At 36.4% G+C, this 65,970-nt stretch overlaps 3 protein-coding genes across 3 annotated transcripts; all 3 read right to left on the reverse strand.

Annotated features, from left to right (window-relative positions):
- Positions 1–4,998: 4,998 nt before the first annotated feature.
- On the reverse strand, positions 4,999–5,960 carry LOC130636924 (uncharacterized). Its single transcript, XM_057446775.1, has 3 exons — positions 5,951–5,960; positions 5,671–5,724; positions 4,999–5,450 (listed from the first exon to the last, which is right to left on the reverse strand). Exons 1-3 carry the CDS (start codon positions 5,958–5,960, stop codon positions 4,999–5,001), a joined length of 516 nt encoding a protein of 171 aa, XP_057302758.1.
- Positions 5,961–28,003: 22,043 nt separating this feature from the next.
- LOC130636161 (serine/threonine-protein kinase SIK3-like) lies at positions 28,004–39,905 on the reverse strand. Its single transcript, XM_057445786.1, has 8 exons — positions 39,743–39,905; positions 33,810–33,926; positions 33,108–33,171; positions 32,886–33,001; positions 32,076–32,246; positions 31,864–31,987; positions 31,521–31,759; positions 28,004–30,630 (listed from the first exon to the last, which is right to left on the reverse strand). Exons 1-8 carry the CDS (start codon positions 39,872–39,874, stop codon positions 28,540–28,542), a joined length of 3,054 nt encoding a protein of 1,017 aa, XP_057301769.1. The 5' UTR covers positions 39,875–39,905; the 3' UTR covers positions 28,004–28,539.
- Positions 39,906–53,502: 13,597 nt separating this feature from the next.
- LOC130636925 (uncharacterized) lies at positions 53,503–54,978 on the reverse strand. The gene is made up of 3 exons (XM_057446776.1): positions 54,957–54,978; positions 53,713–54,726; positions 53,503–53,642 (listed from the first exon to the last, which is right to left on the reverse strand). Exons 1-3 carry the CDS (start codon positions 54,976–54,978, stop codon positions 53,515–53,517), a joined length of 1,164 nt encoding a protein of 387 aa, XP_057302759.1. The 3' UTR covers positions 53,503–53,514.
- Between the last annotated feature and the right edge of the window lie 10,992 nt (positions 54,979–65,970).

The following is a 65,970-nucleotide window of genomic DNA, read 5'->3' on the forward strand; positions in this document are numbered from 1 at the left end:
TGTCTGTCTCGTATCCATTGAGCGTGAGCCGTATTGAGCTTTTCAACGGCCTCGTCGTGACGCCTGCGCTTCGCCTCCCCATGCCCCGAGAGCTTGCTGAATAAATAATTTGATCCGGAAAATGCCAGAGCGTTTACGGCTGCCCCGGCCACCATTACTGTTATAGTAGCCATTCTTTATTTCAATACTCCACACAGTCCAATCTACCATCCAAAATATTCATCTGGGCATCTTGTAACAGGTATACATAGCACCTAAAATCACCGGTTCCATCTGCTTTCTTTGTAATATGCAGGGTAGTGCCATCACTTAGACGTTGAAGAGGTCTTCCACTACCATGCAAAATATTGTCCGGGGATGCCCGAAAGTCGATGAAGAGGGCGTATCTCTCGTTAAAAAACTGCCCAATCGTGACGTTCGAGTCGTGGCTTCCAAAGATTCCGAAGATCTGCTCCAAATGATCCATGGGTAACATTGCGTGAGAGTAGAGTTCATTGGGTTCGCCCTCAACCGTCACTGATATCTTTTCGATTTTGGGGTTATAAAACGTTTCGTTTACGCTCGCGTAGGGATTTACATTTCCAGGGTCTATAAACAATAGCAGGACACCTTTGAAGGACTTGGCGGGGTCATCAATCTGGAGATTGTAACTGGTATCTGCTTTTATCATGGTGACCACCTTCATCCTCAAAATTCGTTCATAGAGTAAAGCGAGCCTTGCATATCTTGACATCATGGCACTTGCCAAGCCCTCATGGGTGATCTTGTCAAACTCCAATCTAATATTAGTAATTTTATACGTAGCATCTGCCAGCTTGGCTGCTGTAGATCCCGGGGCTGCTGTCCCTCCATCTTTGATAACGTCGGCGTAAGGTGCGAAAATTACGATGAACTGGAGGCGGTCATAGAGTCCTGCCGGGTAGAACGGAAGATCACCAGTCAATTCAAACATTTGGCCCAGGGGTATGCAAAAAGTGTTCCCATAAGCCGCCACGATTGCCTTTTCTTCATCGGTTCCCACGTGGCCGCTAGCACTTACCTGTAGGGCCCTAACGGTCCCGTCGTTTGGATTAATACCATGCAGGATGAGATTATTGTCCCGGTCAAACTTGCGTATCCAGAGATCCCGGTATACGGCTAGAATGTTGTAGTCACTTATGTTCTGCACCTCCTTGCCATTCAGGGTAATACGTAGGCTTTTCACCAGACTTTTTCCTATGTTTGACACGATGGTTCTTGTTGTATTAGTCCCCGTCAGAGCCATGTCAAATAGGAGCTTGAGACTACCCGGAAAGATGACATCATTCTGGGGCATGTTTGGTATGTCAATATAGAGGTCTTCATTCTGATTAATGGTTGATGGGGTATGTGAGATTTGAACCCTCTGTCTCCTACCTTTCATACCTAGTAGTTGCTTAGCCTCAGTATACGGATCTAAAATGGTTCCAAATGCATTCATATTTATTACAGAGGGAAAAATGTTGTAAATAAAGATGGCTGATAATCCTGGATATGATTTTACAGACGAGAAAGACATAGGTAAGCATGATGAGGATGATAAGGGTGACAAAGAGGATACCCAACAATCAACGCAACTCCCCGGAACACAGCAACTTCTATCAACATCGGGACAGCAGCAGGGTACTTCGATAGATAGAATTACAAAATCTATGTTAGAAAAAGAGGTAGGTGATTTTTATTTGCATTTACATGGTAATTGGAACCTGGGAAATCGGTAGATATAAATGTAATTAATGGTAACTTTGAGCTTGAGGATGGGCAGCTTTTCTTCAAAAATATAAGGCTTACGAAGGAGAATGGGACCGGGTTCCTGGCACTAAGCACGTTTAGAAAAAATGGCCTTACGGCTCAATATATTCGGGATATGGGTTTTACCGAGTATGTCTCCACGCCCAACAGGATGGAGGTGGTCCGGAAACTCGCCATGGATGTTAATAATATTGTTAATGAGGGTAAGGAGGTGAGATAATTCAAATGAAAACCATCGATAATATAAGGGGAATTATGCATGATGTTGAAACCCTTACCGAGGATACCTCATTCTCTGGCAAATTCACCGAGCGTGAAATAAAGGGACTTGATCTCGAACTTCAAACCTATCAGGGGAATATTAGAAGTCTCAAAAACAAGATAGTCTCGTGTAATGTAAATATTGAAAATTCGGAGAATAGTATTAAAAGTATCAAAAACCAGGTAGATGCCGATAGTGAGATCCATGAGAGCGCGAAGGAGGCCATTGAAAAGCTTGATAGGGTTATTTTGAGGATGAAGGAAGAAAGAGATGTTTTGCAGGAGAAAGTGAAGGAGCTTAATAGAGATATTTACAGCCAGCCGAGACATATTAAGAATACGCTGTTGAAGATCTCCGGGAATGATAAAACTCTGCTTGAAAAATTAAAGATGCTCTTCAAAGAACAAGGTTTTACAATTGCAAGTGTGATCTCTGCCGTAGGTCTACTAATTTCCCCCATCGTACTCTCTGTTACCGGTGGAAGCGCCAGAGGTGCTGTAAGAGGAAGTGCCGCAGCGGGTGGTGAAAAAGGGTTCGTACAAAAGCAACTTGAAAGGCTTGGAAACTCCCTTAAATATCTGGCAGGTAAAGCAGGTGCTGCATTGCCCGGTATTATAGGCACAGTGGTCTCGTTCCTTCTGAGAGTAGGTTATAGGTTATAGGTATATTTCGCTGTTTTATAAATGTTACAGGTTAAAGTATCTTGTATATATTCAAAAATGGCAAGAGCAAAGAGAAGGCACAAATTGCCTTATCACTAAGCCCCGTTGTTAAGCAAACAAAAGAGAGAGAGTTAAAATAATACTTAATATAATAAAGCAATATTCTAACTATATATATTCCATAAAAAGATTGTTGAATTTACAAAGGTCTATGTGAGAGTGTGCATCTAAAAATATTTACAAATGTCTATAAGATCAGTGGTTAATAATTTTGTTTTTACATTATTCTTGAAACTACATGTTTTGCATTTGTGATTATTTATTTTATTTGTGAAACTGCTTTCAAAGCTCGTAGTAGTGCACACAACTCTCTCCGTCATCTTGAATGAATACATTTTGATTCAGTAGACACTAATTCTCCATGCCTTCGTGCCCCTGTTGCCATAGATGTAAAAATTGCATAATATTGCACAGTTTTTGTCCCAATTTACAAAAAGACTTTCAAAGATGGTGGATATTTCAAAAACACAGTTTTTCATAGCCGATTTAAAATTTTGGTACAGGACCGTAGAATTTATCGGTAAAAATACATTATCAGCCATCAGACTTTTCGTCTGTCATATTCAAAATAATGAATTTCTTAGTGAAAATCTGCTTTGCTCCTAATGCAATGTATAATGTGTGTAAGTCATTTTGAAGAAGAACTACTTTGTTCATCACTAACATACTGCCAAGCAGTGAGCGGGATTCGATCCGCGGTCCCAGAACTGGGAGCCGCTTGGCAGTATGTTAGTGATGAACAAAGTAGTTCTTCTTCAATATGACTATTTTTTCTCTTTAGTATGGTCTTGATATATTTAGTAGCATTATCCTCATAATTTACTTTATGGGGCATTAATTTGGATTGTGAAATCCAAAATGGAGCGTTTGATGGTCCCTAATTTTCGCAAATTTTCCTTCTTGCAAAAGTTTCTTCCCTTTGTTTACAAAATATTGTGTAATTTTTTTTCTTCATTTCTTATAGGTCAAGCGAAAGAACAACGGTTTACTTGGTTACTTGTTTACACACGTTTACTTTGTTACTATTTAATCTCTTGTCAGACTTGGACACTACCTTGATCTTACAATATACTTTTACATATATATAACTTATAGAATAGATTTTTTTTACGATAAAAAATAATATATATAAAAAATATATATAGCAGCTATATAATTTTACTGTTCTACTTTGTTGTAATTTTACGATCTAGGCATATCGCATTGCTATTGGAACTTTCGGTTCAACCACTCAACTCAGTTCAGAACTACTGTTTCTGAAGAAATTTTCTCGCTCTTATTAAGGCCAGCTCCATTCTGTTCAATTTTTGTGTAAATATGACTTTGGCTTTTCTAATGGCTAGTGACGTTTAGTCCAACCCCGGGCCTGTCAACCCAGATAAAATAGTAATGGGTTCATTTCATCAAGGTCATTCTAGATTTGGAGAATCAGCGGGTAGCCAATGCGTGTGCAATGCTTTGTGGGCCATCTGTTACCCTTCTATTGCGTCTGTGCGTTACTTGACTTGATCGTATTTTGACACTAGGGAATGATCTTTACGTCAGCCTTTAGGTTACACCAGTCAATATCTTGCTTTAGACGAACTGCCCAATTCAATTGCAACTGAAAACGGGAATGTACAAATTGAAAAGTCAGATACCTATTTATTTGAACTTTCGAGAAATAGTACTTCCTTTCTCCGTGCCCAGTAATATGCCAATGATCTCACGCTATCTCGCAGTGGAAACCAAGCATAAGAAGTGAGACGATATTTGAACTAATATCGTTATTCAGAGGTAAGTGGGTAAATTTTATTATCTTGAAGCGGAAGAAAATTTTCTTTTTTACTTTCGTGGATAAACAATTCTCACTCACACATTTAAAGTTCTCAGTCAAGGCCTAAGTCCTCTAGTTTGAATTCGTTACCATGTGTTCCTTGAGCTAGGTTTCTGTTACACAAATGTTTTTAAAATTAAATTTAAGGTTGCATAACATTGTTTTCAGATTTTCGAAGTTTTTGCTTATACTTCTTGTGTTAATGTTAAGCAATGAAAATTTGTTTTTACATTTTGCAAGATAAGTTTTTGCTTCAATCGGAGAAAAGTTAGTAGTTTCAATTTTTAGATTTTTAAAATAATTCAAGTCTGGATCAGTCATGTCGTTCAATGGTAAGTTAGAGTTAAATATATCGAAAAAAGATGCGTTATCATCCATTTTTATATTAAGTTGTTATACTATGTTAAGATAAAAAATAAAAAAGTGAGTTAGTTTTCACCTGTATTTTTCTCTTTGAATTCTCTTGTGATCAGTCTATCATAAACAATTCGCCAGAATTTTCCGTTTTCCCTGTCTTTTTTCATTTGTACTCTCAATTCCTTTCTTATTTCGTTTGTTGCATCCGAAAAATCCTCATTAATGTAGATGTTTGTGTCCTTTAATCTGTTAGCATTTTTTAATATTAGGAGTTTGTCTTTGTAATTCAGTAATTTAAATATTATTGTCCGTGGTCTGGCGTTATCTTGTGCTGTATATGGTCCCATTCTATGGATTCTTTCAATGTCTATGTCTTTTGTGATGATTAATCGATTTTTAAACAACCTCTGTACCTTGTCTTCGATTTCCTCTGAATTCTCTCCCTCTGTTTCACCAATCCCATCTATACGAAGATTATTTCGACGATTTCTGTCTTCTAGTGTTCGTATTTTGTGTTTCAGTTCTGTTTGTGTTTCTACTTATATTTTTTCTTTTGTTACTCGTTGCTGTTCGTTCGTTTGTTTAATCTCTTCAATCTTTTCGTTTAGCTAATGCTTTATCCATGTCCTTTATTTTGTCATCAATTAACCCTTGCGTAAATTCAAGGCTTGTTTTAAATTCACCAACCGTTGATTCCAATTCCTTTTATTTGTTTTCCATTAGTTCGATTCTTTTATTAAAACTTTTTACTTGCTCTGTCAGTTTTTCAATTTTTTCAGTTACAATTTTTGCGTTGCCTGCAATTACATTTAACAATGACTGTTCTTGAATCTCAAACTTTCATTTATGAGTTCTCTCTTCCATTGATGCCATTATGATTAAAAAATTTAAATTAAATTAAACTTAAACTCAGGGACCTGGAATTAGTTTGAGTTTTTTTATCTGTGAGTTCTCTGCCGGGTTTGTCGTGCTATACATTAAATAAGCCTTATTTTTTCAACCAAATATAGGCTAGGATGATACCCACCCCCATAGTGATCATAACAGTCTTGGTATCCTCGTGCTGGTTTTTTGAGGGTTGCTCGGGTATGGGAGGCGATGTTGTTGTAGGCTCAGGAGGTATGGATGGTATAGCCTGTATTGTATGGTCTGGAGTATGTATGGGAGGTGTAATAGGTGTGGTATGCTTAGGGGGTATTGGCAGTGTGGCATGCCTTGGATTGGGTGTTTTGATGGTATGCTTGAGGGCTGTGGCAGATCCATGCCTCATAAGTGGCTTTCAGATCAAGTTTTATGCCGATAATTGCGTTCATGGGCGCTGTGAGGATGTTGTTGTTATAGCCTACGATTTTGCCTATGCGCAAGTTCATATCGGAGGGCAGCATGTACACACCGTGCATGACCGCGAAGTTCACTGGAGTCCTGGCATATTGCAGTACTTTTTGGAACTCAGTAATGTCGTGGTTTACATTCGCTATAACCTCAAATTTCAGTACTAGAATTTACCTTGCTGTATAATTATCGGCACCGGTCCCTAGAAGGGATGCCTTGGCACCTGCCTGGGATCCCAGTAAAAGTATCACGTAAGCCCTGATACTCTCGCTTAGCTTGGTCAAACCCTCCGATGTTAGGCCTTGGCTTGTGGGCATGATAAACTTCGCCCAGTCGCCATTAACTTGAGGCCACCATCTACCATCTGTCAATGACGACATGACAGCCTTGAATTTATGATCTGCACCGTATTCGCATAGCCTGAGCTTGAGTATGGGTTTATGTACTGCGAGAAGCCATCGTCATATGGCATGGGTACCTTCATCCTTGCTAAAACACGACGCATGTGGTAATAGACATGGAATTTAAAAATACTGTTGATGAGAGGTACGGAGCCCGTCATGTGCTTGGTACAGATGCCTAGGGCCGTCGTCGCACAAAGGGTAGCGAAATTAACCTGGATGTTCCAGTAGTCCAATGCTTGTCCTTTCCAATTAATACTAACAGTCTCATCATCATAGCGTGTTTGGTAAACTCCGGGAATACCACGGATATATGAGACCCCGTGCTCACGTACAGGTCCTGATGCTCCAAATTTGTAACGCCAAGTGGCCATTCACCCCTGTTACTTTTATACTTTGCCGAATGATTGTATTGATAGATGTTCATTTCTGTAAAACAAATGGATATGAAACAACTTTATATCACTGACATAGATAAACCTACCATATTTGAAGACTACATGGGACAGGACACCCGTATTGCTCTAAAATCGATAAGAATTAGACCCGGATGGCTGATCTTATATAGCAATACGGAGTTTACTATACGGAAAGTAGGACCTGATCAGAGGGTGACTCGGATTGAGATCATCAACGGCTTATATAGGATCGAGGATATTGCGACCATTGTGAATAGCCAGGCAGAGGACAAGATCAAGCTTTTCGTATTGAAAAGTGGCTACTACAGGCTTCGTGTCGGCGATGCGTACTCGATGGTGATGAATCGACAATTACAAGAGCTCCTGGGCCTACCCTACTATCCTAGTAAGAAGTATTATACGAAGGGCGACTATGATGGGTACTATATGACCGACATTTACCATAGACTGAGACTCGTTTATCCCCAGTTGTATGAGGACGATTGCCTCCTTGATGGCAAAAAGTCCAATATTCTGGCCCTGCTTCCCACCAAAGAATTGAACGCCTGGGGGGACAGGCTGACCTGGAGTTTTGATACCTCTACGTACCTTCCACTAAAAGGCTCCACGGACTGTTTGGAGTTCCTTTTAACGGACGTATTCCACCATGAAAAAAAAGTGACGTTCACCGGCCTCGCGATGTGCATTCTCATAGGATAAAAGAATGGGTGATATCAGCAAACTTTATCCGAGTTTGCCGCCTACACTAGCCAGTGCACCCGCACATGGCCCTGATCAGGATGAGGGACAGGTTTTTAGGCTCAAGAAGATTGAAGAAATAGAACAATATCTAAGGGATGAAATAAAAGAGCGGAATATATTGGCGAAAAAATTCAAGAAGCACAATACGTGAGTCAGGATGTGCAACCAGGGTCTGCTTGGCGTAAGTGTAATTACGTCGGGGCTTGGGATAGGAGCTATGGCCTCAGGTATGGGGGTACCGTTGGCTTGTGTCATGGGGAGACTCGCGATTGCCGCCGGAATAGGGCAAGCCGGTCTTCGAAACGCTTCAAAACGTCTACGTATTAAGTCCAAAAAACATGAGGGCATAAAACTACTTGCGGAGGCAAAATTGAACAGTATCGTTGACCTGATCAGTAAGGCAATGGAAAATGGTGTTATCAGCGACTATGAGTATAATCTTATCAGTCGTGAAAAGGAAAGGTATATGTTGTTGAAAGAACAAATGCGGCAGCGGTTTAATCGCATTGTGAATGCTATCAATGAACAGGAGAGAGCCTAGTTGGTTGCCAAAGGCAGGGAGGAAGGAAAAGATGAAATTTAAAAAAAACTACAATCTGTGCAATATGCAAGCACTATGTAGAGTGCCCACCCGAATATAGGCCTTAATTTTAGGAGAAATAGAGGGCATACCGGGTGTAACCGGCCGGTACAGCTGGTCGGGTACCTTGAAAGGTATTAAAAAATGACATTATATTTTATTTTTTGCCAGATTTGACGATATTTTGCAACGAAATCAGGGTATTCCTCAAAATCGAGGCTCATTGCCGGTGACGCATTTGCATTATACCTACTCACCCCATGCGCGGACCAGATTTTCGGTGTTTTCACCCTCAGGGTAACAACGAGGTCCTGCGTATGATACCCTATAATATACCTTTGATCCTTGCCTCCATTGGCAGGCCTAGCATCCGAAACTGTCAGGTATTCCACGTTGATATCATTGATATCTGTAAACGTACTGGCAAAATTGTAGAATAGTTTTGGATTAACAAGCTCATTTTCAAATTGTAGCATCTTCTTTATTTGTATATGAACGACTTCAGAGAATTGCATGTCATCGTACATACGCAGCCAACCCCGTTATATGTGATATGTTCATTGTAGCAATACCAGCATAACATTTTACCGCTTACCACGAACCGGCGTCCACAGGTACATTTATCATATGCATCGAGTACTGCCAAACAGTCGTCACAATGCTCATTCATTTACTCTATCACAGTTACATTGACGATCTAGGCTATTAATTTGATCCCATAAGTCTTGAATCCTCTGCCTATTGTACTTCTTTTTCTCCTCCTCCTGTATACATTCCAGGGTTACAAGTGGTAGGGATAGGCCCATGGCGGTCAGGAAGATCATGAAAATAATACTTTTTAAACTATATTGACAGTTAATGCACATCTTTATTATAGGTCATCTTGCAACATTTGCTGTAAGTTAACGTTTTCAGGCCAACCCCCAATGCTTTTTGAGACCTACCTTTTCATCCTCCAAAAAGCACCAATCAATGACCTTATCTGGATGCCAGGCTATTGGAAAAAAATCCTCTTTAATCCTGGCCTTTTCGGATTTCCTTTGATGGTAGGCAGAGAGTAGCTCAAGCCCAATGTTCATGTTACTAAGCATATCCCTGGTGACAAACCAATCCGGCACATACCTGAGCGCCGGGGGATACTTTTCAACAACCTCATTACACATGCCTTGCGTTTTGAACCTGTTGGGGACACCCTTGAACATCGCATTCTCCTCAACGGCCCTGTTACACATGTCTTGCGTCTTGAAATGGTCGTATACTTGAACATCCGGGGATACTTTTCAACAACCTCATTACACATGCCTTGCGTCTCAAACCTGTCCGGCACATTCCTGAACATGAGGGGATCTTTTTCAACAGCCTTGTTACACATGTCCTGCGTTTTGAAGCGGTCCGGGATAAACGCGATCATATGGAACAGATCGTCAACATCTTTAATCCACTGTTTCTGGCTTGCGATATCGTTTTTGATATGTTGAAGAAGATCCTTCTTACGTAGCTTATAATACCCTTTCAAACTACGACCTTTTGCAATATCACGTAATTGTTTGACTGTTTTTGATTCCATTCTCTTTATTATATAGAATTTTTGTATTGTCGGAGGATTTCATTCTGCTCGATCTAGCGTCTCTTTACTGCGCATGCGTTCATTTTTTGATAAATATTAGTATCATTAGGGAAATTCCCCTTTGACTCATTTGCTGTATGATAGGGACTTCACCTTGATACGCATGACTAAGCACCGCATGATGGGGATTTCTTGTGACGTCATTGTTGTACGCGCACGCCAGAAGGAACATTTTCCTTTCTCTAAATGAAAAAGAAGCGTCATTTGAATTTTGATGACGTCAGCAACCCATCCACAAAAAAAAATTAAGAAGCTTGTTTTCACGTTGCCTCTATTGTGTAGAGCTTAAACTGCTGATCAAGAAAATTTATATGATCATGTGCTATTGACGAACGGTTAAGAAGATATAAAGGTTTAAAAATTTTGCTGACGTCAGCAATGGCCTGTCAAGACCTTAAAATTTTTTTTTTAGAAATTTGGATACCTGTTGCCTTCATCGTATAGATCTTGAAACGCAGAGCAAGAAAATGTATAGGACCATGTACTTTTGACAAACGGTTGCAGAGATATTAGGGTTTAAAGGTTTTTTGATGACGTCATCAACCGGTCCATTCCGAAACGGATTCGGGGACCCAGGTTCGGGAAAATAACCCAAATTGGTCCTAGGTGGTCCCTAGTTACCCACACGGTGAAAAATCATTGACGTCACTACCTCGTTTCCAAGTTATTTGGCCTCAAAGTTTTAGGTGCACTGTAATGACTTCATTAATTTAATATAGGATACTAGTTGGGTTAGTATTTACGAACTTGTAAAAATAAAGAAATCCGCCATACAACTTTCTGTCGAAACTGTCGGTCCAAAGCATAAAACTTGGCGGGATTTTATAAAGTAGGATTTCTGCGTGCAAAAGAGACGAGAAAAGAGGAACACAAAAACGGACACATCTGCGCTATGGAGTTATATGTGGGACAATATTCGTGCATGGTTTTCGTCGCGTCTTAATGCTTTTCGTCGTGAGGTATCTTTCTTCGTCGTGTAGTTTTCTTCGCAGCGTAATGGTTCTCGTCGTGGCGTATTACTCATGTTGGTGTGATCTCATGTTTCGTCATGTCGTACGTCACTTCGTAGGGTATTTCACTTTGAGGCGAAATAGTTATGCTTTTTTTACACGGAATTACTAATTTCGTGAAGCTTTTACACAATATATTTCACTTTCTTTCTAGTGGTTTTGGTCTTTCTACTGGGTAAAGCTAGCTATTATTTTTGTCATTTTCTTTTAATAAACGATACATTCTTAGCTATAGATTTAGCTAGCTAGCTATACATTTTAGGTATGCTACACTGTATAATCTATTATATATTTTTGTAGTTTAAATGGATTCTGATGAAAATATCAAAAATCAAGTAAACTAACTACATAAACATAAATTATTACATAAAACTCTTACACAACACATAATATTTCTTCATAATCACAAATGTAAAACTAACTTAAAAATAAAATATAATTTTTAGCACTAAACTAAAGGTTTTTACTGCACTTTATTCATGTGACTTGGATTTCTTGTAAGCGCTACACGAATTTAGTAATTTCGTGTTAAAAAAGCATGAAAATTTTCGCTACGAAGTATAATACGCCACGAAGTGAAATACGCCGCGAAGTAAAATACGCCACGAAGTGAAGTACGCTGCAAAGTGAAATACGCCGCGACGAACACAAATACGACTCGACGAAACGTTAAACCACCCCACAAAGATACGACGCGACAAAAACCACACCACGAAGAAAGATACGACACGACGAAAAGCATTTACGACGCGACGAAAACCATACGCGAATATTGTCCCACTAGTCGATAAGGCCCGTGGAAAAATCCACTTAGGCAGGATAACAGAGAAAAATAACCGTCATTTAAATTTTGATGACGTCAGCAGAGACATGTCAGAACACAAAACTTTTTTTTTAGAAATGTGTATGCCTGTTGCCTTCATCGTATAGATCTTGAAACGCTGATCAAGAAAATGTATAGGACCATGTACTTTTGACAAACGGTTGCAGAGATATTAGGGTTTAAAGGTTTTTTGATGACGTCATCAACCGGTCCATTCCGAAACGGATTCGGGGACCCAGGTTTGGGAAAATAACCCAAATTGGTCCTAGGTGGTCCCTAGTTACCCACACGGTGAAAAATCATTGACGTCACCACCTCGTTTCCAAGTTATTTGGCCTCAAAGTTTTAGGTGCACTGTAATGACTTCATTAATTTAATATAAGATACTAGTTGGATTAGTATTTACGAACTTGTAAAAATAAAGAAATCCGCCATACAACTTTCTGTCGAAACTGTCGGTCCAAAGCATTAAACTTGGCGGGATTTTATAAAGTAGGATTTCTGCGTGCAAAAGAGACGAGAAAAGAGGAACACAAAAACGGACACATCTGCGCTATGGAGTTATATGTGGGACAATATTCGTGCATGGTTTTCGTCGCGTCTTAATGCTTTTCGTCGTGAGGTATCTTTCTTCGTCGTGTAGTTTTCTTCGCAGCGTAATGGTTCTCGTCGTGGCGTATTACTCATGTTGGTGTGATCTCATGTTTCGTCATGTCGTACGTCACTTCGTAGGGTATTTCACTTTGAGGCGAAATAGTTATGCTTTTTTTACACGGAATTACTAATTTCGTGAAGCTTTTACACAATATATTTCACTTTCTTTCTAGTGGTTTTGGTCTTTCTACTGGGTAAAGCTAGCTATTATTTTTGTCATTTTCTTTTAATAAACGATACATTCTTAGCTATAGATTTAGCTAGCTAGCTATACATTTTAGGTATGCTACACTGTATAATCTATTATATATTTTTGTAGTTTAAATGGATTCTGATGAAAATATCAAAAATCAAGTAAACTAACTACATAAACATAAATTATTACATAAAACTCTTACACAACACATAATATTTCTTCATAATCACAAATGTAAAACTAACTTAAAAATAAAATATAATTTTTAGCACTAAACTAAAGGTTTTTACTGCACTTTATTCATGTGACTTGGATTTCTTGTAAGCGCTACACGAATTTAGTAATTTCGTGTTAAAAAAGCATGAAAATTTTCGCTACGAAGTATAATACGCCACGAAGTGAAATACGCCGCGAAGTAAAATACGCCACGAAGTGAAGTACGCTGCAAAGTGAAATACGCCGCGACGAACACAAATACGACTCGACGAAACGTTAAACCACCCCACAAAGATACGACGCGACAAAAACCACACCACGAAGAAAGATACGACACGACGAAAAGCATTTACGACGCGACGAAAACCATACGCGAATATTGTCCCACTAGTCGATAAGGCCCGTGGAAAAATCCACTTAGGCAGGATAACAGAGAAAAATAACCGTCATTTAAATTTTGATGACGTCAGCAGAGACATGTCAGAACACAAAACTTTTTTTTCAGAAATGTGTATGCCTGTTGCCTTCATCGTATAGATCTTGAAACGCTGATCAAGAAAATGTATAGGACCATGTACTTTTGACAAACGGTTGCAGAGATATTAGGGTTTAAAGGTTTTTTGATGACGTCATCAACCGGTCCATTCCGAAACGGATTCGGGGACCCAGGTTTGGGAAAATAACCCAAATTGGTCCTAGGTGGTCCCTAGTTACCCACACGGTGAAAAATCATTGACGTCACCACCTCGTTTCCAAGTTATTTGGCCTCAAAGTTTTAGGTGCACTGTAATGACTTCATTAATTTAATATAGGATACTAGTTGGATTAGTATTTACGAACTTGTAAAAATAAAGAAATCCGCCATACAACTTTCTGTCGAAACTGTCGGTCCAAAGCATTAAACTTGGCGGGATTTTATAAAGTAGGATTTCTGCGTGCAAAAGAGACGAGAAAAGAGGAACACAAAAACGGACACATCTGCGCTATGGAGTTATATGTGGGACAATATTCGTGCATGGTTTTCGTCGCGTCTTAATGCTTTTCGTCGTGAGGTATCTTTCTTCGTCGTGTAGTTTTCTTCGCAGCGTAATGGTTCTCGTCGTGGCGTATTACTCATGTTGGTGTGATCTCATGTTTCGTCATGTCGTACGTCACTTCGTAGGGTATTTCACTTTGAGGCGAAATAGTTATGCTTTTTTTACACGGAATTACTAATTTCGTGAAGCTTTTACACAATATATTTCACTTTCTTTCTAGTGGTTTTGGTCTTTCTACTGGGTAAAGCTAGCTATTATTTTTGTCATTTTCTTTTAATAAACGATACATTCTTAGCTATAGATTTAGCTAGCTAGCTATACATTTTAGGTATGCTACACTGTATAATCTATTATATATTTTTGTAGTTTAAATGGATTCTGATGAAAATATCAAAAATCAAGTAAACTAACTACATAAACATAAATTATTACATAAAACTCTTACACAACACATAATATTTCTTCATAATCACAAATGTAAAACTAACTTAAAAATAAAATATAATTTTTAGCACTAAACTAAAGGTTTTTACTGCACTTTATTCATGTGACTTGGATTTCTTGTAAGCGCTACACGAATTTAGTAATTTCGTGTTAAAAAAGCATGAAAATTTTCGCTACGAAGTATAATACGCCACGAAGTGAAATACGCCGCGAAGTAAAATACGCCACGAAGTGAAGTACGCTGCAAAGTGAAATACGCCGCGACGAACACAAATACGACTCGACGAAACGTTAAACCACCCCACAAAGATACGACGCGACAAAAACCACACCACGAAGAAAGATACGACACGACGAAAAGCATTTACGACGCGACGAAAACCATACGCGAATATTGTCCCACTAGTCGATAAGGCCCGTGGAAAAATCCACTTAGGCAGGATAACAGAGAAAAATAACCGTCATTTAAATTTTGATGACGTCAGCAGAGACATGTCAGAACACAAAACTTTTTTTTAAGAAATGTGTATGCCTGTTGCCTTCATCGTATAGATCTTGAAACGCTGATCAAGAAAATGTATAGGATCGTGTATTTTTGACAAACGGTTGCAGAGATATTAGGGTTTGAAGGTTTTTTGATGACGTCATCAACCCGTCCATTCCCGAAACGGATTCAGGGACCCAGGTTTGGGAAACTTACCCAAATTAGTCAAAGGTGGTCCCTAGTTACCTACGCAGGAGATGACGTCAGTTATTTCCACCCGTTTCCAAGTTATTTAGCCTTAAATTTAAAAGTGCAATGCAATGGCTTCACTAATTTTAATATACTTTCCTTTGACGTCAATATTGCTTTAACGTCAAAGTTTGGTAATTTACAGAACAAATTTATAGACGATGTTTTATAGACTTTATCAAAGAAATTTTATCCACTTTGCAAAAGTCACAGACAGACAGAACTGGCGTATTATTATATAGACTAGTCGATAAATCCCGTGGAGTAATCCACTTAGGCAGAAGGACAATGGAAAAATAGGTTGTTTTAGTTTTTTTGCTGACGTCAGCAGTGCAAATACAAAATAAATATATTTTTTTAGAAATTTGTATACCTGTTGCCTTCATCGTATAGATCTTGAAATGCTGATCAAGAAAATGTATATGTTCATGTATCTTTGACAAACGGTTGCAGAGATATCAAGGTTTAAAGGTTTTTTGATGACGTCATCAAACCGTCCATTCCGAAACGGATTCGGGGACCCAGGTTTGGAAAACTTACCCAAATTAGTCCCAGGTTGTCCCTAGTTACCCACGCGGTGAAAAAACATTGACGTCACCACCTCGTTTTCAAGTTATTTGGCCTCAAAGTTTTAAGTGCATTGTGATGGCTTCAGTAATCTTAATTAACTTTCCTTTGACGTCAATAGTATTTTATCGGTAAAGTTTGGTAAATTACAGAACAATTCTATAGGCGATGTTTTATAGAATTTGTTAAAGAAAATTTTGAAGAATGTAATCCACTTTGCAAAAGTGACAGACAGACACACGGAACTGGCGTATTATTATATAGATAGTCGATAAGGCCCGTGGAAAAATCCACTTAGGCAGAGGGACAATGGAAAAGTAGGTTATTTTAGATTTTTTGCCGACGTCAGCAGTGCAATTACAAAAATATTTGGCGAAATTTAGTTTATTCGTTGCCTGTACTATGCAGATGTTAAAACGCTGACCAAGAAAATGTATATGATCATATCTTTTTGATAAGCAGTTATTGAGACATAAGGGTTTTAACATTTTGCTGATGTCAGCAATGGCCAGTCAAACCCCCCAAATTTTTTTTTTAGAAATTTGTATACCTGCTGCCTTCATTGTATAGGTCTTGAAACGCTTATCAAGAAAATGTATAGGATCATGCACTTTTGATAAACGGTTGCAGAGATATTAGGGTTTGAAGGTTTTTCGATGACGTCATCAACCCGTCCATTCCGAAACGGATTTGGGGACCTAGGTTTAGGAAAATTACCCAAATTGGTCCTAGTTGGTCCCTAGTTACCCACGCGGTGAAAAATCATTGACGTCACCACCTCGTTTCCAAGTTATTTGGGCTCAAAGTTTTAGGTACACCGTAATGGCTTCATTAATTTAATATAGGATATTGACGTTAAAGTAGTGTTATTTTCGTCGCGTCGTAACGTCAGAAAATTTAACATATTAGACATGCATTTTTCGGCAACATTAAAGGAAAATGAAGACATCCACTTTGCCTGTCACAGACACACAGACAGACACACCTAGCGTATTATTATAGAGACTAGTCGATAAATCCCGTGGAGTAATCCACTTAGGCAGAAGGACAATGGAAAAACAGGTTGTTTTAGTTTTTTTGCTGACGTCAGCAGTGCAAATTCAAAATAAATATATTTTTTTAGAAATTTGTATACCTGTTGACTTCATCGTATAGATCTTGAAATGCTGATCAAGAAAATGTATATGATCATGTATCTTTGACAAACGGTTGCCGTCCATTCCGAAACGGATTCGGGGACCCAGGTTTGAAAAACTTACCCAAATTGGTCCCAGGTTGTCCCTAGTTACCCACGCAGTGAAAAAACATTGACGTCAACACCTCGTTTCCAAGTTATTTGGCCTCAAAGTTTTAAAGGCATTGTAATGGCTTCACTAATCTTAATTAACTTTCCTTTGACGTCAATACTATTTTATCGGTAAAGTTTGGTAAATTACAGAACAATTTTATAGGCGATGTTTTATAGAATTTGTTAAAGAAAATTTTGAAGAATGTAATCCACTTTGCAAAAGTGACAGACAGACACAAGGAACTGGCGTATTATTATAGAGACTAGTCGATTAGGAAAAATCCACTTAGGCAGAAAAACAATTGAAAAGTTCTGTCATTTGAATTTTGATGACATCAGCAAATATTTCAGTATATTGAATATGCCTTTTACTAAAAAAAATAATCTGAAAATGCATAAAAAGAAAGTATATAAGTCATAATTTAACAAAAAAGTTCTTAAAATCTAACACAAAATATCAAATGTCAAATCGCATGAAATCCTCCCAACAAAACTTCAGACAAAATATGAAAAACAATGGCATGCAAGGTGTAAAATCTAGTTAGTAGAAAGTTACAACATTGACAGTCACAACCCAGACAGTTACGACAACAATAATAATGTCAGAAATAACACATATCTCAAATATGTATACATCTTATTATGTGATTATGTTGAAAACCTTCAATATTTTAATCTGAAATGTCGAAAAGAAAGGCTTGCAACAGTAAGCACAGATCTATGAAATAAGTTCTTTAAGCATTTTAAACATTGTCTTTTCCCTAAATGCTTATACAACAATACAACCTGAACAATATCAAAAAGCCAAACTTAAACAAACACAAAACACCTAAAAACAAAAAGTTAAACTTTGAAAAATCATTTATTCGGTTGCATACCATCCTCTCCCGCAAAAATATGCACAAAATGTAAAAATTAACCGGTTAACAAAACAATTTCTTGTCTAATGATCCGTACTGACTTTACCAAACATTTTAACCTGAAATGTCGAAAAAGCAATGAGCAAGGAGTAAATTTCAAATCAACAAAAATCATTATTTTGAAAACATTGTATATATATATGGTCCTTCCTCACAAAAGTTTACAATAAATGTAGAACACAAAGGTTTATGAGGAGCAAATCAAAATATGAACAAAAATCAGTTCAATTGGCATGTTCTATATTGTCTTCAGCCATAAAATCTTCCACAAAATTGATATGAAACCCATCAAATTCAACTCAGAAAAAGCAGTCATTTAAGTGCATACAAAAATACAACTTGTAGAATATCAAATTATTATTTTTAGTATATATAATTGCATATGGTCCTCCCTCACAACAGTTAAATTTTTGCACTAAATTTGCAACACAAAATACAAATTCTAAATAATTCCTATGGTTTTCCTCAAACGTTTAATCAAAATATAAAAGATGAGAGGTGAACGACAAAATCAAATTTTTGCAGAATTTAATTATTTTGGTATATATATGTCTATTGATATATGCCCTTTATAACTTGTAGGTGGTTGTAAGACACAGATAGATTACTTCCTGGTTAGAAAGTCAGACATGAAAGTGGTGAAGGACGTGAAAGTTATATCGGGGGAAGAGTGTGTTTCCCAGCATAGGTTGCTGGTTTGTGATATTATCTTGAAGAGTGTTAAAGAAGCCAAGGGAAAGTACAGGCCCCGCCGAAAAGTCTGGAAGCTGAAGGAAGAGATTGTAGCAAGACAATTTAGTGCAAAAGTTCAACAGTTAGCCTACAATAGTCAATGTGATAGTGACAATGTTGAAAGTACTTGGACTACTTTGAAGAATTGTCTTCTAGAAGCTTCAGATGATACCTGTGGGTGGACGAAAGGACCAGCTAGACATAGACAGACCTGGTGGTAGAATAATGAGGTTGACCAGCGTATAAAGGAAAAGAGGAAACTTTGGAAAGAGTGGAAGTCAGGTGGTAGTAAAAATATTTACTTAGAAGCTAAGCGTCGCGCTCGTACAGCAGTGTATAAGGCAAAATCAGAAGCAGAGAGAAACAGATTTGCAGATGTGTTAAGAAGGGAAGACCAGCGCAATGAGGTATTCAAGATAGCAAAGCAAATGAAGAAGACTAATCAAGATATTGTAGGTGAGAGGTGTATACGTAATGATGAAGGTGTTTTGGCTAGCACAGAGGAGGAGAAAAGGGTAGCTTGGAAGAATCATTATCAGAGGTTGCTTAACACTGAGTTTGATTGGGACGAGGATAATTTGTCTTATGATGATGTCGTAGAAGGGCCAGCTATGCAGATCAAGACAGAATGGGTAGTGGGGGCTATTAGGAAATTGAAGATTGGCAAGGCTGCAGGAGTATTAGGTATTGTTGCAGAGATGGTAAAAGCATCTGGATATATCGGAGTTGAGCTTATTACAAGTCTTGCTAACCAGATTATAAAGGATGGTGTTATTCCGAGTGAGTGGCAGTCGAGTGTAATAGTGAACTGTTTCAAGGGAAAGGGTGATGCATTAGAAAGGGGTAACTATAGAGGTTTGAAGTTGGTTGATCAAGTAATGAAAGTTATTGAAAGAGTGATTGATAAGTTACTTAGAGAAAGAATTGATATAGATAAGATGCAATTTGGTTTTGTTCCAGGGCGTGGCACTACAGATGCAATGTTTTTACTCAGACAGCTTCAGGAAAAGTATTTGGGAAAGAAAAAGAATCTCTATTTTGCCTTTGTAGATTTAGAAAAAGCTTTTGATAGAGTGCCACGTAAAGTTATTTGGTGGGCTATGAGAAAATTAGGTGTGGATGAGTGGCTAGTTACGATGGTACAGTCTATGTACAGCAATGCTAGAAGTCGTGTCAGGATTAACGATTCACTTAGTGATGAATTTAGTGTAAATGTTGGTGTACATCAAGGTTCTGTACTTAGTCCTTTGTTGTTTATTCTAGTCTTAGAAGCGCTGTCGATGGAGTTCAGAACAGGTTGTCCATGGGAGTTATTGTATGCAGATGATTTGGTTCTCATAGCAGAGTCGATGGAAGAATTAGTTGAAAAGTTTGAGAAGTGGAAGAAAGGACTAGAAGAGAAAGGGCTGAAGGTAAACACAGCAAAGTCTAAAGTCATGATAAGTAGCATTGCAGCCAAGTGTGACCTTGTAGTTGGAAAGTGGCCTTGTGGAGTTTGCAGGAAAGGGGTTGGTAGTAACTCAATTTTTTGTCAGACTTGCAAGCATTGGGTACATAAGAAGTGCAGTAGTATTAGTGGAAGGTTAAGAGCTGACATGCAGTTTGTATGCAAGCGTTGCAAGGGTGAGATTATAGAGAATGAAGTATTTCCAGCTTTAATGATGTACAACAGTGGCTCGTTAGAGATAGTTAAGAACTTCTGTTACTTAGGTGATATGTTGGGCAGTGAAGGGGGTGTTGGAAGAAGTGTTACTTGCAGGATAGGTTCTGCTTGGAAAAAGTTTAGAGAGTTACTTCCTTTATTGACTAGCAGAGTCCTGTCAATTGAGGTAAAAGGTAGGTTGTATGAGGCCTGTGTAAGAAGTGTTATGTTGTACGGTAGTGAGACATGGGCAGTGAAGCAGGAAGATCTTGACCGTTTAGAAAGGAATGATATGAGAATGGTTAGGTGGATGTGTAATGCCAGTCTGAGAGACAGAAAGAGTTCAGATGAGCTAAGAAGCAGGCTAAGTCTCCGTAGAATTAAAGATGTTATCCAGATAAGAAGATTGAATTGGCTGGGGCACTTGGAAAGAGTGGAGGAGGATAATTGGGTAAGAAAGTGTAGAGACTTGATAGTTCCTGGGGCAAAGCCCAGAGGCAGACCGAGAAAGACTTGGCAGGAGGTTATAAGGACAGACTTGATAGAGAGGAAGTTGAGTTTAAATCTAACACAGTCTAGATCAGATTGGAAGAGGGTCATTAATATACCCCGTCCAACCCATGCTAGCATGGAAAACGGACGTTAAGCCAAGAATGATAACAATATTTCAATCCAAAATGTGAAAAAGAAAAACAGTTTGCAACAAAATCAGTTATTCTGATGATATTGGATACACTTTTTCTCCACAAAAGTGTAAAAAAAGAATGGTTGTAGGAAATACTTCTGATTCAACAAAAATCAGTATTTGCATCTTGTACTCATTAAATATTACCAAAATTTCAAAAAACTGTGATTTGGAACGCATCAAATTTATAAATAGAGAGGGATCAGTCATTTCGGTATGTTGTACAGAGTCCTGCCCGGTAAGAATTTATACAAAATATAAAAAAACACAAGTTTTTTCGGTGTTGTACTCCCTCAAAAAAGTTGAAACTTTTCTTAATTGAGACAAAATGCCATAAACAAAAACATTTTAGTCAGAACATCTAGAACAACAAAAATCACTACACTTAAGGTACCAGAATTACTATATACATGTTAAATAAAAATCGTTTCGTCATATTGCATGTAACCGATGTATATAAGTTTAGTTACACAAAATGTGAAAAATACATTATTTGCATACACAAATTGTGAAAAATACATTATTTGCTTAAAAACAGTCCTTAAACTCTTCTTAAATATTATGCAATACTTTTTTAAAAGTTGTTGTGGCTTGTTAATTTAAGCTTAAAATGTCAATTAAAATAAGTTACAGTCACATTCTTAGCAAAGACCACTAAGATTAGCTTACATGTAAAAAGCAACATAAAACTGAAGCTAACATAATGTAGCTACAGCAGGTAATAACTGGTCACTTAAATATAAACTGGAGACTTAGCTAGGTATAAAGAACATGGCTACATATTTATAAATTCCTAGCTACCTAGCTAGTTGTTGTTGGTGTGGTTGATGCTAGCTAACAAACATGTCTCGCATCAATAATATCATCAAAACTTCAAAAAACATAAACAAACCTTACAGAAACCTTTCTATACTTCATTTATATACCATGCCCCTTTTTAAATGCTTTTGTAAAGATTTATTTTGAAGGCAAGGGAAGACAAATGCTTAAAAAGGACAGCCATCTTTTTTGCAAACACAATTTCCGTTACTTTGTGCTAGAACTTCATTTAACAAACCACACAAAACTCGCGGCTTTTGACGACAAAGAAGACATATTTTTTTCGGCAACATCAAAGATTTTTTCAGCAACATCAAAGGAAAATAACGATATCAACTTTGCCTGTCACAGACACACAGACACACTTAGCGTATTATTATAGAGACTAGCCGGGAAACCCGGCGTCGAATCGCCGGGATGAGCCCCAAGTAACTGTTGTTGAACACCCTAAGGAGCGCTTAAAAAGAACTGCAAACTGTGCGACACAGTCAGGTGGAGCACTTTAGTACAGGTATACAGTATGTCGTAAATCAAGTGAAGCGCACATACCATTATAGTGTTGCGACTGTAACATATTTTTCAAAAAATAACCTTCCTGCAACAAAGACTGAAATAAAAACACAGTTTACAACCGTTGTGACTCTGTCATAGCAAAAACAATCCGTCAATATTATCTTATTTTGCAAAAAAAGTTTTTGTAAAAGTTAAAAAATTAATCGTGACACCGGACTGAGCGCTTAGTACAGTTAAACGGTGTTACACAGGTGTATAGGGATAATACCCTTTTGAAAAAAACTTTCTTGCAGACTCTATTTAAATGAAAACACAAAGTCCTTCGCTTCTTGCACAGGGCTAAGCGGTAAGTCCAGGTAAACATTGTTGGACATTCGTACAGGCGTGATTCCCAAGAAAGTTCATAAAATTAATTGTCACAGTGGGCTGACCCGCATAGGCGTAACAGCCTTTTCCAAAAACAGGCTATTGTTAACACTGAGCTGACCGCTTAGTACAGGATGTGAACAGTACCCTTCTCCAAAAAACTTTATCACAACTTTGGTTTAAATGACAACACAGGAAACAGCCTGCCGTTACCCTAGCTAAACTGCATTTAGAATAAGATTTATTGCTGAGAATATTGCGATATTGATAGCCAAACTGAATTTTTAACTTTTTAGGTAAATATTTGAGATAGCTAAATGGCTATATCCTCGACATAAAAATAAATGTTGGGTTGGAGAAAAACCTCTTATACCAAACAAAATTAGTAAAAAGTAAGGCTATTAGCTAGCTAGCCTTCAAAATATTCGTTCCTAGCCAAAAATCCTAAAACTGGGGCGTTTAAGATCTACACGTAGCTAAAAAACGTGACAATATATTTCTCTTCACATTTTGGAACATAAAAAAAAACAAATATTACAAATATAAAAAGCTTATAGAAGACAAAAAGGTGAAACAGACTTAGAAACAATACTGACCACCATTACTTCTTAAAAACTGAAATGGCCATTATGTTTCTTCATTGGCATGTCTAGGCCGCGAAAGTCTTGATTGGTTTTTCAAAGAATCAGGCGTTTTGATTGGTATACACGTGCGAGCTGTCAAAACAAAGTCAGTTAAACTGTCAGTAAAACCATCCTATTTGTTTTCTGTAGCTCCCGGGCGGGAACAGCGATTAAGGTGACGGGGTAAATTATTATTAAAAATGGCGCATTTAAATAATGAATTCATTTTAATCACTTAATTTTTTTTCAAATTAGAGGTTTATCAATTAAATTAATTAAATTATGTAAAGAAATAAATTAATTTTTGAAATTTATTTTGACAAATCATAAGATTTCCAATTAAACAACCCCCTGGTTTCTAAAAATTCGCGGTAATATCAAAGGAATATCGGTAACCCTTTTGAACACACAAAATACGGCTATTATAATAGAGACTAGTTGTTAGCCCGTGGAAAAATCCACGGGTTCGCCCGTCGCAGCTAACCTACCATCTTGCATGACACACAGACGGACGGACAGACGTATACAGGCATTATAATGTAGATAATCGATGGCCCGGAGAAAAATCCACGGGTCTGCCCATCCTTTTTATACCACTTAAGCGTGTCTCCCGTTTGGCTTACCCCAGTGTCGAAACGTCGGGGTAAGCCAAAGTCAAGGTGTGACCTGACATTGAACACTCTGTGGAACGCTTAATAAGAGCCGTAAACTGTGCCACACGATCAGGTGGAGCGCTTTAGTACAGGTATACAGTATGTCGTAAATTAAGTGAAGCGCATACACCATTATAGTCTTGCGACTGTAACATATTTTTCAAAAAATATTTCCGCAACGATAGCTGAAATAAAAACACAGTTTACAAACAACAGTCGGTACCCCATCATAGCAAAAACAATCAGTCAATATTATTTTATTTTGCAGAATAAGTTTTTGTGAAGTTAAAAAATTTATCGTGACACTGGGCTAAGCGCTTACTACAGTTAAACCATGTCGCACATGCGTATAGGAATAATACACCTTTGAAAAAAACTTTCTCACAGACTCTGTTTAAAAAAAAACACAACAGGGCTGATCAGTTAGTCCAGGTAAACATTGTTGCACATCCGTACAGACAGAGAAAGTTTAAAAATGAATTGTCACATTGGGTTGACCCCTTAAGTCAGGTAAACCACGTTGTACATGGTGCATAGGCGTAACAGCCTTTACCAAAAACAACAGTCTGTTGTAAACACTGGGCTAACCGCTTAGTATAGTTAAACTGAGTTGAACAGGCGTATAGACTGCATTTAGCATAACACTTTTTGTTTAAGAATTGTTGTAGCCAAACTGCATTTTCATACTCTCAATTTTTGCCAAAGATAGGAGCTAACTAAATGGCTACAGTCACAACACAAAAATAAATGGTGGGTAACATAAAAAGATGTTATACCATACAGAATAGTAATAAGTAAGGTTCTAGCTAGCTAGCTAGCCTTCAAAATCTTCGTTCCTAGCCAAAAATCCTAAAACTGTTGCGTTTAAGATGTGTACGTGACTAAAAACGTGACAATATATTTATCTTAACATTTTTTAGAACATACATAAAAACAATATTACGAAAATAAAAAGCTTATAGAAGACGAAACAGACTTACAAACAGCACTGACCACCATTACTTTAATAACTAAAATGGCCATCATGTTTCGGTCCTCATGTTTCTTCGTTGGCATGCCCAGGCCGCGAAAGTTTTGGATTGGTTTTTTAAACAATTAAGCGTTTTGATTGGTGTATTATGTGCGAGCGGCAAAACAAAGTCAGTAAAACTATCAGTAAACTGTTCCATTTGTTTTCTGTAGGTTCTGAGCGAAAACGGCGATTGAGGTCACGGGGGTAATTATTATTAAAAATGGCGTATTAAAATAATGCATTCATTTTTATCACTAAATTTATTTCTCTTACTTATGGCAATAAATTAAAGTAATTCAATTAATTAAAGAAATAAATTAATTTTTAGAATTTATTTTAATCAATAATAAGATTTGCGATTAAACAACCCCCTGTTTTCTAAAAATTCGCGGAAAGATCAAAGGAATATCGGTAACCCTTTTGAACAGACAGACAGACGACGGCTATTATTATAGAGACTAGTCGTTAGCCCGTGGAAAAATCCACGGGTTCGCCCGTCCTTTAAGTTTGCCCGTGGCAACAAAGTGGATAAAAATATATCGCATTTGAAATTCGTGTCTCCGTAGCACGATTTTTTAACTCAGCGGGGGGTCCGCGCAGAGACAGACAAAATACGGCTATTATTAAAGAGACTAGCCGGGAAACCCGGCGTCGAAACGCCGGGTAAGCCACAAGTAAAGGTGTGATCCGGCATTGAACACTCTGTGGAGCGCTTAATAAGAGCCGTAAACTGTCCCACACGATCAGGTGGAGCGCTTTAGTACAGGTATACAGTATGTCGTTAATCTTTTGAAGCGCATACACCATTATAGTGTGCGACTGTAACATATTTTTCAAAACATAACTTTCCCGCAACGATAACTGATATAAAAACAGAGTTTACAAAGTGTTGTTACTCCATCATAGCAAAAACAATCGGTCAATATTATTTTATTTTGTGGAAAAGTCTTTTTAAAAGTTAAAAAATTAATCGTGACACTGGGCTGAGCGCTTAGTACAGTTAAACCGTGTTGTACAGCGTATAGTAATAATACCCTTTTGAAAAAAACTTTCTCGCAGACACAGGGCTGAGCGGTTAGTCCAGGCGTGATTCCCAAGAAAGTTTAAAAATTAATTGTCACAGTGGTGGGCTGACCTTAGTATATACAGGTAAACGGTGTTGCACATGCCCATAGGCGTAACAGCCTTTTACAAAAAACAGTCTGTTTTTAACACTGGGCTAACCGCTTAGTACAGTTAAACACAGTTGAACAGGCGCATAAGGCGTATTACCCTTTTCCAAAAATGTTCATTGCAACTTCGGTTTAAATAAAAACACAGGGAACAGCCTGTCGTTACTCGTCCAGCCAAAACAATCGCTCAGCCATTTCATTTGCAGAAAAAGTTTGCAGAAAAATAATAAAATATGTAGCTATACCTAGCTAGCTGCATTTAGCATAAAAATTATATATTGCTTAAGAATATTGTTGTAGCCAACCTGCATTTTTATACTTTCACTTTTTAAGGAGCTAGCTAAATAGCCACAGCCTTAACATAAAAATAAATGTTGGCTAGGATAAAAGCTCTTATACCATACAGAATAGCAATAAGTGAGGCTCTAGCTAGCTAAGTAGCTATAGCTAGCTAATCTTCGTTCCTAGCCAAACATCCTAAAACTGGTGCGTTTAAGATCTGTACGTGGCTAAAAAACGTGACAATATATTTATCCTAACATTGAAAACAAACAGAAAACAAATATTACAAATATATAAGGCTTTTAGAAGATAAAAAAGTCAAACAGGCCTACAAACCTCACACACTGACCACAAACACGACCATTATCAAAATGGCCTTCGTTCCGCGAAGATCTTGGATTCTTTCTGGTCGCGAAAATCTTGGTTTTTTTTTGAAGAATCAGGCGTTGTGAATGGTATTCCACGCGCGAGCGGTCAAAACAAAGTCGGTAAAAATATATCGCATTTGGTATCGGCGCGTAATTTACAAAATTTCGTGTTTCCGTTACGGAACGCCGACTTCGCGGACACACAGACAGACGGAATACGGCTATTATTAAAGAGACTCGTCGTTAACCCGCGGAAAAATCCACGGGGTGCCCGTCCTTTATATATACCGCATTTCGTATGTCTCGCTACTTGAGGTGCCATCTTGCGCAGAGACAGACAGACGACAGCTATTATTATAGAGACTAGTCGATAAGGCCCGTGGAGTAATCCACGTAGGCAGAAGGACAATGGAAAAATAAGTTGTTTTAGACTTTTTGACGTCAGCAGTGCAAATACACAATAAATAAATTGAGAAACTTGTTTTCATGTTTCCTCCATTGTGTAGAGCTTACACTGCTGATCAAGAAAATGTATATAATGGTGTGGTTTTGATGAGCGATTAATATAAGGGTTTAAAAATTTTGCTGACGTCGGCAATGGCTCGTCAAAACCCCAAATTTTCTTTTTAGAAATTTGTATACACTTTGCTTTCATCGTATAGATCTTGAAACGCTGAGCAAGAAAATGTATAACATGATTGATGTGCTTTTGACAAACTGTTGCAGAGATATTATGATTTGAAGGTTTGATGAACAGAATTAAAATTGAAAAAAATTATTGCCATTTTTTCGTTTTAAATATCTTGAACAGGTGAAAATAACTGACGTCATCTCCGCGTGGGTACCTAGGGACCATCTGGGACCAAAATGGAACCAATTTCCTATAGCTGGGTTAACCCACCCGTTCGGAACAGCCTAGTTAATTACGTCATCAGAAAGCCTTTAAACCCTAATTTTTCTTCTACCGTTCGTAAAAAGCACATGAACCTATACATTTTTTTTCATCAGCGTTTTATGGTCTAGGAATAGAGGCAACGGCAAGTTTCTCAAAAATAAATTTTATCTATGCACTGCTTATTAAAATCCCTAAAAGAACATTTATATTTTCATCGTTCTTCTTCCTAATTAGAATTCTTCTTATCAGATTAACGAAAATGGCAAAATGGTTCATTTTAAAATTTGGCGTAACTCCTCCACGCCGCGGGAGTGAAACACCAAATATTACAAAATATTCTTTCTATTTCTTTGGTGACAACTTAATTTTATATATTCCTTATTGTATTTACAATTCACACTTTTATTTACAAAAAAAAAACAATAAAACATATTTACGACAACTCGTGAGCTGTCGTGCAAATATACGTTAAGCTGCGAGGATTCAGCTAAAATTCGCATGAAAATGTGATTTGCAGAGAACCCTCGTCGCATAAAGGTTATTTAAATATTCGTCTACAGATAAGATTTCTTTAATACGCAAAAACATAGAGACAATCACGACACGTGAAACAGTAACAGATAAATTAAGCGTGAAAGTCAAAGCTAAACATGAAATTAGCCAATCAAACGACGAGGATATTTCAGCCTCTCAATCTGATTGGCCTTCTCATAGAATAAACTGGCTACATCAGTTTTCCATGATGTTTTTTTCGTATTTCTCGTAAGGGCGAGATGGGTGGGCCAGGCAAGTAGAAATAAATTACCGAGGCACAACAACAATCACTTTTAGTGTGACACGTTAAATCTCGAAACAACCCGTGTTATAACTGTAAGCCAGTTAGTATTTCGTTTCTCATTTTCTTATAAATCCATTTATCACCGCCAATATGGCGTATTTTAACGCCGTTTAATGGACTATTTTTGGTTAGAGGACAAACTTCAATCTCAACTTGAACGCCTTCTTTATATAATGAGAAGAACGTGTCTGATTGGCTATAGTCTATTTCTTTGTGTTCATCCAAACATCGCTTCACTTCATCCACTGCATCCGTGGTTGTTAAAGATGTGGTTAAGTCGACACTAAATGATGATGTCAGCGTTTTATGAAGATTTTCCGAACTCGTGGTAGTGATATCCTCATCCGGATTCATCGTCGACCAAAGTATACCTCCATTATGCACCAACGGAGATTGAATCTCTGGTGCATGCATTGCATTAGTTGCGGTGCCATACGGCGAATTCATTCGGGAAACACCAAAGTTCGGCGCTAGTGGCAACAAGTGTGAGTTTCTTGAGCGAGAATAAGGGCTGTTGAACAAAGCCTGAGGGTTAGCGTACCTATACTCAGACCTTCTGTCGGGAAGAGAGTCGTCGATATCCATTCTACCAGGGGAAGGGAGAAGCGACGAAGTGTACGTAGGGGCCGAGGAATCGAACAACTCGTCGTTAAAACGAACCGGCTCGTGAGACATCGATCCGGGGAGGCCACTCGATACCTGCAAATTTAATTTTTTCATTTCGTCCTGAAGTTCCGTTGCATTTGGTTGAATATCGGTAGTCGACGGGACGTTCTTACTACTTTCGCGTTGTGCTAAAAATTCGGCAATGCTACTTTCCAACCTCGGCGCACCTTCGGAGGCACGACGGATTAATTCTCGCCTAGCATCCTCCATTTGTCGCTCTAAAATCTTGCGCTCCACTAAAAACTTCACGAGTAAATTCTGCTGCTGCGCCTCTTGCTTTTGGTGGAGCATGGCAAGGCAAGGATCGTTCGGCGACAGTTCAGTCTCGAGTTGTTGCACAATTATTGATGTATCAGTGTTCTCTTGGTACGATGGGTACGAATATCTTAAGCCTTCTCGTAAATGGTTATGAGAAGAGTTCCGACGCGGTGGACGGGGATATTCCGAAGCGTTAGTACCGTATTGGTTTTGCAGTTTCTTATGCTCTAAATGAATTTGCTTCAATAAAGAGTCCGGTTCTTCTTTTTTTTTTTCTGTATATAAGTGAACTGTTAACGATCCATCGGACGGTCTGCGTTCACCCGTTATATTTCTTCGGGATTCCGGGCTAACAGGTAAATAAGGCACTGGACTTCTAGTCTCTCGCTCTAATTTCGTTCTCGATTTCGACATGTGTAGCTGTTGATGGAAAGCTTTTAATGAACCAACACTTTCTTCATCTTCAACGGGCGTCTCTAATATACTACTAAATGTATGTCTCTTCCTGCTTCCTCTACCCTTCTCTAGATAGCTGTTCACAGCTTCCATGTCCGGCTCAGTGTCTGACTCGGAGCCTCCATTGCTGTCATCCTCAATCACACACAAGTTATTGCTCCTGCCAACATCAACAGAAGGGTTAGCTTTGGATTGACTACGCCTCATATTAAATTGCGCAATACTGTCCTGCAATGTTGCAGATCCATCAGAGGCCCGACGGTCAAATTGAGGCCGTACCTGCAAGACAGCAGGGCGTGGTAGGTACTGTTCTTTGTACTGCAGCTTACTAGGCTTCTCCATGTGGGGTGGACTTGGAGACGGACATATGGATATTTCCGGAATTTGAACTTGGTCCATGTTATATTGGTTCATAAGACCCGCGTTTCTCGGGCTTGGCGTGATGTGAGAAACTGCGATAGTCTCTCTTCGTCTAGAGAAGTATTTAGCAAGTTCGACCTGGTCTGGCTCTCCTTCTTCGATAATAAGTTCCTGTGGCTCGATTGTTTCGAAAGTTACACCCTTATTTTCAATCTCTGGACTGCCTGGTTCCGGATCAAGTGTCAAGCCTTCTAAATGAGTGAAATCGCTGTACGATTTTTTTTCCAATACTTTTTTACGCTGCATTTTCAAGTGCTTGTCTAGTAATATGTGATAAAGACCGTATGTGTTATCGAATGTCTTTTGTTGTAAACACTGAAATAAAGATGCAATTGTGAATACACAACTGTAAAATCCGAAATATGATGTGGTACACGTTTACCCAAGAACAAACTCCCCCAGGACTTGTAAGGGCTTTTATATTTGTAAGGAGCCTGGAAAAGTTGCTTAGGTTCTGTCTTAATTTAAAACTAACAAGCCCTGGGTACGAAGTTGACAAAAAAAGTATGTTCGATTTTAACGAGTACCTTAATGGAATTAATTTTCGCAAATACTTATTTTTGCGAGAAATTTTTAAAAAATAAAATTTAATTTTTCAGAGAACAAATTTTCGCGAAGTTGGTAAGGTAATGTTTCGCGAAAAAAAATTGATGACATTTTGTTTCTCAATTTATAGCGTTTTTTAAGGGCTTTTATTTAAAGGAGGCATAAAGTAAAAACTGCTGAAGTTGAAATTCACATATATATTATATATCGTTCTAGGTAAATCAAAAGAAAAAGATAATTTTCAATAATAATAATTTTCTTCGACTAATACTATTCCTGGATGTTTCAAGATTCGAATTTTACCATAGAAAACAACTGTATAGAAAGTTCCCGGTTTATAAAAAATGAAAAAAACCATAAAATTTGATACCATGGAAATGCGTTTTTATTTTCCCTTATAGCGTTTATGCCATCCAGTTATATTATATTTCATAAGAACCTTTCGTGTAAGGGGCGCTTGTTAGAATATGGGCCCATATTGAGCGTAACACAAGCACTTAATTGAGAGGAGCGCCAAAAAGATGTTTGGGGCTAATTTGAATCATTACTTTATTCTTAATGTAATGTACTGTGCTTTATTTTTATTTCGATTTTTAACCTATTTTTTTTATTCCCAAATAAGGTGTACAGGCTGTGTTTAAAATTTTTACTTTACTTACGTTAATAACTTTAACACTGCTCTCGCCCAACTTTTCCATTTGGTTGAGCACAACTTGATTGTACAGGCTGGAACCATTCTCGCTGTTACCATGGTGTTGAGCGAAACAAAACTCGTCTTCTTCCAGTATGAAATCGTACGGTTCACCTTGGATAATCCACTTGTGCTGTTTTATCTGGTTCAGCGAGTAACGCTTGTTCAAATCCACAACAAGCATGTGACGAATCAGACTTTCGCAGTCTAAAAAAGGGGAGGGCAAAAAACGTGTCCATCAATTTGAAATCAGAACCAACGACTACCACGACAGTGTTAACAAAAACGTCAACAAATCATCAACAGTATACCTGACGACATGAAAAACGGTATTCGGAACTTTCCGGTTAACACACGCTGTTTCAAATCCGGTAGAGTTCTTCCATCGAAAGGTAACGCCCCACATACCAACACATACAGCACCACGCCCATGCTCTAAATAAATGCACAAAATATAATGAAGGTTCTTTTAGTGATTTTTTCGTACGTTGATTGTCAGCACAAGTAGGTAATTACACTGTACCCATATATCTGCAGCAGGGCCATAATATTCTTTGCCTTCAAATAATTCCGGAGCTGCATATGGTGGACTACCGCACCAAGTTTTTAATTTTGCACCGGGTTCAAAGATGTTACTGAAGCCAAAATCAGCCAATTTGATACGACTGTTTTCATCTAAGAGTAGGTTCTCGGCCTAAAGGTGAAAATTTGTATATTATGCCTGTGCTCACTGGTAGGTTAAACGAAAAACGGCCGAAATTTGAGTTTTTTCGAAAGTTATATATATCCAAAATTTTATTGTGACAGTGTTTTTATTTATAATTAGCTATGTGAGTCAAAAAAATTATGAATGAATTATCAAACAAATAGAGAATTATATTCTATTCTAAATTATATTCTAAATGTATTTACCACCCACGTATATTATTTGTGACATAATTTTCCTTTGTTACGTGAAACGTTTTTATTACAACAATTTTTGATGACAACACAAAAATTGCTGACGTCAATAAAATGAAAATAATCTCAAATTAGTCCTGTTATATGAATTGAAATCCTGGTGAAAATATGGTGAACGTTTTGGAAATTTTAACACACCTTTATTGCTTTGGTATTATAATATTATGTTTTTACAATGCGTGAAAATCTGGAAAGGTTCTAGTTACTATTGACGTGAGCATTTTTCTAAATTTTCAGGCTTTTAAGGACCGTGACGTGAAATGTTTAATAATTTAATAATTGATGCTATTTGGCATTTGTTCAAAACAGCCGAAAAATAATTGTGTAACCAAAATTGTGCCTAAATTCGAAATTAAGACCGACGAGAGGTAACCTTGAGATCACGGTGCACTATTCTCTTCTGGTGTAAATATTCCACTGCTGATATTATTTGACGAAACATTTTTCTTGCTTCTCTCTCGTGCATTCGACCAGTTTTTATAAGCAGATCTAAACATATCAAAGTTAAAAATATTACATTTACCAGTCATTAGCCCGAAATTCAGGTTTAATAATAAAAAACAAATTGCACAAGTTCATTTAAAAAGCAACAAACCAAATATTTCTCCCTTTGCAGCATACTCAGTGACCAGGTATAAGTAGCGCTCTGTTTCCATCACCTAGATAAACATTTTTACATATAAACAATATAAAAACAGTCTATAACCGTACACTTGTATGGTAATACATCAGAGCACAGACAAACAACCCAAAGATCAAATTAGACGCTTTTTTATAAGCAATGCAAAATTATATTTTACAGCTTCAACTGTTGCTTACTTGTTTCTTGTTCATTATGTCCTTAGGATGATCAATTCATGTATTTGTCACTCAAATAGGCTGGGGCATTGATCAAAATCAAATTTCAGTTTTACTCACATTTGTCGTCATATGACTTTTACAGCAAAGAAAATTTATGAGAAAGCGAAACAAGCTACACATTTGATTTTACATAAAGACAGCTCTATTTTCATTTGCCAATATGTTATCCTGATTTCAGTAGCTAAGATCAAAATTCAGCCTTGAAGTTGCCAAGCTTCTAAGTGTTTTATTCAACTTTTACAAAATTTCATCTTGAAGGTTCATTCTTTTAAAGACATATTTTGTAGGTTGCTTAACAGGTCATCCAGTTTAAAGTTTTCAGTTGCTTAACTTCCCAAATTTTCAGTCTGGCCAGTTGAACAATCAGCTGTTCTGTACAGCTGATCGTTCAACTGACCAGACTGAACAAAACAAAACAAAAATAAAAAAAACAAACCTGATACAGCCTGACAATATTTGTATGGTTGACTAGCTTCATGATACGGACTTCACGAAGTACTTTGCATAAATTCTCCTGGTCAAGTTGACTTTTATCAATCATTTTGACGGCAACCTACAATGTAATCAACAAATCAATTTGCAACTAGTGGTTTATAACTTTGTGGCTGGATTAACCACAACCCAACTTTTTAAATGATTTTTTTGACAATTTTAAATATTTTTAATGCTATTTCATGCAATACATTAAATTTATCACTAATTCAAAGCCATTGAAATTCAAATATATCTCAATTGCAGAAATAATTCTTCGTTTTAATATTATTAATAAGAGGATAACAGAGTAGTGACAATTCATAATTCTTTTTCTCTGCAGTTACTAATACTGGAGATGTTTGACGGCTGGAAAATTGTATGCTAATTTTGAAACTGTATGGAAAAGCAAATAAAGTTTTACTGCCTAATTTAGTCAGCAGGACTGATACCATAAAAACATGGCTGCAGGAAGTTGGCATATCAAACAATTGGTAAATTTTGTAGTGTTGTTGTTTTAGAAATTGTATATAGGCTGAAAATTTAAAAATGTGAAGGACTAACTTTCAAAAGACTTCAAAAGAATGCTCCGGTACGTTTACAGGTAAAAAAGGATATTATTAAGGCTGGTATCTTGTAGGAACCTATGTACGAGGCATGGTATAATAATTGTGTAATAGTATAAGACATACAGCCAATCGATTTTAAAATCGACAGCCTCACAGGGTAGTAGTTCTACTTCATTGTTTGTGGCGAGGTCATATATTAAACAGTTTTGTTACTCCTATTGAAATTAATATTTTATAATACCAGTCATTGCATAAAGTCATGGGGGCGAATAAGTTTTATCAATACCTCCAAATCTTTCTCTTTTATATTTCAAAATAAGCATCCCGTTTTATTGTCTTCATAAAATGCAATTAACGCACCTACACCTTCTATAAACATAGGAGATGCAATGATGTCGAACATCACAAAAACATAGCAAAATTCAGGGCGTTGTGTATTACAGGGTTTATACAGCTTTTAAAACAAAATTTTCCCTGACTTTTCATTAAATCCCATAATCTTTTCCCTGACTCACTGAGTGAAAAGGCCATGATTTTTCTTGACTCACTGCAGAAAACTTTAATATTTTCCCTGACCACAAAACCGAGCTACTGGATGACTGTCAAAGTAGTATACAATCAGTAAAATCAAGACATTTAGTAGTTTGAAAACGAACACAACTTTTCATAGACATAATAATCTGATAAGAAAGAATAAATATAGTTCTATACTGTTTTATTAATAAAAATGAGTCAGGGTTCGAATTAACGATTCGTGATTCGTAAATCACGAACCATTTTCATGATTTCACGAATATCTTTTTTCAAATTATAATAAAATCACGAACCACGATATCCTTATGTACTTTAACATTGACATCAAACATAATTTTTCCGCTGGAAAGTTAGTCTCTCTGTATTTTTTTCGGAAGTTCTTTCCTAAAAATGATCGTCGAATTAAGAAGTGTCGCGCTCTCGCTACGTAAGCCTACCATATTTGTTTACAAGGGCAGACATCTTGCCGACAACCGTCAGTATTTTTAGGCTGGATGTCTCGTTACACCAGCCACAAGCTAAAGAAAACCATGTGCTGCATGTGATTTTACAGGTGAAACGTGATGTATTACAATAATTGTCTCATTTGTGTATAATTTTTGTATAATGTTTAACAACAAATTAATAAATTTAAACGATAATTCATTTTTAAAACATTCTCAAGGGTATATTAGGTTAACATCATTCGAACGATTCATGCCTTACTAACTCGTAGAAACCATGTTCTAAAAGTCTAGACAAACCATTTTAATGGATTTCTGACTATTTTAACAATTACTTGAAATCATTTCTCAGAAATGACGTTGGTTTGTTTGATTGTTTGTTTGTTAAGAAGAAAGAGAGTTTGCTTAAAAGTTTTGACTCCGACGTAAGGCAATTAAGGTTCTCCCTTATTCTAGCTATCATATATAGCTTAAGTTGGTGACCCTTTCCCGCAGTTGAGTTGAATATAACACGAATCAGTTTAGACTTGTCTGGCTCTTCGGAGTGTCAGGTCATTGTGGCATAGTTCCAAATGGGGCTGCTGATTCGATGGTAAATCAACGAAACGTCAGGGCTTAAAGTCTTAGCATGTAATCTTAATGCCAGCTTCAACTCAGTATTTAACATAGAAAAAGAACGAACAAAGAATATAACACTGTAAAATAGTGTTTTTCAATAAATCCAACACTAACATCAATTGGCCGCAAGTGCATTTTCCACCAATCATCTAGACACCTATATTTCAAAATATTTCCCTTCGGCGCCCACCATGGAGTCACTATTTTATGCACATCAAGAAATTATCATGAATCACTTTATAACATTAATTCGAACCCTGCGAGTATGTTATTGGTACAAAAAAAAAGAAATTAGTTTAATTTAGAAAAGAGAAATTGTATAAGCAATCTTAACAAAAATGCAATAACTTAAGGGGTTTCTACTTGTGGACAGGAAAGGCGTAAATGCTTTTCAAAGTTAATACCGATTAAAGATTAACTTTTATTTTACCCAGAAAATTCGCATACAAAAGGCTCATTCTCAACAAAATTAAAAAAGTCATGAACAAACATAACAATTCTAACTAAATAAACTTAAGGATAATGAGGCCAAAACTGAAAAATGTCACAACTACCTAGACCAGGTTAAACCACATTACATCAACTTCTGATTTTTTTCTTGAAGTATACAAAGCGCAACTGCCAGGGCCTGTAATTCTTTTTCTTTTTCCTCAGATTTTGTTTGTGTCCATTACCTTTATTAAAGCAATTTCATGTCTTTCTTTTCTTCAGCTTCCTTCAGAAGACTAACAAATTCACTGTTTAACATTTCACAAGTCTTTATCAACTCCTCTTGATTCGTTTTTGCATCTTGTAATTCTCCATTCAAAATTTCTAACTGTGCAGTGCTTTCTTTATCCTTTTCTTTTTCCTTCCGCTACCACAGAAATTCAAAGTATGCGGGCTAATTTTACTGAACGCAGAAGCTGATTTAATAAAGTGATAGAATGTGGATGCACACCTTCCTTTTTCACAATTATTATTTTACGTGCAACAATAGAGTCACTTTTCATATTAGTTTTTAACACAGTCTTGTTGATGCTGAAGCGACGTTCAACACATGCTTGACCATGACTTAGTGTGAATACAAGCTGAAGTAGAGCGGACAGGAGAACTAACCACATGATTCATTAAAAAGAAAAAAACATCAAGGCAGTCAACAGAACGATCGAATTTCACAAACTTCTCTCTATTAGCTTTTAGTATTTCATCTTGAACCAATTCAATGTACTGGCAAGAAGCTTTTTGAGCCATATTAGAAGTTATATTCTTAAGATTAATAAGATGGTGTAGAAGGTTTTGCAGTTTAGCCTTAAGAACATCTGAAGATTCTACTACCATAACTTTAGGGTCAAAAACAACAGTTTCTAATGATAACTGACCCTATTGGACATCTTTCAAATATTTTGCTTATCAGTGCTACAATAAAGTATTATTTACTAAAGTATTATTTATGTCCTTGGAACTAAAAATAAAAAACACTTCAGCATTAGTGCAAGCCTCACTCTTAAAGATGATAACCTTCCTGGCAACAAAATAATACCTAACATAGCAAAATGAATCTCAACCTTTATAAGCTATTTATTATTACTATCTTATATAATAATACGGAGCTTCTGTGTGTCTGTGTGTGACTTTTGCAAAGTGGAATATATTCTTTACAATTTTCTTTGATAAAGTCTATAAAACATCACCTCTAAATTTGTTCTGTAATTTACCAAACTTTTGTTAAAATAATATTGACGTGAAAGAAAGGTATAAAGATTAGTGAAGCCATTACAAAGAAACTTAAAACTATCAGGCCAAATAACTTGGAAACGAGGTGGTGACGTCAGTCATTTTTTACCGTGTGAGTAACTAGGGACCATCTGAGACGATAAAGGCATTAGATGCATAGAATTCTAAAAAAAAATTTGTGTTATTTTGGCGGATCTTTGCTGACGTCAGCAAAACTTTTAAACCCTTATTGTCATTAACCGTTTATCAAAAGCACATGATCATATACATTTTCTTGATTAGTGCTTTAAGCTCTAACCAATAGACGCAACATGAAAACAAGGTTATATATTATTTTTTTATGGATGGGTTGCTAAAGTCATCAAAATTTTTCATTTTTATCCTGCCTCAGTGGATTTTTCCACGGGCCTTATCGACTAGTATATATATATATATATATATATAAGTTAGAAGGATGCAGTCAAAATCTAAAACCTGGGAAAAATTTTATATATATGCAATAAATAAAATTTTCTCAGGTTTGGCAAAAATCTTTTCCTGATCAAATTCTCAAAATTTTCCCTAACTTTTTTAAAATTCTCCCTGACTTTTAAAAATATTACCTGGCTTTCCCTGACCTAGCTGAAAATGATACTTTCTCCCCCAACTTTCCCTTGTATTAAACAATGTATTAAGATTTGATGGACATGAGGTTTTTTGTGTTCACTAAAAGTTAACATACACATTATTTGTACAACAAACTTCATGTACACTAACTCGTCATAGTGCACGCAAATAGTCACTTTTTTAAATCTTGCAGGTCGTTCATGCTTGCAACAAATAAAGAAAAAGCGAACAGAAAACGTGCTTTGTTGGTTCTGTGTATGGTAGAAAAAAAGGCAGTGTGTGAGAATGCGAGTTTTACTATTTCTTTCAGTTATTTATTGTTTTTACAAATTTCTGACTTCCTGATTTAGATTTTGTATTTTAAAGTAAGTCAGTCTGGTGATGCTAGCTAAAAATATTATCAATGGTGGCCTATTTAGTAATATGGGCAGCATATACTGATAATCCCTTAGGGGTGTCACACAAACTGATAATGGAGGATTGACAACAAAAACACTATATAATAAATGATTTTTTTTATAATTTTTTAGGAATAATGAATGCTAAATGTGGTTAAGAAATAAAGAACACAAAACAGTTAAATTTGGTGCTCAATAATCCTGAACACAATACAAATATCTCATTATAGGTTGTCATTAAAAAGGTTATATTTACGTCTTAACATCCTTGCAAAATAAGCAGTAAGGATTTCTTCTTAGGATTTTCTGATTGGAAAAAGTAAATTCCAAAAACAAGTAAATATATCCCTTGACAATATCTCCATGGCTTTCCTATGCTCATAATATGCTGATTCAGACTTTGCATCAACATACCATCATAGGCATAGAAGAGTCCTAGAGACAAGTTTGACAACCACTGAAAATTGATTAGAAGAAACAAAACAAAAAGAATCAACTTGATACCTGTGATTGGAAAGAGATGTAAGAAGATTACCATAGCATTAAAAAATAGTGTAAAGCAAGTCGGTTTGATCACACAGGAATGTAAACATAACATATTTTCAGTGTCAGTCTTTCAGGACTCTTTAACTATTGTGTCGGCTGAAGATTTGGGTTTTGGATTAAACATTGGTTGTGAAAAATTATTATGTTAAAATATTATGTTAAAGTAAAAACGTTCAAATACCATTCCTTTTAAATATATATATATATATATATATATATATATATATATATATATATATATATATATATATATATATATATATATATATATATATATATATATATATATATATATATATATATATATATATATATATATATATATATATATATATATATATATATATATATATATATATATATATATATATATATATATATATAGCTAGCTAGCTATATATAAAATATTGATCCTCTAAAAAATATCTAGCTAGCTAGCTAATAAACAATAATTGGGCTTTAACCAACCTTAACATTAGCTTTATTGTGTTCAGCCAATTTGACAACAGCAAAATTTCCTTTGCCAATTGTTGCCCCAACATTGTAGGATCCAATTTTAGTTGCAGTTTTGTGAGAATCTTTACTGCAATCGTCCGCCATCTTATCTGCGGGTCGAAGAAATCCTCCGTTTACTTTAAGTACTCCCTCGTTGATGTTTTCTTATATGGAGTAAAGTTACATTGTCATTATCAGCAAATCCACGAAATTTTTTTGTGAAAACGTGTTTTTATAATTCTTGAAAGATTTGATATTTTATGTTCTTATAGACGAATTTTTTTCTGGAATTTAGTCAAATCTGCTGTGCATCTGTGATGGTGCTAGGCTGAAGCAGGAGGCACAGTATCAACTCTGACAACATAAAACAGTTGACTTTGTACACAAAACAGGGAATTGTCGTTCATAATACAGATTTTTTAAATCAAACCGAATAAAAACATCGTAAGGTTAGAACTCTCTATTTCTTTTCTTTATTGACAACAAACTCGCATTTTACTGGCCGTGCTTTTAGTTGTTTTGATTAACCATGTATTACAACAGATTAACGACATTGTTGTTTTTTCTAAAGCATTATCAAATCGTGATGCTGTCTTTACATATATCTTTTTTTCTTGTAAAAACAAATACATGTAATTGAAAGCACTGGGGTCAAAGTTTGTAGTCAATGTTCGTGATGTGTGTGTGAACTAACCATACGTCGCAGCTAAACGAAGGGCGTGTCCATCATCCCCTTCTTACAAATCAAAAGATTATATCGCCACCCCATGCGATCTTTACTAAACATAAGAAATATTAAAATGTCCCCCTCCCTGAGCCAACCTCGTTACCAAATATCAAGGCAAAAATTAATTGTAAAGGAAAACACTTTGTGTTGACCTTTATTGAAATCTTCGGCATAATAACGTCCAGGGATGAAAACGTCATATAACAGATATAAAACACATATAAGTTCAGGGCGGGTGAAATATTAAGCATCGAAGTCGGTTTGCCGTATTAACAAAATAAAGATTTATAAAAAATTTTTCTTTTTTCAAACGATTTCTGTGAAAAAACTATTTCATTTAGTACACTAAAAAACGTTTCGTTGCCTGGGTATCTAAAACAATGATGGGAAGGCTAAACAATGGCACGGTATTAGTTAAAGTTCAGATTAGTTAAAGTTTCAGCAATGTTAAATCATAGGTTAAATCAATTAACTGCCTCATAACCAAACTCGTTCCCAGCGCTTCTTAGTTTTTTTTATTGGGGCGGAAACGGTTTCCGTTCCAATAAAAAAAACCTAAGAAGCGCTCGGAACGAGTTTGCCTCAAAACTCAAAAAAACTTTTTTCTGGGGTTTCTTACCTCTGTTATTACGCGGAAATCGGCATCAAATTTATGAACAGGTCATTTATCAAACAGGTTTTTCTGAGGGACATTATATGTGTGTAGTTTTAGGAATAACCCTCGTTTGAGCAAGGGGGTTTTTTAATCCTGCTTGGTTTGAGACGCATTAAGACACAAGGTAAAAACTTATGTTTAAAATTCTAAGCTCGAATTTCTTATCAGCACCTTAATCTCGTTCCCAGAGCTTCTTTTTTGCTTTGTGGATATGCATACGTCTTTCGCGCTAGGCACATATTAGAAAGCGAAGAGATTGATTGGCAATTAACAAAATTACTCACCCTGTTCGGTAACGACAGTACAGTATGCTGTTTTGTATCAAAAGACTTCGTACTGTCCTTTTTTAAAAAATTTTTTCCATTTTGCAAAAATGATCCCAAATTTTAATGATTGAGCAGTATTTATTTAGATCCATTCCAGTTTTTTTTCCAATAACAGAAAAGTTGTTGTGCAATAGTCATCAGGCCATAACATATGTTGTTGTACAACAAAACTACACAAGAAATTCCTCTCTACAACAGTTACACAACAATAACTAACTAATGGAGTCAAGCTTAAATATCCAGCTTAAAAAAATAGATTCACATTGTTCTTTCACTTAAGTTACTTTTAGCGAGAATATATCCATCAAAGCCAATTTCTTAATATTCAACGTCCTTATCCTCTTCATTGTTTTAACGCACCTAATAATTCTGTTGAAGCATTTGTCAAAAGAAAGACCCTTGTATCTCGGAGCGCTGAGATCAAAGACCCATACATCTAAGAATACTCGTTGGAAGGTGGTCGAAAAACCGACTGCGCTGACGTCTAATCGTGCTATATGTGATGAAATACCAGTTTGATGGATTCTTTCACCGCCTAAACGTAACAGCAATGGTTCCTTTCTCACATCTTGACAGACTTCCTCTAGTAATTTCCCTGTGATATCTTGTATCCCATTGTGTCGTAAAGAGACGTAGCCACCCTTCTTGCATGATAACGCATGTGTAACAATAAATTTGCTTCCACACACGCATTCTGATGCCACTCTCCATATTTGACTCTTTCAATCGTGCAGCTTGAGGTGTCATACGTGATTTTTTTCACTGCCATTAATGATACTTCTTCTTCATCAACAATATTTTTCCAAAGAAATACGTTCTTCAAAGAAGCAGTTTTGCTTTCTGAGTTTTGTAGCTCGTTGGGCGCTCGCTCGTTCGATGGGATTGATAATTCCCAAACCACCAAGTCGAGGATGTAAAGACAGGAATGCTGTTCAAAGAATCTCGATGAATTTTCAAAGCTTCAAATAAAAGTTTTATTTCAAATACCGTTGTTATTCAAATAGTCTCAATAAATTTTCAAAGCTTCAAATAAAAGTTTCACTTCAAATACCACTTAAGTTTGGTTCATGCACACTCTCAATTAACCGGTACGTTTATTTTATTTATTATTTTATTTGAATTTTATATAATCTTTGTAAGTTTTTCAATATTTTATTTAGTTTGAACATATATTCATGTTACAAACGATAGTCATTCTTATTTCAAACAATTACCTAACAGTAACAGCAGGTAGCAAGCGATGTCGCATGATTTCTTCAAGTGGATTCAGATACTTCTTAATCCCAGGTATTGTTCTGAGGAAGAATGAAAATTTGTGTTGATAACCACTTGTATAACAGGCGTAGGCAGCTTGTGGCTGTGATAGCGCAATATATCTGAAAGTACAAATTTATCCTTCACCCAGTTCGTTACCATTATTTCTCAGTACTCCTTCCTCAAGCTCTCACTTTAGATCGAGGCGCCAAGATGTCTTTCACCATCAGTACATATTTGAACATTCGTGTCCTCAAAATTCGCTTTCGCCAGTTCATCATTTTCTGGTTTTACAATTAGCCAAAATTTTTGAGGTTGTGGATTGGAATTGAATAATGGTCCAATTTGCATCAATCTATCTCACCAAACTTTCGAGTTTCTACATTTTCCAACCGCAGTAACGTCATCAGCGAAAGCACAGCAGTAGTCTCAAATATCCCGTCAGCCATCAGATACAGTAGGGGTTTTAGACCAATTGTACATAGTGCCATTCCTAACGGATCACCCTGCGTAGTACCCTCTTCAAATCTTATTTCTTTACTTTTAATTATGAAAAGCTTAGGAGGAAATTTATAGCAAGTAATAACCGTTGATAACGGTCCTTGCAATATAACGTCTTCGTTCGCTTGTTCTCCTGCTGGATGTGTAACTCGTAATAAATTGATTGTTTCGTCATTTAAAGGAAGAAGTCATGTTTTTTGTTAATAATTTGATCGCTACGGTTTACATTTCAAATCTGCATGAGATCTTTAACTTTCTCGAAACAACTTCTTTGCTTCTTCTTCTCAAATCGCCTTTGTTCTATCATTCTAGTCTTCGTTGTAACACCAAAGATTTTTTTTATAACATAATTATACATATTCTGTCTTACTTCAAAACTAAAAATATTAAATAAATTAATTAATCAATGAATATAGTAAATACTCATTCATCAGTGCCTCCAACTTTTGAAAGAGAGTTGGCCAGATGAATGTCACTCAGGCTGTATTGAATCTTTAGTGAGCATGAGTCTCTTAAACACAGCAATGTCGATCAGAGAAGGCTATACGATGGCTTCGTGCGTATGAAGTCTGTTACTCTTTGGGATGTTTCACCTCTTTTCTCAGCCATCATCTCGCATAAACGTTTGTAAAATGTTTTACACTCGTCGAAAACACCAAAGGCGTGAAGGTACCGTTCTCGATGTTGTTGACACGTTTATTGTAGTGCCTTTTCTTCATTCCTTCTGAAGCATTTTTCGAGCTCCAGACCCCTGTACCCCCGAGCGTTAGGTCAAAAACCCTTATATCAAAAAATGCTCTTTGTCCAGGAGTCCAGAAACCCCTAGCGCTGATGTCGAGTCGCGCTTCTTGGCTTCTGTTCGCTGTCTAGTGCATCAGGTGTTCAGCATCCATTTCGACCAGCCTTGGTTCCCTTCTGACATCAGAGCAGACTTCGTTTAACATGATTGACGTTAAATCACAAATTTCGTTATGTCGTAACGTAACGAAGCCTCCCTTCTTGCACGATAACGCATGCGCTATGTCGAAACGGCTTCCGCATACACATTATGTTGGAAGTCTTGGAATCGACCAGCTATACCTGATGCGTAAGGCGTCTTAGAATTGCTCCTTGTCGAGCTCGTATCCAAACTCTTTGATCGGCAGATTTGTTAACCAGTTGGACGCTCCAACCATTGAATTCGCCTCGTTGGTTCTTTTCTGCTCGTCACTAATCTTCGTTCGTACTTGGAAGCAACGTTTCTTTACTCCGTTGGCTTCGTTCGGTTTTGATCATGGCGGGACTTTTTGCCACTTCTTCCTCTTCTTCAGACATCTCGAGGATTTCGTTTTGTAGCTTTCTTGTCAGGGCTTTGGAGTTGTCGTGCTCAATTGGGGCTGTCTGACATACGTTTATGGGTCCAAGACCAAAAGTCTTGGAGGCAATGTCAACAGCTCGCGCTCATTGTCGTTGATGGTCTTCCCTCCAGTGATCGCTGGGATAAACTGATGCCGTATCACGTCCTCGATAGGCTGCAGGTATCTGTCAAAGCCAGGTATGGTTCGGATGAAGTAAGTAAGTTTGTGTGGGTATCCGCTGACGTAGCATGCGTATGCCGCTTGTAGTTGAGTCACAGCGATTTGGGTTAGAAGAGACAATTCCTCTGACCATTTTTCCACTAGAACATTACAGTATTTTTCTTTCGAACCTTTACTTTCAATCACCGCGCCCAGATGTCGTTCACCTTCTGTTGTTACTTGGATGTTGGTTCCCCGGAAGCTTTCCATGGCGTCGGCCAAATTTCGTTCTTTGACGATTAGCCAAGATTTTTTTGGTTGAGGGAAGTAACCAAAATGGGGTCCTTGAGTGGCAAGGTTATCTCACCAGCTTGTTATGATCTGCATTTTCCTGTTGCAGTTATGCTATATCAGTTCGTCCAGGAGAGGTGTTATTCATAGCGTGCAGCCTCTCCTCCTGATTTTTGGCCAAAAAACATCTGTACTCTACAGCTCGAAGTAATGATGTCTTTCTTGATCACCGCCATCACTGTTTTACCACATATTCTCCGCAGTACTTCACCGACTCCGATTGGTCGAACATCGGGTTGCTTGTCTAACGGGACCAGTCTGCACGCAATGAAAGCTTCAAGGGATTCGTCACTGAGACTTTCGTACAAAGACTCTTGGTTGCATTCGCTATCGCGATCCTAAGATCTTTCCCACTATCACCGTACATTCTTGATGTCAGGATTCTTCTCCATCCATCTAAATCTAAACCCGATGGTCCAGAGCCTCCTTTGGTTTCAAGCGCTGCTTTCATGACCAGTGATTCGTCAATCGCCTCGAATACTATCGGGTTCACTCTTTCGCAAGGACCTTCCAACTTGTTGTTCTCGTTTGCGTCTCTTGCTTCGGGGTGTTTCTCTCGTAGTAGACTGATGGTTTCGTCGTTTAAAGGCAGTATCCCACCACGCATGCTGTTCGTCACGATCTTGATAGCGCCATTCACGTCACCTCTCTGCATTTTTCTCTAAACATTTTCGAGACCGTTTCGATGTCTCTCTTGTCTGTTGGTTTCGGCAGGCTTGATTGAATCGTAGCTGCTTCGTCCATAAGGTCTGCAATGTTCCCCTGGTGCCATATCTTTAATCGCCTTTCCAATGATTCTTCATGATCCTTCGCTTTTAAGATCCTGCTTGGTTTTTGCAGAAGCAGGGCAGGCATGATATGGATAGCTTTTAATGCGACAACTCGAAGTGGACTCTTTTCCGTCCATGCATTCGTTAGTCGAGGTACTTCTCTGATGAAATATTTTCCTGCTCCTCCACTGGGTAGTTTGAACAGGTTTCGACGCCAGTACACGATCTTCTCGTAGCTATCTTCAACCTTTTTTGTGAAGTCGCTACCTTTCACTTCACCCCAATAGTAGCTCTCTGGCTCCACGTTCATTTATCGCTCGATCGCATTTCGTTGATTATTGGCTGTTTGCGATGTCAGAGGTTCTCCTACTTCAACTCTGTCCGCTACAACTTTACACTGCCTTTGGTGTTGAAGTGCGCCTTGTGGCGTACGAAATCGTTTCCCGCATTTTATACACGGAACTTCCGCTTCAGCTTCTGAACTTGATGGTGTATTCATTGTCAGCTATTTATCCTTTATTTTTTTCAGCAATTCATTGCGTTAAAAAGATAGTTTCACAAACAATTTCGTTAATTTTCACGATCAAGTTTTACGAGCGACGGTAAGCGTCCGCCATTGTTGAAGTCGTTGTAATGCGTTCACATGATCTTTGTTTTTTTCGAATTTTTTGACGTCCTGACGGTTTTGGCATTTTTGACATGAGATATGACATCGAAAAATACCCTGGTATTGTTGACCGGATTTTGAAGTATAATTGGCTTACATATTTTCGCATATATTATGATAATCTTTTTCCTTAGTCAGCACTTTTAGGTTAATAATAAAATGGTGCATGATGTCGTGATCGATCAGTTTTGTAAGCAAAACTTTAAAAATCTAGCAAAATTTATGAAAAACGTTTTGGTGTTACTTTGTTAGATTTAACATAACTGACTCGGTCTTGGTGCTGCGTTGTACATTAAGAAAGAATAGTAGACTGCTAAAATAGTAAAAACAACAGTCCTGTCTTTTAGCAAGTGTTTGAAGCTAGAGCTAGCTAGCAAAGCTAGCTAAAACAGGGTTGTTAATATGCTTAGCTCGTAGTAGGTCATAAAAAACGTACTGCAGACATGTTGATAACAGGTGAGATAGCTGTTATCAATATGCATTTTAGCTTGGCACTTTGTTCACATTTAACTAGCTATTGGCTAGCTAACGTTTTCAACGTTTGCAAATTACGATAGGATTAGAGAGTTAAGGAAATCAGGTGCACAAGAATGAATCATATAAATATGTATATTTTGGGGCACCCTATTTGCAAAAATTTATCAAATATTTACTAAAATTAATAAATTTATTCAAGAAAAAGTATATAATAAAACTTGGAGAATGGGGAATCTAGTGTCTTTGAGAAATCTATGAATTTCCGCAACACCTTAACAGTATTCATGCAGAAGCAGCTAAAACCAATCCACTTACAGCCTAAAAAGACGCTGTATGTTAAAAAATTGGCCCATATGAACTGAAATTAGTAGTTTCTTTTATTGACAAATAGCTTTCTGTGATATACTCGAGTGCCAAATAAACGTCCCCCCCCCCCGCTTGGTTATGTTTTTTTAACCCGCCCCCCTCCCCCCCCCCCCCAATGCTAATAAGGACCCCCCAGCTTATTAATATTTGATAAACATTGTCACTTATCTCTATACCAAAATCCATCATTCTTTGTCGTGATTCGAATCGAATTTTCGAATTATTTTATTTGAATCAAAACATTCGAATTATTGCAGAGTTATTCGAATCTTGTTTGTTGAAGTATTTTAAAATCATTCGAATGTTATCTTATCTTAACTTTGTTAGTGTGTACAAATATACAATATGAGTGAAAATACAAGATCTTTTGACAGGAGAGAGAAGAGAAAGTATAATTTACAAGAAAAACATGAGCTTGGAGTCCTCGTCAAAAAGTATAAAAAGGAATACGACGAACTTACTGAACAAAACAAGAACAAAGTAAACATAACGCAAAACTGAAAAAACACACAAAAAAAACTTTTTCAAGGTGGCTACGTCGCAAGGGCAGTACGTAAATTTTATACCGATTTAAAAGACGCAAAACATAATGATCCCAAATTAGAGAAAGCTGTAAAACTGGGAATACGATGTTTGAAGAGTGTTGAGGCTGGAGAAACGGAAATAAGGGAACCACCGACTAAAGTAAAGTTTAGACAAGCAGGAGGTGGAAGGAAAAAGAGTATTCCTAATGTTTGCGAAATGATGTACGATTGGTTCATTGACATTCGTCGTTCATTAAAAGCTAGACTAGCAAAATCTATGTTTAAAGCTCAGTGTAAGATCTTTTAGGAGCAGTAGTTGACGCAACAAGACGAAGAAATACCGGAAGAGAAAAAGATCGGCTTTTCCAACAAGTGGATCCGAAATTAGATAAAGGAATACAATGTCAGTTTGAGAAACCCAAATAAAAGGTTTCAAATTAAACAAGCGGATCGAGAGGAACGTATTTTCGAACATTTAAAAAACATTTGAACTGTTCAAAAAAATTTTATCGACAACTACAATGCTGATCCACCAATTATCAACGGGGACCAAATACCCCTACATTGTAACGAAAGTGCATCGCAAAAACCTTCAACTTGACTGGTTATGATACATACGTTAAAGAAAAATATACTTTATCACGAGAAAGAGTGACCGTATTTACGTACGTAACAAGCAATCCTACAATTAAACTGACACCCGAATTTGTCTTCAAAGGTAAAGGAAAACGCACAAAACTGAACCAACCTAAAGGTATGTACTTTCAAAGGGCACTTAAAGGTTTATACAGACTTGAACACATGCTTAAAACGATCTCACATCACACCAAAGAATTATGCAATATATGTACGAGATGATTATAGCGTTCACATATTACCCGAAGTGAAAGCAGCATTATTAAAACGCAGTTACATTTTCGTTCGTATTGGTGGTGGAATAACTAAAGATATCTCAGTGAATAACACCGACTTGCATTCAAAATTGAAAGGAGAGTACAAAAAGCGCGAGCAACAGCTTATGGCTAACTAACTTCGTAATGATCCGAAAAAAATCCCTCAACCATCACGAGATGATATGTTAAAGATGATTTATGATAGTAATAAGGCACTAGAAAAAGATTACTCTGACGAATTCAAATTATTGGGGTTCACTAGTGCATTAGACGGCAGCGAAGGTCATGGTTTCAGAAAAGATATACAGTATTGTGGGTACGAAAATGATCGAGTTTCAAAAACAGTTGATTCAGAGTACAAGTCCAAAGAATTTGAAAACATTATTGAATTTAATAACGCCACCTAAAGAAGTAAAACGAAAAGGCCTACCTCATGATGGGGACGCACCAATAGATAAAGGAGACGAGCTATTCATTTGTGAAGGCGACAAAATTCAATTCCAAGAGCAAAACGAAGAAGAGGATGAACTTGAACAAGAGCAGTCTGATCTCGAAACCCAAGAACCAGAAGTCACATGATCTGACTACAACGTTGAACAACAATCTGTGAGTGCAGTTGGCGTTAATCAAAAGGCTTTAATACCAAAGTTACTTTAAAGGAAGAAACTTTCCCGGAATAAACTTTCGCGAGTTTGCGATTTTTCGGCAAAATCGTGAAAGTAAAATCCCGCGAAAAATGCTGTAAGTCTTCATTCGCGAAAAATAATTCCCGCGAAATATCTGGTTTTCAACCATTCGCAAAAGTTAATTCCCGCGAAAAATGTTATTTTTTCACAAAATTTTATTTATTTTTTTTGAGGGGGGGGGGGGGTCACACTACAAAAATATAGCATGCTTTTATTAAGGGTTTTCCTCTGAGTATCGTTTGAAATAAATAGGTATACTTGTAAAACAAAAGTCACAAAAGAACTCTCTTTTTTTTTTAAAGCATGCTATATAAAGTGTGACCCTTTAATAATATTCAAGACAAAAATAAAATGACGTACAAATGGAAGCAAATATTATTACGTAAATAAAATATAAAAGCTCTAAATCAATCAATTACAATGATTTCAGTGTCTTTAGCTTCATTTTTTATATTGTCTTATGCGCGAAAGTTAATTCTCGCGAAAGATAGTCAAATAGGTCATTCGCGAAAGTTTCTTCCGCGAGAGTTTCTTCCTTTAAAGTAGCTGTTACTTGTCCCGAAGGACATCCTGAATTGTTCAAGGAAGTGTGTAGATAAGATGGGTCAATTACTGTTAACATCCAGCACTTCGAAGCGACTAGGACCATCTGTTCGAAATATTCAACGGCATAACATTCACGCCAGGCGAACTGTGAAAAACCGTATTCGTGATTTATCACGAAAAGAGAATGTACCTGTACATGAGAATTCTGAGAGCACAGAACAGAAAAGTAATAATGAAAACACGGAAAACGAATGGCACGATTATGAGCTCTTGCCGCCATTACCGCCTGCGAATGAGCAAGAGGAGGATATGCCCAGGAAGATAACAATATTTTTGATGTACTTTAGAACCTTTGAACCCTTTCAGGATGTTTTACTACGAACTTTTTGTGTACTTTTATCTCATCTATGTTTAAGTTGAAGAATGATAGGCGTCGTGTATATGTTTGCTTTCAGGCGCGGATTAAGACTATGTCAACCCTGTCACGCGATGTAGTAAAAAAATGAGCCAAATATTACGCAGCGGTGCACGAGAAATAATTTCCGAAATAAATCCCGGTGCTTTCAAATTATACCCGAAATTCCGGGAAAAAAATATACTTCTTTGTTTGCTTCGCCTTATCTACTATATCACATACCTCACAACGCGCATTCAATCAACCGATGCTGGGCTAACCTATTTTATGTCAGACTGTAACCATATACTTCATAACACACAAACCCTGTCAAGGTTGTTTCTAGGTATAACCATGGAATGTTTCTCGGTAAGGGTTTGACCGTACGACTATACTTTATAGCACACCAAACCCTGTCAAGGTTGTTTCTAGGTATTACTATGATATGTTCTTCCGTGAGAGGTTGACGGTACCGCTAGATGTTATAGCGCACAAACCCTGTCAAGGTTGTTTCTAGACATAACTTGGCATGTGTCGTAAGGGTTTGACCGTGGAACTAGACTTTATACCACACAAACCCTGTCAAGGTTGTTTCTACGTATTGAAAAAGATTATAGGCGTATGGTATAAATATCGGTCGCACATGTTCGAAGGGATCTTTCCGTTATGAACATGGGTTGCAACCTTGCGAGAGCGTGTGAAATTGGTTTTGAATGAGAAAATTCTGATGGGATACATTATAGTCATAGACTTATTACTATGGATACATGAAATTAATGCCGAATTGGTAGAGGAACTTAAATTTAATTCTATGTTACCATTTTCTGACGTGCTTCAAAAGCAGAGTGATTTTTGTTCAAAGGTTACCTCCCGAGCAAAAAAAAGCTGCCTTAAAATAATCCACAACAACATGTTATTCGACAAAATAACAATGTTTTTCACAATGTCACTATATTTACAGATTTAAGGAGTACCATTGGAAAAGAAATTGACTTACTGTCGTTTAGCTCCCTCTTCAACCCTAGTCACGCGGGAATTATGAAAACGAAATATTTCCACATTTTTTAATTCACAACCGCTGACAGTATGTGAGCTATATCCAAGTGAATAAACGACAATGGTTAGTTTTTTTTGAAAATATATTTCAGCTTTAAGCGCCATCTTCAGTTCAATAGAAGTGGTTAAAATCGTAAAAGTTAAGTAAACATGTTAAAAACAGTATGTACACTAATTAAAACTCTCGTGATAATATTTACATAGTACACATGTTTAAAACTTGATGGTTAGTTCACGGCTCCTGAACTCATCTTTAGTGTTTAATAAAGGTTTAATTTCTCTAATAAATAAAGCTTCCAAGGTTAAAAGATGCTGACTACCACGGTTAGTACTGGCAAGGATTCTGACGTCAGTAACATCAACAGCTTGGTGTACAAAATTATCGAAATGGCAACGAACTGGTTTATTACTACCATTTTTGTGTTCTCTAAATCGTGTGAGAAAATGTCGGCTCGTTTGCCCAACATAGCAGGAAGAACATCCTGGACAGGTAATTTTATACACTAAAAAACTTTTGAGAAGCTTATTGATCGTAGGTTTGAGTGATGGAACAACTATTTTTAGTTTTCGAAGTGTTAATATAGGCTGCAACGGTGCACCTATATGTTTCAGCTGACTAACAAATTTGTCAGTAACTGTCCCTCTATACTGAATTCTGATTAAGAATTTCTTTTCTTTTTCTGGTTCGTCGGAATTAACTTCTTTCTTATCTTCCGTAGGTGTTATCAATTTCTTTAGTGTAGTAGCAATAATCGGATCATAAAAATCGGATGGATATAGATTTCGTTTTTAAACAACCCTCACTGCTTCAAGACTTTTGTGAAACGCTGGCCAATTGCTACATGCTCTATATACTCTATGTATGAATCCTTCTACTACTGAACGTTTGTACCGTTTGGGTGCAACAGCATAAAAATTCATAATTAGGCCAGATATCAGTTGGTTTACAATACCAAGTCGATCGTAATTCGTTATTTGTATGAATAATATGTATATCCAGAAAAGGTATTCTACCATCTTTTTCAACCTCTAGCGTGAACTTCAAATTAACTGTTAATTTCATGATGTCATTTGATATTTCCTGTTTCTGGAAGTTATTTAGTAGCTGATCAACTTCTGCTAACATTTCTTTGGCGTCAAACTTGTCAAGAACTGGGTTCCTTGTGTCAAGTGCAAGCGTATCCATCACGTATCTTGGTGGAATTACGTCAATATCACATAATTTAACTGTATCATGAATTTCGAAGATTGGTCGATCTTGCTCGTCAGAAAGGACTTTCAATTTCTTTTCATGGGATTTCTTTACAGATTCTCGAGTTTTGCGTTTCTGTTGTATTAGAGATGGAATAAACCTTCAGGGTAGACTTGTTTTCAATACATCACGTTTTAAGATAATATTTCTCTCATGTTCCTCAAGATTCTTTTTTGCTTTAACGTTCTCTTCCTTCAGTAGTTTTCGTTGGAAGTTATACACCACAGTTGGTTCGAAGCAGCCATTATTCGGAAGCATTCATTATTCGGAAGTATGTGAGCTACTCGATAAAAGTTCGCGAACAACCTGAAACAATATAGTGGTTTTGCGAATCATGATGAAAAAAGCTATATGGTTAGTATAAAACTACTACATACCTTCTTTCTTTCCAGTTTAACACGCGTAGTCAGCGTTTCTTCATTTTTTTATCTTTGTATTTCATGGGAATTGAGCTTTCAACTAATTTTTGGTGGGTAAATCTTTTTTTTTACACCTAAAATATCTGATATATTATGCAAATACAAGGATTACTCTTCGCAGTCGTACAATCCACGCGTTTGCTATTGTGTTGTCTTTTGGGGGATATTAAAAAAGGTTAAGTGGGGTGTCTTCTTCTTGGATGGAGTTGTCACTCTCACAGCCCCAAACCGAACAATTCATTTTTTAGTTTTCGACTTTTAGTTAAAATAAGTTGATGTGATGAAAGGAAGAGCGGTGCTTTTTTCCTAGATTAACCGACGTGTCTGTTAGTTTGCAGCGGAAAATTATGCTGAGGGGAGAAATACCTTTTTTACTTAGTCTAGTTTAGCAGTCTTTAGTAGAGTGTAGTAGCTTGTAGTAGAGTGTAGTAGCTTGTAGTAGAGTGTAGTAGCCTGCAGTAGAGCGTATTTCTCTGTAGTAGAGCGTATTTCTCTGTAGTAGAGTGTAGTAGCCTGTAGTAGAGTGTAGTAGCCTGTTGTAGAGCGTAGTAGCCTGTAGTAAAGCGTATTTCTCTGTAGTAGCTTGTAGTAGCCTGTAGTAGAGCGTAGTAGAATGTATTTCTTTGTAGTAAAGCGTATTTCTCTGTAGTAGAGTGTAGTAGCATGTAGTAGAGTGTAGTAGCCTGTAGTAGAGCGTAGTAGAATGTATTTCTCTGTAGTAAAGCGGATTTCTCCGTAGTAGAGTGTAGTAGTCTGTAGTAGAGTGTAGTAGCCTGTAGTAGAGCGTAGTAGAATGTATTTCTCTGTAGTAAAGCGTATTTCTCTGTAGTAGAGTGTAGTAGCCTGTAGTAGAGCGTATTTTTCTGTAGTAAAGCGTATTTCTCTGTAGTAAAGCGTATTTCTCTGTAGTAGAGTGTAGTAGCTTGTAGTAGAGTGCAGTAGCCTGTAGTAGAGCGTAGTAGAATGCATTTCTCTGTAGTAAAGCGTATTTCTCTGTAGTAAAGTGTAGTAGCCTGTAGTAGAGTGTAGTAGAGCGTATTTTTCTGTAGTAGAGCGTATTTCTCTGTAGTAAAGCGTATTTCTCTGTAGTAGAGTGTAGTAGCCTGTAGTATAGTGTAGTGGAGCGTATTTCTCTGTAGTAGAATGTATTTCTCTGTAGCAAAGCGTATATCTCTGTAGTAGAGTGTAGTAGCCTGTAGCAGAGCGTAGTAGAGCGTATTTCTCTGTAGTAGAGCGTATTTCTCTGTAGTAGAGCGTATTTCTCTGTAGTAGAGTGTAGTAGCTTGTAGTAGCCTGTAGTAGAGCGTAGTAGAATGTATTTCTTTGTAGTAAAGCGTATTTCTCTGTAGTAGAGTGTAGTAGCCTGTAGCAGAGTGTAGTAGAATGTATTTCTCTGTAGTAAAGCGTATTTCTATGTAGTAGAGTATATTAGCCTGTAGTAGAGTGTAGTAGAGCGTATTTCTCTGTAGTAGAGTGTAGTAGCTTGTAGTAGAGTGTAGTAGCCTGTAGTAGAGCGTAGTAGAATGTATTTCTCTGTAGTGAAGCGTATTTCTCTGTAGTAGAGTGTAATAGGCTGTAGTAGAGTGTGGTACGGCGTCTTATTCTAGTGCTGCGCAACATAGGCATCCACATTTAGAATGTGACTAAAAAGCCAATTACAATTCATCACTATACAAACTCTATTTACAAGAAAAATAATTATTCACAGAGCACTATGGTTAAGGAACGCAGGGGCTTACAGCAGTTAAGCTTCATGCAAATAGTTTCAAAAAATATTCTAACTTTTCAGTTAAAGTGAACTGGGGAAAACGACGTTCAAATGACTACCATCTCCATAATGGTCTCGCATTATATACAAACGAAAAATTATCTGGACATCTTCCCACAAAGAGATTCTTATCAGTACATCAATTGTAGTTGGTAGATAAACAAGGCATGATGGCCGATTCGCCAGCGGTCATCATAATATCAGAGACAAAGAAACAAATTTAGCAGACACGCCTAAATATTCATTTTCAATTTCACATTTTGTGTTTTACTGCGCTTACCCAACGAGACATGATCCGTTTGTTTAAGCCTTACAGAATACATTACAAGCAATGTATGTCCTAAATACCATGAGTGTTTACTATTACGCTTGTATTTATACATCAATCGTCTCCTGACAAGTTACTTTGGGATTATTAATTTTGCTCTTGATTGTCGAGTGTCTAGTTGTGGTTTTTAGGGAAGAACAGTTGAAACTTCAGTAATTTTAAGCTGGATCTGGAACAATCGGTTTGTAATGTCATCCATACTTCATACTTTTCAGGTGCAGAATTCGCTACTTTAAAAATTGCCCTACAGTGTTTAGCATTTGAAAAAACACTACAACAGACTTCATGGAAAATGTAAATGAAGCCTTTTCAATGTCGTGTTTATGTCAAAACGCAATACATGATAGCCGTACACTGTGTGAAACGAAACTAAATTTGGATAGGTTTACATCCAACAAAGAGCTTTTGATTAGTAAATCAAGTGTAGTTAGTAGGCAAACAAGGTATATAGGTCGAATCGCTAGTGTTGAACATAATATCGGATACAAATTAGCAAATTTAGCAGACTCGCCCAAATATTGCTTTTCAATTTCACATCTTAGGTTCTATAGCGCTCACCCAACAAGTTTGAAGTACCTATAATGCACACCATGGCCCTCCAATAAAGCGAAAAGTGTTTATCCATATATGATCAGCTTGTTTGAACCTTACAGAATACATCACAAGCAACGTATATCCCAATAACCATGAGTGAAGCCAAGTGGTCGCTATTACGCTTGTATTTATACACCGATCGTCAATTGAACACAAGTTACTCTACGCAAATTAAGTTTGCTCTTGATTGTTGAATGTCTAGTTGCGGTTTTATGAAAGAATAGTCGAAATTTCAGTATCTTTGAGCTGGAACTTGAACAACCAGTGTGTAATGTCATTCATACTTCATATTTTTCAAGTGCAGAAATTGTTACTCTAAAAATTGCTCTACCGTGTTTGGTATTTGCGAAAACACTACAAAAGTCTTCATGGAAAAAATAAATGAACCCTTTTCAAAGTAGTTTATATGTTCAAACGCAATTCATGATAGCCGTTCACTGTGTGAAACGAAACTAAATTTGGATAAGTTTACATCCAACAAGCTACTACACTTTTTTTGTTTCTATAATAGCTAAGCTGTATGTTTCTCCTAATTTGTTACTATGGCTAGAATGTTTTGTTTATAGTATTAGCTAACAAAACGTGCAAAATATGAAACTGAGAAAAGCAATTTTCAGTCAAATTTGTGGCAAATTTAGCTGCAAATCGTGTCAGGTTGCTACATCTTTTGTTTAGCCAATTTCTAACGTTTATCTTATAACAAAAGTCTAGTAAACTAAATTCATCATTTTTCCGTTTTTGATATTTTTGATAAGGCCAGGGAAGAGAGATAGATATCCTTTCCACTTATTACATATCGTTAGCAAAAAGTTGTAAAACGTTGACATTTTAAGTAGGCATAAAACTAAAAATTTTGTTGAGTTTTTTAAAGTCTTCAATACCAAACGGTATCATTTGTTTTTGTTAGCTTTTTTATAAGCTTTTTAGTGATTTTATTTTTCAAATAAAATTTAATTCAGTTATAAAAAACGTTTCTTCTCTCACATGTCCATTAAAAAAGCTTGTTATGATTTTAAATATCCTGATTGGTTTAAATTTTCGAAAAATCAAGCTGGTTGGTTTTAAAAAACAATTCTATAGCGGATCAACCGTGACTAATGTAATAAACAACGTTCTTTTCTTCTGTTCTTCGATTGCTGATTTTGCATTTCTGTATAGAAAATGCAGCAAACACTGGCGACATTCAAAAATGTGTTTTATATTTTTTAGGTACGATGCTGAAGAAACTCAACTCTGCCGATCAAAATGTTCAAGAATATTTTTTAGGAGAAAGATGTATTACTAAGGCTTAAATAAAACTAAACGATACGGCTTTATATTTTCCCTTTTGTCACGACCTTATTGAGTAAAACCAACTTGGGGGATTAGTCTACGTAAAACTCGTTTTAGTAGGGAAGCTTCTGAAGCAAAACACGCCAAGACCCCCAGCATTGTTTTTTGTGTTTTTTATATTCAACTCTCTGACATAGTAAAAAAAATTGCTAGATCCGTGCCTGGCTTTTGTTACATTTTGTTCGCAGTTCCACTTACTATACTGGTGTTTATCTTTATGCCTTTTTTCCCTTGGCTGCAAACTTTGAAATGTTATATGGATTTGCGAAAATTTATACAAGGTACTGTATATACATTTAGGGAGTATAGGGAGTCATGTAATGAAATATGACTTTAAGCATGGTTTTTCTATTATTTTTTTTTTACATTTTAACTGTGTATTATATTTATGATATATCCGCATGGTGGAGGTTAAATTTTCAAAAAACGAATACATTTTTAATTTACCCACTTACTCCTTTTAATATGTAGATTACCAGAAAAAAAAGCCCCATCGATAGCATTTGTAGAAAATGAGATGTGCGCCATTTTTAAAAATGGTGGATTTCCAAATTTTCGGAGAAAACGAAAATTGGTCAATTCGACAACCAGTCATTTTAGAACAAAAAGTATTATCACACTAACCCTCAAAATTCATTATATTTGAAGCCATTGTCTCATCTATACTTTTCAGTTTTCTATCTAAAAACTATTCTTTTATATTCTATTATTAGCTATCAATTCTTTCGTTTTCTACGTGCACAGTTTTTTACGAACCATCTCAACACTAAATAAATGTAAACATTCGAAACTTAAATTCGATAAATTCTAAACTTTTGATTCGAATGGTCTGGGATATAAAGCAAATTTGTTTTCTGACCTTTTATCAGTAAAATAACTAAAAAAAAATTAAAAGTAGATCTAGCATTGATAAATTATAAAACAACTGCACGCATTGTCGGGTTCTTTCTGATTAAGATTTCGGATTACATCCGGGGTCTTATTAAAACGGGCGGTCTTTTTCTTCTCCTCCTCCTCTTCGACCGATTTTAACCTATTGCCGTAACGTCACGACTTTAAAGTCCGACACCTGGCCCTGCGTCCTAGCTCTACGTTGTGTGCGTATCTTAATGTTGGTAAAATTGGGGAAGAATGAAGACTGCGTTACAAATTTGATCAAAAATATTGTTATTTAATATTGTTTGATGAGCTATGTTAGATACTCCTTCAAATTTTGATTTCCAGTTATGTTTTTAAAGAGGCGGATTTTGTTCAACTAAACTCTAGGGGTTAAGGTAACGAGTTCAATGACGCCATATTGATTATACTCCAGCTTGTTCACCACGCTGCGAAGCGAAGTTATTTTTTTGTAGCGAAAAAAAAGTATTTGATTCGGTTGGTATAATTATTCAACTGCTTAAATTTTGGTCTATCAACATTTAAGATATGCGGCTTTCATAAACCCCTTTCTTTTGCCAGGGGTCTTCTAAATTGCGTTTTTCAGGTGGGGCAAAAGGTCTTTTTCTTCTCCTGTCAGTTTGCCCCAAACTGACCAAAGAAAATTACTGAATACTTATTGAAAGAAAGAACATATTGAATGAAAATACATATTGGATAAAAACTACATTATATAACTTAAACTTGATAAAGAAAGAATTGTTGAAACACTAATTAGCAAGCTTACACCATAGTGTTGTTTATACCATAGTGTTATTTCAGCAGGTTCCTGTCAGCATAGCCTACAGTATATATAGTTACATCTTAGTACACCAGCATAGGCTACATTATTAGTTAGCTAGCTACCCTCTCGTTTATATTCTCACAATTTAGTATGAACACTCCCAAAGCATCTTGCGCAGGGAGTAACCCAGGAGTTGCCTACAGTATTGTCAAGTTTGTTCAAGGAAATTTTCATCAAGGCAATGAAAAATTTGGTGAAAGTGCTGGTACTCAATGTGTAGCAAATGCCATGCATGCTATTGTTTAGTCAACTATTCGCAAACCTATACTCTGGACTGATTGGGATTTAGACCATATTTTGGATAATGGTGTTTGTTTATATAAGTCACTTTGATTTGATTTGATTTGATTCGATAATTTTATTTAGAGAGTTGATAAAATATACAATGTTGTATAAGGTATTTTAATAAAATAAAATTTAAACTGTACCCTTTCCCTCAATTGAATGAGATAATAATTTCTGGGAGGGAAGGTGGTTAACCTACTAAGGCTAATTAAGATCGAATATAATTAAAATATAAAGGAAAAAATTAAATCTAGTTTATATAACCTAAACATGGTATATAGGTAGCACATAGACAACATTTGCAGTGTAGACTACCCAACTGCCAAATCTTATTGCAGAAAACTTCCTACAACTGGTGCTATTCTTTTTATCAACTCCCAAATTCAATTTCTATAGATGGAAATCAAATATGTTTAACCTTTTTGGACAATTTACATGGCGAACTAACTTTGTTGCAAAACAATTTTTTGAATTTTTCAGAATGTAGTAGAATTATGTTTATGATAAGTGGTTTCACAACATCAATTTTATATAACAAGTCCTGCTTTTTTATATTTGACTCCCATAGTTGGGGAAATAATGGTTCATTTACTGCAGATGGATATTCTGTGTTGTTAACCGTCTGGATTTTCAAGCGGGCAATACGGGTTTTTAGGCATTTTGATTGGCTTAGCGCTCTTGACGACAGGCCGATATTTGCGGCATTACCCGTCGTCAAGAAAAATTGTAGCTTAAAATGTAAACAAGCACGAAAAACAAGTTTTAAGAAGCATTGGAAATGATTTTATCTAACTCCTACAATACATTTATCGATAAAAACATTTTCATAGGATAGAAACAAAAACAATGTCAAGTTTAACAGTTAAAATAACCAGATTCAGCAACATTCCGTCTGGAATCTATCTTGATGAAATTTATCATGGAGAGATCATATCAACATCAAAATAAAATAGCAAAAAATATTGGAGTCCTATATAAAGCGAAACCATACTTGAATGTTCGTTGCTTACGAGATTTGTATTTTTCATTCATACATAGCTATTTAGCTTATTGTAACATTGCATTGGGTAGCACCAACCAAACTAAACTACATAAATTATATAATAAACAAAAACATGCTTGTGGAACAATATTCGGAGTGAACAGATACACACCTTCGCAACCAATTCTCCATAAACTTGGAGTTCTCCAGTTCATGTTTAAAGTTCAACATTGATTGGTATCTACAATTTTCAAAACCCATTCTTAAATCTACTACTTTTTCCATTCGACACAGAGGTCCCGTTATATGGAATTCATTCTTAAATGAAAATACGAAGCAAATTGATATTTTTATCTCTTTTAAAAAAGTAACAAAAGATAAGTTACTGGGAACAGTTATCGACAAAAGAAAGTATTTTTGGGATAGATATTGTAAAACATGGAAAAAAACTGAGAGTGAGAATGTGAAAAAGCATTATTCTTGCAAATATAGGAAAGTATACTTTATAAGTATTATTATAGAAGCGCAACACTAGGAGCTCGATGATAAGACACGTTGTGTCTTCTACTTGCTCCTGCCGTTATTATATGTCAACTAGCATTGTAATTTATATATATGCATACTTTTATACTGGCGAAATAATATAATACTTACTAGATGCTTCTTCAACCATGGCTAGTTAACTAGCTACATTGTCCATAAAAAACGATAATCTGATATCCAGTTTTATCAAAAATACTAAGTACAGGGCGACGGAATCATAAAAAATACGTACCCTCTCATTTTCAGATTCGTTCGAACATCGTAATGTTTTGTACGGAAGCCCATTAGTGCCATTAATTTTGCTTCACATATGTCACCCTAAGTAAAGCAAAAAAATATTTAAAATTTAATAAAACAGATACGGGCGTATGCGTATACGGGCATTATAATATAGATTATTTAATTTAATAAAAATTAATATATAAATTTAATTATTTAGTTAAAATAAAATAATAATTTATTTATTTTAATAAAATATTAAAATAATATATATTTATAAATTATTGACACTATGCTGACAAAGGTAGAAGCGGGTCGAATAAAACGAAGTGATACATTATTGTCGCATTTATTTCTAATAGTCAAATCTAATTTTCAAAAAACTACACGCTTTTTTTATAAACTACATTTTATGTATAATTATACCTAAAGTGAAATTAGAATTTGCAAAGGGAAGCTTCTTTTCAATGGGTGTGAGTTTATTCAACTCTTTACCCATTGGAATTAGGCAATGTGAAATTTTTGAGGAATTTAAAGCTTTGTGTCAAGCACATTTTGTTTGATAAGTGTATTTGTGAGTGTGTTTTCCATACAGCCTGGTTTAGCTTTTGACACAATCTTTTTGAGTTTTGTGTTAACATTCTTTTTCAACTGAGGACTCTATATAGTGCACCGTTTTGTGACAGTTTCTTAGTTTGTTTCCCTGTTTTTCTCGATATAGTCTTTCTCTCTTTTTGTCTCTAATTTTATTCCGTACAAATATACATAATCTTCACATTACATATTTACTTTTTATCTATTGTATATAACCATTTTAAATGAATATTAATATTTTTAACATTTTATTTTCAGGACGCATATTTATAACAGTGTTTTATATACTGACATGCAAATCCTGTATAAACATTCGTTAAATAATAATAATAATAATAAAATAATGAGAAATATGAGGTTTAAATTTGTAAGAAACAACCGGTTTGATATACAGGATATACAAGATATACAAGATATACAAGTGGGTGATTTTGTGCCAACACGATTGTGATGTGAAACCAAAAGCATTACGCTCTAATGAAAAACTACGTCGTATCAACTTCATGTCACCTGAGTATTTAAGCATTAAAACTCTGCGAAACTTCACTTCCAATTATTTCTCTGCGATTTGTTCTGGTAAGAAATATGGACTTCATATACAAGTTAAGATTGGGTGGAGAATCAAGGAGCAGAATGGAAACCCCCATATTAGGTGGAAAATCTTAAAGATTATTTTCCCCGGAAAGTGTTTCATGTCAGCTCTTTCAGGAGGAAAAATACCAAATTGCAATCTACCATGATAACAATCTGCTCAATAAAAGAACTGAAATTGTGGCGAAATGCAGACACATGAACAAATTTTATCTGGCTACGTACGACTCACGCGACTGACGTCATTTTTACATCTTTTTTACGTGCATTTTTGATACCATTGTATTGTAATTTTTGATATCATTGTATTGCAACTTTTACGGTTAGGTTTTATTACTACTGATTGTCGTCCGTGTGGCGGCATGAAACTATTAGTTTAGAAAATACAAACATTGTTTTCTTTACTTGTGTATTCGCTCTGTTGAAACAACATTGAGCACTTTATGAAGAAAGAAAAATAACCTTCAACGCATATAAATTATTATAGAGATTGTTAAAGTTTAAAAATATTACTGATGTGGAAAGCTACATCAAGGATTCTTATTTGACGAAGCAAAACAAGAAAACCTGTCGGTTTGATCACACAATCCAATCCTAATAAATCAATTAGAACATGGTTAGAATCTGCCTATGCGAGAAAGTGGGACGGCTTAAACACTCAACTGCCAGAAGGCTATTCTGACCTTCTGTCAGTTGAAACAAGAAGGTTTTCACCTATCTACGCTTTTGTGGAAAGTTTCTATTATAAGGGGCAGCAGCAGTACTTGCATATAGAGGGTGATGTCGATTAAAAAAACACTGTATATAAAGAACTTTTACTATAAAAAAATATCAGTAATCTATATAATAATACGCTAAGTGTGTCTGTCTGTGTGTCTGTGACAGGCAAATTGGATGTGTTCATTTTCCTTTGATGTTGCCGAAAAATGCATGTCTATTATGCTAAATTTTCTGACATTACGGCGCGACGTCAATAACACTACTTTAACGTCAATATCCTATATTAAATTAATGAAGCCATTACGGTGCACCTAAAACTTTGAGGGCAAATAACTTGGAAACGAGGTGATGACGTCAATGATTTTTCACTGCGTGGGTAACTAGGGACCACCTAGGACCAATTTGGGTGATTTTTCCAAACCTATGTCCCAGAATCCGTTTCGGAATGCACGGGTTGATGACGTCATCAAACAACCTTCAAACCCTAATATCTCTGCAACCGTTTGTCAAAAGTGCATGATCCTATACATTTTCTTGATCAGCGCTTTAAACTCCGCACCATAGAGGCAACGTAAAAACAAGGTTCTAATTTTTTTGCAGATGGGTTTCTGACGTCATCAAAATTCATATGACGCTTATTTTTCAATTTTATCCTGCTTCAGTGGATTTTTCCACGGGCTTTATCGACTAGTCTCTATAATAATACGCCAGTTCTGTCTGTCTGTGACTTTTGCAAAGTGGATTATATTCTTCACAATTTTCTTTAACAAATTCTATAAAACATCGCCTATAAAATTGTTCTGTAATTTACCAAACTTTAACGCTAAAATAGTATTGACATCAAAGGAAAGTTAATTAAGATTAGTGAAGCCATTACAGTGCACTTAAAACTTTGAGGCCAAATAACTTGGAAACGAGGTGGTGACGTCATTGATTTTTCACCGCGTGGGTAACTAGGGACCACCTGGGACAAATTTGGGTAAGTTTCCTAAACCTAGGTCCCCAAATCCGTTTCGGAATGGACGGGTTGATGACGTCATTAAAAAAACCTTCAAACTCTAATATCTCTGCAACCGTTTGTCAAAAGTACATGATCACATTTTCTTGATCAGAGTTTCAAGATCTATACGAGGGAGGCAACAGGTACATGAATTTCTGAAAAAAAAAAATTTGTGTTTTTACGGGCCTTTGCTGACGTCAGCACAATTTTTAAACCCTTATATCTCCTTTTGCGTTCCTCGAAAACATATCATCCTATACATTATTTTGATCAGCGTTTCAACCTCTACACTACAATAAAAGAATAAAATAGATTTCTCTAACTTTTTTGGGATCTTCACTGCTGACGTCAGCAAAACATCTAAAATATCCTATATTAAATTAATGAAGCCATTACAGTGCACCTAAAATTTTGAGGGTAAATAACTTGGAAACGAGTTGGTGACGTCAATGTTATTTCACCAAGTGGGTAACTAGGGACGACCTGGGACCAATTTGGGTAATTTTCCAAACCTGGGATATTTCCGTAACCGTTGGTCAAAAGTACATGATCCTATACATTTTCTTGATCAGCGTTTCAAGAGCTATAACATAAAGGCAACGGGTATACAAATTTGAAAAAATAATTTTCTGTACTTTTATTAGGGACTTTGCTGACGTCAGCAAAATTTTTAAACCCGTAAATCTCATTAACCATTCATCAAAAGCACGTGATTATATACATTTTCTTGATCAGCGCTTTAAGGTCTACACAATAAAGGCCGTAAAAACGTAAAAAAAAATTTTAGCGTAACGCCACGTCGTGAGAAAGTGACCTGTGATTTGTGTGACGTGGCCTCACCGTGCGCACACACACACAAGGCGTATTAATATATAGACTAGTCTATATAATAATACGCCAGTTCTGTCTGTCTGTGACTTTTGCAAAGTGGATAAACCTTCTTTGATAAAGTCTATAAAACATCGTCTATAAATTTGTTCTGTAAATTACCAAACTTTGACGTTAAAGTAATATTGACGTCAAACTAAAGTATATTAAAATTAGTGAAGCCATTGCATTGCACTTTTAAATTTGAGGCTAAATAACTTGGAAACGGGTGGAAATAACTGACGTCATCTCCTGCGTAGGTAACTAGAGACCACCTGGGACCAATTTGGGTAAGTTTCCCAAACCTGGGTCCCCGAATCCGTTTCGGAATAGACGGGTTGATGACGTCACCAAAAAACCTTCAACCCTAATATCTCTGCAACCGTTTGTCAAAAACACGCGATCCTATACATTATCTTGATCAGCGTTTCAAGACCTATACAATGAAGGCAGCAGGTATACAAATTTCGAAAAAAAATTTTTTGGTCGGTTGAATGGCCATTGCTGACGTCAGCAAAATTTTAAAACCCTTATATCTCATTAAACGCTTATCAAAAAGACATGATCATATACATTTTCTTGGTCAGCGTTTAAATCTCTGCACAGTACAGGCAACAAATAAATTAAAATTTTTGTAATTGCACTGCTGACGTCAGCAAAAAATCTAAAACAACCTATTTTTCCATTGTCCTTCTGCCTAAGTGGATTTTTCCACGGGCCTTATCGACTAGTCTCTATAATAATAGGCTAGGTGTGTCTGTCTGTGTGTCTGTGACAGGCAAAGTGGATGTCTTCATTTTCCTTTGATGTTGCCGAAAAATGCATGTCTAATATGTTAAAATTTCTGACGGTACGACGCGACGAAAATAACACTACTTTAACGTCAATATCCTATATTAAATTAATGAAGCCATTACAGTGCACCTAAAACTTTCAGGCCAAATAACTTGGAAACGAGGTGGTGACGTCAATGATTTTTCACCGCGTGGGTAACTAGGGACCAACTAGGACCAATTTGGGTAATTTTCCCAAACCTGGGTCCCCGAATCCGTTTCGGAATGGACGGGTTGATGACGTCATCGAAAAACCTTCAAATCCTAATATCTCTGCAACCGTTTGTCAAAAATACGCGATCCTATACATTTTCTTGATAAGCGTTTCAAGACCTATACAATGAAGGCAGCAGGTATACAAATTTCTAAAAAAAAAATTTGGGGGGTTTGACTGGCCATTGCTGACATCAGCAAAATGTTAAAACCCTTATGTCTCATTAACTGCTTATCAAAAAGATATGATCA

This window comes from Hydractinia symbiolongicarpus, chromosome 3 (genome assembly GCF_029227915.1).
Source record: "Hydractinia symbiolongicarpus strain clone_291-10 chromosome 3, HSymV2.1, whole genome shotgun sequence".
Taxonomy (NCBI): Eukaryota; Metazoa; Cnidaria; class Hydrozoa; order Anthoathecata; family Hydractiniidae; genus Hydractinia; species Hydractinia symbiolongicarpus.

Excerpts from the sequence above, each read along its gene's own strand:
- LOC130636161 (XM_057445786.1), bottom strand. The coding sequence starts at position 39,874 with ATGGCGGACGATTGCAGTAAAGATTCTCACAAAACTGCAACTAAAATT. Across the intron at positions 33,927-39,742 it reads ACAATAAAGCTAATGTTAAG|GTTGCCGTCAAAATGATTGA; the intron begins GTTGGTTAAAGC and ends ATTACATTGTAG. Across the intron at positions 30,631-31,520 it reads GCAGTGTTAAAGTTATTAAC|TGTTTACAACAAAAGACATT; the intron begins GTAAGTAAAGTA and ends TCTTTATTTCAG.
- LOC130636925 (XM_057446776.1), bottom strand. The coding sequence starts at position 54,978 with ATGCGAGACCATTATGGAGATG. Across the intron at positions 54,727-54,956 it reads GCGAGACCATTATGGAGATG|ACGCCGTACCACACTCTACT; the intron begins GTAGTCATTTGA and ends CACTAGAATAAG. Across the intron at positions 53,643-53,712 it reads TCTACTACAGGCTACTACAA|GCTACTACACTCTACTACAG; the intron begins GCTACTACAGAG and ends ACTCTACTACAG.
- LOC130636924 (XM_057446775.1), bottom strand. Across the intron at positions 5,451-5,670 it reads ACTGACAGAGCAAGTAAAAA|AACTGAAACACAAAATACGA; the intron begins GTTTTAATAAAA and ends AAACACAAACAG.